Source organism: Cupressus sempervirens, chromosome 9 (genome assembly GCF_028749045.1).
Source record: "Cupressus sempervirens isolate cs-2001-9-10 chromosome 9, ASM2874904v1, whole genome shotgun sequence".
Taxonomy (NCBI): domain Eukaryota; kingdom Viridiplantae; phylum Streptophyta; class Pinopsida; order Cupressales; family Cupressaceae; genus Cupressus; species Cupressus sempervirens.
This window is the reverse complement of record NC_143126.1, coordinates 764,584,826-764,656,914: the sequence shown is the minus strand read 5'-3', so window position 1 is coordinate 764,656,914 and position 72,089 is coordinate 764,584,826. Positions and strand designations below refer to the sequence as shown.

The 72,089-nt window shown below is 34.8% G+C and overlaps 1 protein-coding gene across 1 annotated transcript; it reads left to right on the top strand.

Annotated features, from left to right (window-relative positions):
• Nucleotides 1-35,220: 35,220 nt before the first annotated feature.
• LOC149540932 (protein ACCELERATED CELL DEATH 6-like) lies at nucleotides 35,221-67,549 on the top strand. The gene is made up of 4 exons (XM_089802755.1): nucleotides 35,221-35,284; nucleotides 56,478-56,780; nucleotides 58,850-59,373; nucleotides 66,878-67,549. Exons 1-4 carry the CDS (start codon nucleotides 35,221-35,223, stop codon nucleotides 67,547-67,549), a joined length of 1,563 nt encoding a protein of 520 aa, XP_089658881.1.
• The last annotated feature ends 4,540 nt before the right edge of the window (nucleotides 67,550-72,089 follow it).

The window sequence follows — 72,089 nt, the reverse complement described above, 5'->3', positions numbered from 1 at the left end:
AGTAACTAGACATCGTTGGCGTGATAAATCAAGCAGAAAGTAAAGCAAGAGCTATTGAAATGAAAATTCAAAAGAGGTTGGATCATCAAAGAGAATTGGAAAGGAAGCTTGAAAAATAAAGGAAAGAAAAAAGACAAGCTCAAGCTATTGTTGAAGAAAACTCAAATTAGAGAGTCAATCGAGTTGGGATTATTTTCAAGCTAGATAGAAAGATTGGGTCTTTTTCCCCAAAAAGGTTTGAGAAACTGAAAGCTAATAAGAGGCAGAGGATACTGAGAAATACACCACACCAAGAAGAGGACTTACTTGTGTTATAATTTCACAAGAAATAAAGGAATCGTTGGGTAGCTGATACCTCAAATTTAGCTAGCCCCTCAAGTAGTCAACTAGTTTAGGCTCAAGTCAATCAACTAGTGATGGCTCAGCCACCATGGATTCAAAACAATGCCTTACCCATTTTGTTCCAACAACACCATGATCTATCAAATAATCCAGCGGTGTTTTGCTCCAAGTTCTTTGCTAATGACCCTAATTGTATAGTAGACTAGCATATCAAAGTGTTTGAAGATGCATTGTGCAACAGAAGAATTCAATATCAAGATGTAGTGTATAGGCTCTTCCCTTATTCATTGGGGGAAGAACCTTATTACTAGGTTGTCAATTTGCCAGCATCATCAATAATGGGATGGGTTCAACTTAGAGAAGCCTTTGTAGAAAAATTTGGCATGCCCACCACACCACTGGAGTTGCATAGAATGTTTGTGGACATAAGGAGACATGATAGGCAGTAAATAAGTTCCTTCAATGAGCATTTCCATAAGGCTTACATGAGATTACATGTCCCTTACATAATGACAAAAGAAGGTGCATTGGAAACATACTAAAATGCCTTGGACAGCCAGATGGCTATGTTCACAAGGATGGTGAATCCTGCTCCCACAACATTGACCAAGGCCTACACCAAAGCAATTGAAATAGGGAAGAAACTAGGCCAACAAGGAATGGAACCCCAAAGTGGTAGGTACCAAACAATCCAATTCCATAGCTTGCATACAAGGCACCTACAAATTAGTTGGTGGTACATTTAGGGCCTCTATTGTCTCAAGCACTACCATTAATGCCAATTTATCTACAAAGTACAGCTTCTTCCATAAGAACTCAAGAAGAAAAGGATGAGATGAGGGATTTGATTGACCAAGTCAAGAAGTTGTCCATGGAAGTCACCTATTTGACAAACCAAAAAAATCAACTCCAAAGTTCCCATAGAAATAATCAAGGAAGTAATTACTAGAATCAAGGTGGAGGTTATCAAGGAGGTTATCAAAGAAACCATCAAGAAGGTGGATACCAAAGAAATTATCAAGACAGAGACTACCAAAGTAATAACCAAGGTGGTGGTTATCAAAGGAATTATCAAAATAATAACTATCAAGGTAATAGATAGTCACAAGACTAAGGATACATCAATTAGTCTAACCAAAAAAGGACTCGGAACATAGATCCAAACAATGAAAATATGGTGTTACCACTTGATAATCAAGCTTTATTAGATAGTAGGCCAGTGGGAAAGATATTCTTAGTTGAGTTCACCATGTCTAAATATTGCAGATTCCATGAAACTGATCAACATTCAGAGTTAGGATGTGTAGAATTCAAGAGAGCATCTAACCTATTTCAAAACACAATAGATGAGTTGAATAATCAGGAAGATGTTAAGGTTATGGGCTATGAGATTGTCCCATCCCTGGGATATGATTAGTATTTGAATTTTGATGAGTTTTCATTTCTGCCAGAATTCAAAGCATATGAAGAACACCAAGGGAAATTTCCTCTTGAGTCAGCAAATGGGCCAGTTGATGAGGTAACAGATTAGAAGGGGTATAACAATGGGTCAAATTTTTCTTTCCCACCTTTGGGAGACAGTGTTCTAGTTCAAGGAATAGGTGGGAACCAAACATTTCAACAACCAGCTAGCAATGCAAGGTTCTATCAAAGGAACAACAAGAGAAATGATGGACCCTTCACATCCTCCATACCCCTAAATAATTTTAATACACCTCCACACCCCAATGCAAGTAATATACCAAATTTCTCAAGGGATGCACCTAAATATAGATAAGGTAACCATGGTAGTGGAAATGGATAGCAAATTTTTTAATAAAGCACACAATAGAACAATCAAGGAACTCAAAGATCACAGAATGTCCAGTCAACATAAGAAGCAAATGAAGGAAGAACTGGAAAAAATGTTGTGAACATTGAGGAGTTGAAAAGATTAGGACAAATTGTGATAGAGGAGATGAAGAAGGTCAAAATCAATCTCACTTTGTTCGAATTATTGAAGGTAGCGGAGATTAGAGATATGTTCCTTAATAGTTTGAAAGATAACAGGTCACAAGGGTCTCACACTCAAGGTGCAGTAATACATACTCAAAGGAGGCCCCTTCCTAACTCAATACATGTGATCCAAGATATTCCAAGAGAAAACATGACAAACTAATCTCAAGACATTCATATGGAGAGATAGGAAGCTCTACACAAGAGATTGCATATGGTGATATCAGTTAATTCAATAGATAGCCAGGGCCTCAACTAGTTTGTGTGGCTCAAGGTTCAATGCTGATAGAAAAATGAATTTAAAGGAGTCAAGACCTAATAGAAAATAAGGAAAAGGTGAAGAAAGAAGAGGTGGCTCAACCAATAGATTTTGGAGTGAAGCTGAAGCAAGTACATAAGACACCCATGGTGTATTATCAAGGAAAAGATGAGCCAGCCCTATTGTTGCTATCAGTAAGGATATTCAAGAAGTTCCTTTAGAATTTCTTAATAGATTCAAGAGCATCAAGTAATTTCATGCCTTTGAAAATTTGTAGAAGTTTAGGAATCATGCCTTTGGGATCAAACAGAAAGGTTACCCAATTGGATAAAATAGAAATGTTGATAGTGGGTGAGCTACACAACATACACATGCAGTTGGCATTTGATCGAAGAATGGAACACATGGTAGATATTTCAGTAGTAGATGTGGCCAATACCTATGGATTGATCCTAGGTAGAGATTGGGCCAAAATTTTGAATGGATACATGGAAACTGACTTCTCTCACATTTGGCTCCCTTGGAAAGAACTGGCCAACCAAATTAGAATCGATAGCACCCTAAGGTTGAGATTGACAGTTACAGAATATGGAGAACCAAATAAAATATTGTTTGTGGAAACAAATATGAGAACCTATAGACCAAAGAAGCTAGAGGTGCTAACAATGAATATCATAAGTGAAGGAAAGGATTCCACTAAGATCTTGATTGAGTCAGATCTAGATGCTTCATCCAATGAGGGTAAAGGCATTTTTGAGAACTTCAAGAACTTTGTGATTAGAATTGTGTAGCAAGAAATGGAGTTGAGTAACCAAACATCAGTGAGAGACTTATTATTACCCAACTACTGCAAAATTCACAGTGCATCCCATTTAGAGTTATCTTGCTTCTTGTGTACAGTTGCCTTAGAACAAGTGGAAAAGAGAATCCTAGGGGCTCTAAAACAAGATGACCAACATGGAAAATAGAAGGTTGAGAATATACAAGTTGATGAAGTAGAAAGTAGCATGATGGGTGAAACAAAGAACCAAATTACACTACCCAATGCAAAAATGAAGAGAGGTGATGAAATAGATGAGTCAAAGAATTCCCAAAAGGTGAAGTATCAAGAAAGCAATGGAGTTTGGACTCTAAGGTTCGATGGTTCCAAGACTAAGCAAGGAGCTAGAGCCAAATTTGAGTTAGTCAACCCAACAAAGGAAACATATTTGGAGGCACATAGATTGCAATTCCCATGTACCAACACTGTGGCAAAGTATGAAGCTTTCATTTTAGGCTTGTTGTGTGTTATCAATAAAGGTGCCAAGATACTACATATGCTCGAAGACTCATATTTAGTAATTGAGTAGATAAAGCAGGAGTTCACCTGCCATAACAAGAGATTGAAGAGATATAGGAATAGAATTTGGGATTTGATAGAGGACTTTGATGCCTTCAATATCAATTTTAGCTATAGAGAAAACAATCAAGGGGAAAATGCCCTCACACAAACTGCAAGCTCACTAGCACCAATTAAGTTGGATGGCTTGAAGAAATTTATAGTTGAGTTGGCATTGGCCCCATCAGTACCAAAAAATATCAAGAATTTCTAGGTGTTTGAAGATGATAGACATATCCTCAAGTTCTTGACTAACTCAAATGTCATCACAACATAAATCCTTAATGGAAAAGTGGATGAAGAAGCAAAAATCAACATAGAAGGAGTGATGAGCTTAAAGAAAAATACTATTCCAAAGGGAATGATCAAATTAGAAAGAATATTTGACATGGACCAATTCTACAAAGTACAATATCAACCTACAAGAGGCAATGAGTGTGAAAAAGTTAATTTGGGAACAGAGGATTGCCCCAAAATTGTCCACATTGGGAAAGTTCACACACCTAAGGAGAAAGTAGATATACTAAGTTTGATGAGGGAATTCCCTATTGTGATTTTTTGGGGATATGAAGATTTGAAAACATACGATCCTTCCATCATTATACACATGATTCCACTGAAGGAAGGGAGTAAGCCATTTAGGTAGTAACAAAGGCCAATCAACCCTTTGTTAGAACCATTGATATTTCAAGAAGTGAAGAAGTTGTTATATGTGTGGATCATCTTCCTAGTAAGGCATTCAATGTGGGTCACCAATCTTGTCCCAGTCAGGAAGAAGAACAAAGAAATAAGGCTATGTGTTGATTTCAAAAACTTGAAAAAAGCATAAAAAAAGGACAATTATCTATTTCCATCACTAGATGAGGTCTTGCAAATTGTAAATGGAGCTAAAATGATGTCATTTATCAATGGATACTCAGGGTACAATCAGGTGATTATTGAAGAATAAGACAAATTGAAAAAGGCCTTCACAACAAAGTGGGGAACATTTGCATACAGGAGGATGCTTTTTGGCTTGATCAATGTAGGCACAACATTTCAGAGGGCCATGGATTATTCTTTGAAAGAATTAAAGGACAAATGCATTATCATTTACATGGATGAAATAACAGTATTTTCAAAGAATAGAGAAGATCACATTATGGATTTGAGGAAAGTTTTCACGAGGTGTAGAAGGTTTAGAGTTTCTTTGAATTTGAAGAAATCTATTTTTGGGGTTACTGAGGGAAAAATTTTGGGACATGTGATTTCAGAAAAGGCTATCATGATAGATCTAGAGAGAGTGGAATCAATTTCCAAACTTGGCATACTAGCTAGCAAGAAAGAGCTCAGATCATTCTTTGGAAAGATCAATTTCGTGAGGAAGTTCATATCCACATTTGCTGAGATTGTAAAGCCAATGAATGACATGTTAAAGAAAGAATCAAAAATGGATTGGACCCCAACAATGAAGAGGGCATTTGAAGAGATAAAACATGCTATCTTCAATGCACCAGTTGTAGTAAGCTTGGATTATGAGAGGTCGTTCAATATATATTCTTTTGCCTCTGATCATGCATGTGTAGCCATTTTAACACAAAAGAATAAGGAAGGTGAAGAGCATCTAATTGCATTCATGAGTACACCTTTTAGGGAAGGTAAATAAAACTATCCAAATGTGGAGAAACAAGCTTATTCCTTGGTGAAGGTGGTAAATAAGTTTAGGCATTACATGTTGAGAAGCAAAGTACATGTAATTGTGCCTAAAATAGTAGTGAAGTCTCTTTTAATGCAAAACAAGCTTGGAGAAAGAAGAGGCAAGTGGATTGCCACTATCCAAGAATATGACATAGAGATTCAATTGATGAAATTGGTCAGAGGACAACAATTGGTGCAAACCATGGCATCAGAGGGGCTTGGACTTGTACAACAAGTTTATATACTAGAGGATGTACACCCCAATGAATGATATCAAGACATAACCAATTATCTATTAAACCACTAATGCCCTTCACATTTGAATCCAATACAAAAGTGAGCTCTGATATTCAAAAGTAGAAGATATATGCTACAAGGAGCAGTGTTATACAAGAAAAATCATGAGGGGATATATTTGAGATGCCTTGGAAAGGAAGAAGCGAGAAACATTTTGGAACATTTTCATGATAAATGGGGAATAGGACATTGATCACATTTGGCTATAGTATGTCGGATATTAAGAGTTAGATACTTCTAGCCACCTTTGTTCAAAGACACTCATGAGCATGTAAAGACTTTTCATGTTTTCCAAATTGAGGTAAAAAGAGAAAGGAATCCAACAATGCCTTTCCAGCCAATTATTGAGGTGAGACCTTTCGCAATGCGGAGAGTTGACTTCATTGGTCCTATCAATCCACCATCCTCAGCAGAACATAGGTATATTCTAACCACAAATGACTACTGTACTAAGTGGTTAGAAGCTCAAGCTTTCAAACATTACATTGTTGAGACTATCTTTAAATTCTTAAAGGAAAAGATCACTACCAAGTTTGGGTGTCCTTCTACTTTTGTATGTGATAATGGCTCTTCTTTCACTTCTTTTAAATTTCATACTTGGGCATCTGACCACATGATTATGTTAAAATTTTCATCAGGTTACTATCCCCAAGGAAATAACCTAGTAGAATCCACAAATAAGAACCTTTTGACTATAATTGGAAAACTTTTAGACAAGAACCCAAGGGATTGGCACACTCAATTGAGATACGCCTTGTGGGCAAATAGAACAAGAGTTAAAGAGTTCATAGTAATCATAGGAATCACTCCTTATCATTTGGTTTATGGACAAGACCTAGTATTCCCAATTTAATTAAAAATTCCAACTTTAAGGTTCATATAGGAATACTATGTTGAGAACGAAGATAGAGTTCAAGTTAGGTTGGCTCAACTAATGCAACTAGATGAGAAAAGAGATGAAGCCCTAGAAAATTTGCAAAACATCAAGGGGTAGTTAAGCAATGGTTTGATAGAAGAGCACAAAGTAAGGCCTTTCGGATCTCTAACTTGGTCTTATATTGGGACAAAGCCCATGAGAGGAAAGGACAACATGAAAAATTTGATAAACTATTGAAGGTTCCTTTCCAGATTTTAGAGATCATTAGGGATAATGTATTTAGATTCAAGACACTCACTAGTGAGGATGTTCCATTGCCTGTCAATGGGAAATTCCTCAAGCATTGTTTCCAAGCCTAGGACACTATCTAAAGCCCTTTTTGTACATATTTATAATAGGTTTTATTTTGGTTATTAGTTAGTTTTCTTTTTGTTTTTTAAAATAGAATTTTTCTTGGACCATTTGGCCCAAAGGGCTAGAGTAGTTTCCCTTTTAGTTGTTTAGTTTAGGTGTTGTGAGGGAGCTTGAGCTTGATTTGCATCAAGTCATTTGACTTGATTTTTTTTTAGCTTCCCTTAGTTGGAAAGAAGTTTTGGTTTTGGGCCTTTGCAAGAGAAAAGGGGGTCATTGTTATCACTCATGGGTGGGGTGTGTAGATTTTACACTTTTGGTGACAAAACAGAGTTCGTCTTGTTCATTTCTTGAATACATTTAACAAGGATAAGAGATTAAAGGATGTGTTTGGTTATTGGTCTATGATAGGACTTGTACTAAATTTGGGTCAAACTCGATGGAATTTTGTAAGTTATCTTTGACATGGTTACAACATTCTACTCGCACTTAATTGCTCTAAGTTCCTGATGTCCTGAAGTGAAATTGGACTTAGTAAAATCATAAACCTGCTTCAGCACCACTGTGGTCTTCGAAACCCTCCGCAAGCTTCATTGCTTGCAAACCAAACAAAAGATTGAAAAGAAAAGAAAAAAAGAGAAAATATCATGAGAAAAGAGAAAAGGCATATCAAAGTGAAAATAAAGATGAAATTTGGTTCAAGAGTTTGCAATCATCTCTGCCAGTGCTATAAAAATAATCAAGAAAGGTAGAACCATGATTATGGTGCCACAGTGATAACTCTGTTACGGCTATAGATGCCTGACTAGAAACTGGGCTCTATCCAGGTTGCTTTTGAAGTAAGGATATTATAATAAGCTAAGTTTGATGGATCTAAGAAATTATAAAGTTCTTTTCAAGTAGGGAATAAATCATTTGCACACACACGAGTAACTTATGGTCAGGATGCTTAAGTTCAACTTGAGAGTTCTTTCTCTTGTTGAGTGCTCATCCTTTAGTAGGTTTTTGGGTAAGCCATCCTAAGATTTTTGTTCTAAGTAAATTATTTCTTGAAATGTTCAGGAACATTTCACCCATGGAGTCACTAGATTTTGTGAGGTTCTCACACCATCACCCCAAAATTTTGGGGACCTTCTTTTTTCGATGGCCTTGGAAAAATTTTGGTTGTCTAAAAAATAATTTGATTCTATTTTTAAAATTTTTTTGAGTCTTGGACGCCTTTAGGCCAAAAGGGAGAGGTTAGATTTATTTTCACCTAGTTTCAACTTGATTTTCTAGAACAACCAATTTCATCGTTAGGCCAGACAAAATTTCAAAGAGCAACACTTGGCAAGATAAAATTGTAAATTTTGTACTTAGATGATTTGTTTGAAAAATTTGGATGTAATTGTATAAATCTAAATAATTTTTAGAAAGCGAAAATTTGTTAGATTTGAATTTTTTGGAAAATCTTGAATTTCTTTCGTCAGAAAAAATTTTCTTTTGTGAAGATGAAATTAAATTGCAAAATCAATTTTAGACTTTAGAAATAATTTTATTTTCCTTAACAATTTAACTTACTTGGCAAAATCAATTTGAATTGAATTGCAAAAATTGGCTTTAAATGGATTAAAATTGCCTTGAAAATATTTGAGCCTTTAATGAAATTGGTAATTTAATATTGAAAAAATGGCTTTTGGCTAGCTAAAATCTGATTTCAATGACATTAATTGCTAAATCATCATTAAATGGAAATATTTAGCATCTCTAAGGCATTATTTACTTTCTTTTTACAATTTTGGTCTAATTAGCTATTTAAAAAAGTAAATTTCATCTTGGCAAAATAAATTTTTGGCTAAGCATTTAATTGGGGGCTAGTTTTGTGTTCTAATTAATTTATTATTTTCTCCCAAGGTTCTAGTTGGCCAGCTAGGAAGGATTGGCAAGTAGGGTATAAGAGGGAACTCTTTCCCCTCTTATCCTCATTCCTCACTCCTCCTCTTTGGTGCTTAGGAAATTTTTGGCTAAGAGAAATTTTTCTCTTCCTTGAGCAATTTTGGAAAGGTAGATTGGCATTTTTTTGGGTGAATTTTACAATTAGAGTAGATTGGCATTGTGTTGGCAATTTTTTAAAGATAGTTTGGAGCTGCTTCCCCATGATTGGTGATTTTTAGAAGGTAGATCTACACTTTCTCTAGTTGGAAAATTTTGCAACCATCTAGGGTTTTGGTACCTCATTATGGACTCTTATGGGTAGTATTCACTTGATTTTTAGATTTGATCCTTGGCATCATTTTTAGTATTTAAAGGTAGTAAGATCCATCATATTTAAGCACCTTCATTTTGATGATTTTCCTAGGTCAAAGTTCTCATGCATGGTGACTTCTCTAGGGAAAATCTAAAACTTCACTTTGCTAGGAAATTTTTGCAAAGACTAATTTTTGCTAAGGAGCTACGATTTTTGCCCTAACTTGGGTGATTTTCCTTGGAGGAAGAAATACATGATAAAAGTCTAATTTGGGACAAATGATGGACAATTTTGAGAGCATTAAATTCTTATTTTTTCATCCAAGGCCTCAAGATTTGCAAGGGATTTGAAATTCTCAAATCTAATCCTAAATTCCAAAAGACCCAGCCATTGGTAAAGGTAACTTCAAATAATTTAGAGTTGAAAGGAGTCCTTAAGCTGATTTCTCACTTTTTTTCTTGTCTAGATATTGTTTCTCTTGGTTATTCTTACATTCATCATCCACCACTTCATCATCCCATCATAGGTTGAAGTTTGAAGATTGATAAATGTAGAATCCATGATAGGACATTTGAAGAGACAAAAATAAGCTACACCACTCTAGGAATGAAGTTGGGAGATATAAGTGTAGTCCATCCTAAGGCACAAAGAGGCAAAAATAAGTGGTAGTCCTACCACTAGGTTGAAGATTAGAGATTGATAAGTGTAGTGATAGGGCATTTGGCGAGGTAGAAATAAGTGTAGAATTCATTGATAGAAAGAAGGTTGGAGATTGATAAGGGTAGTCCATATCACTTAGAACGAAGGGGCATAAATAAGTGTTTAGGATGGTAGATGTTAGTGCAAGCAAGAACCTTAAGGGAACAAACACTAAAAAAGAAAATGAGGATATGATGCCCAAAACAACTTTCTTCTTAAAAATGAGGCAAAAAGCTGATACCAATTTTGGTACAATAAATATGCTATAGGTAAAGGATAGACTAAAGGAAGGACAATCCCCCTTGGCAAAGAAGATATATAGAAGTGGAATTGTACATGCAATAGCTTTTCCTCCCACCTTGCCTTGTCTAGAGTTGGTTATGGACTGCACATCCAGGTTTGATCTAATAAGTAAATCCATCATTTTTTATGAAGGGAAGAGGGTGTTTGCCAACATTAGCATATAGGCAATTGAAGAAGCATTTAACATTCCCCAGTACAAGAGCATGACATTGGTGATGACAGATTAGGTAGTAAAATCATTTTAGAATAAGAAGGAATCTTATTTCACACATCTAAAGCAAGATTGGCTTCACGAGGGAAAGATTCACGAGGGAAAGAAAGGAGTAACCAGATAATCAAGACTTATAGTGGTAGATTTAAAATTAGAATATGGGGATCTCATTGTGCTTCTCAACTAGATCATGGGCCTAGCTCAAGGTATGTAATTTAAAAATTGGATGTACTTCTTTATTGATGAAATTGAAAAGGGAAAAAGAAGATTTGATTGGGCTAGGATCATAAGTGAGAATCTAGAGTTGTAACTTAGAACCATACAAAATCAAAAGCAATTCTACATGGGATCCTATCTATTTTACCTAATTGCTAGATTGTATAAAAGTTCAGGACTTAAGGCTTTAGGAGAAATTGGCAATGGGTCAGGGCAATATTTGGTGCATGAATGCTATCCATAGCTTCATTTTCACAACAAAAAATATTACAAGATGTTTTGTGATGCCTTTTCTATGAAAATATTTGGGCAACCTTTCCTCCCTCAATGCCTTTATCATATTTGTAAAAGAGAATGAGAAGGACCATGAGAAGACACTACAAGCAACAAGCAACATGATGAAATTGGCTAAGCTCAAGATAAGGCATACACCTTTTCCTCCCATGGAAGAAGTCAACAAAAGGCTAGCTAAGTTCATTTCCTTAGCTAAAAAAATGAAATAAAAAGGGAGATCTATATTAGAAGTTCATTTGATGTAAGCCCAAGTGGCAATTTCTCTTTCTTCTAGGGTAGGACAAGTGTCTAATTCTAATTGGCCACCATTTTGGTGCCTTAGTGGTTGTTTCTTTTCCAATTTTTTCATTGGTCCATTGATGAGGTGGCATTTTTTCATTGGTTGATAAGGTGGCAACCCTAATTAGGGTTTCTAGGATTCAATTTAGATCATCAATTTTGCCTCTTTATCTCTACTGTCAATTGTACATTTTTCCCTCTATATAAGGCCATTTTTTGTCATTTGTAATGGTCAAAGAAAATCATTGCAAAAATAATGCCAAAATTTGCTATTTCTTCTTATTGTTGTGACTTGCATGGTTTCTACTTCCAAATAGTTAGAGTAAAATTTCTTTCAAGTTGTTAAAGTTGGTTGCATTTCAAGTTGTTAAGGAAGAGTAAAGTAGATGGATAGTTGCATGGTAGCATTAGTAGATGTTTGATAGGGATCAATACTAGACCACTAGCATCCTAGCGGATTGTTGGGAAGCCTTGTGTGGTAAACTAGTTTATTTTTCTTTGAATCATTGCATCTATGGAGATGAAGCTGCTAGTTAACTTTCATTAGATTTGATCCTAGTCCATTTGCTAATCTTCCATCCATAGGAGTAGGAGTAGGATAGCAAGTAGTTTAGGACTTAGAATTTTGGAGAAAAGAGTTAGAAAGAGACCAGTCATAAGAACCATTCACCTTCCACCACCATTACTTTCCCACCAACATCATCTAGCATTCACACTGAATCACCATCTCCATCATCCTGCCAAAGTCCAAGTCATCCTCAACAATTAGCTTAAGGCTACCTACATGATTACCAACAAAGCAAATCAATAAACTGAGTGAGTATCCACAGGTGTAAGGAACATTGGAATTATTATCATGTCCCATGAGCATTGACTTTTCAAGAGAGGAATTGTGTGTTTGATACTCCATATCAAATATTCAATTTCTAATATGTTATGTGGTATAAAAACTTACATCAACAAAAATTATTTAGGTGTGCTTTTTACTAGAAAGAAATTCAATACCTAGGGCATATAATTTCAGCACAGGGTATAGCAACATATTCATCTAAGATTAAAGAAATTAAAGAGTGGCCCATATCTAGAAACATATCTAAACTTAAAAGCTTCATGGGATTAGCTTGATTTTATAGAAAATTTGTCAAAAATTTCTCAAGGTTAGCCTATCCAATCACTTCATTCCAGAGGAAAGGAAAGAAATTTATTTGGATAGAAAAATGTCAATCAGCTTTAAATTTTTTGAAAGAAAAACTAACTATTGCACCTATTTTAAGGGTAACCGATCCATAGAAATAGTTTGTGGTTATCACTAATGCATTAGGTGAAGGTTTAGGGGGTGTATTAGTGTAGGAAGAACAAGTCATTGCTCATGAGTCTAGATTCTAAAAAATTACAAACAAAATTATGCACCCCATAACCTTGAATTAGTAGCAACAGTGCATGCCTTAAAATGTAGAGATATTATTTAATTGGAAAACATTTTTGAGCTTAGATCTGACCATCAAAGTTTAAAATATATATTCACCCAACAGAATCTTAATGCTAGACAAAGAAGATGGTTAGAATTTTCAGCAGATTATGAGTTTGACATAAGCTACATTAAAGGAAAGGAAAAAAAGGTGGTTGATGCCCTAAGCCAGAGAAGACACATCTCGGCTATGACTATGGTAAATTTTAGATTGAGAGACCAAATTTTACAACATTTAGAGCATGATGAATTTTATACAAAAATCAGCATGTCATTTATTAGAGATAAGCAGGATCCCAAGTATTCATATTTTAGCCTAGAAGAAGATGGATAGTTGAGATATCACCACATAATCTATGTGCCAAATCACCCTAAACTACAAAAAATAATTTTAGGTGAATATCACTTAGCCCCATACTCAAGACATCCAAGGGTAAAAAAGATGTTATATAATATAAAACCTTTATATTTCTAGAAGGGAATGAAAAGGGAAATAATCGAGTTTGTAGTAGGTTGTTTAGAATGTCATCAGTACCTAGTAGGTTTTTTGCATCCAAATAAGGTACCTGAGTGGAAGTGGCAGGTAATATCCATCGATTTTGTATAAGGGCTACCTATGACTCAGAATCAACACAACACTATCTTGGTTGTAGTTGATAGATTGACTAAGGTTATACATTTTATACTAGGGAATTTATCTGATGAAGCACCTGAGATTGCTCATAAGTTCATAAATGAAATTTTCAAGTTATACGCGGTTCTAGAGAAAATTATTTCAAATAGGGACGCTAGGATAACTTCCAAATTTTGGCAAACATTATTTATAATTTTGGGCACCAAATTGAATATAATTTTAGCCTATCATCTTGAGAAAGATGATCAGACTGAGCGAGTAAATCAAGTCTTAGAGGATCTCCTAAGGGTGTATTGCATGGATCGACAGTATCAATGGGAAACATACTTACCTTTGGTCAAATTTTCATATAATAACTCATATCAATCTTCAATCAAAATGGCTCATTTTGAGGCTTTGTATGGCCATAAGTGCCGAACTCTAGTAAGTTGGAATTGATTGGAAGATAGGGTCATTGTCAAGCCTGAAATGCTTTAGGAAATGGAAGAACATGTACTTCCGATTCATCAGAGATTGAAAGAAGTGAATGACAGAAAAAAGAGTTATGCTGATGCTAAAAGAACACCCAAAGAGTTCTCAGTAGAGGATAAGGTTTTATTAAGAGTTAAACCTTAGAATAGTACTATTAAGTTTGTCAAGAATGTGAAATTAACCCCCAGATATGTAGGACCTTTTGAGGTTTTGGAGGTTGTTAACCTAGTGGCTTATAGGATTGCTTTACCACTAGCCCTTTCCAAGATGCATAACGTCTTCCATGTGTCTTACCTTAAAATGTTTATTAGTCACCAAGAGCATATAATTGATTGGAAATTATTGTAGGTGCAAGAGCTAGGAGTGGTAGAGGTACAACTGCTCAAAATACTCAAGGTATGTAAGCTACGCTTACAAAACCAAGAAGTAACATAGTGCAAGGTCCAATGGGACTATTACATAGAAGATAATGCCACCTGGGAAGATTATCATGACATTTTTCAAAGATATCCCTACTTTTTCTCTTAAGTTGAAAACTAAACACTTCATTTCTTTATTTCTTTTATTTAACTAATTAAGTTCTATTTTCATTGAGGACAATGAAAAATCTAAGGGGGTGGGTATGTTATATCCCAAATTTTTCCCTAAATTTTTTAACTGATTATAGCTATTGAATCAATTATTTCTTCATGATCATGTGAAAATGAGTTAATTAATATAGCCATTGCTTATTTCTTCATAACAATGTGAAATTGAGTTAGTTAATTATAGACATTGTTTATATATTCATGATCATGTGAAATTGAGTTAGTTAATTTTAGTCATTGTATCAATTTAATTATCATATGAAAGTATGTCAATTAATTATAGCCGTTGTATCAAACTATTTAGGATCATGTGAAATTAAGTCATTTAATTATAGCCATTAAACATATATGATGAGCATGTAAAGTTAGTTATTTTGACATTGATGAAATCCCAAATGGTCACTTGATGATTTTGAATTAGCAATTTATAAATCTTGAGTTGATGTCTTGGCAAGAATGTTGTTTTGAATGATTACAAGATGAAGACTAAAGAGAGAGGGGAAGCATTGCAAAACAAGGTCATCGAAAGGGGATGGTCAATTGGTTCAGTCATTCCAATAATTAGAATTGACAGGTTTGACCTAAAACTATCTTGGCAAGGTTATTAGGGCTTGGCAACATATTTCATGGTTGAACCGCATGAGCTAAAATGTGGAATATTATAATAAAACAATGTAAACTAAATATAAATTCTTACCCTTAAGAATTATCAAATATTAATTATTATCATACGTTCTCAAATATGGTCATATGTAAATAATAATAAAATGATAGCATTTCATTAAAAAATATTAATCCAATGATGCTACCTTATCATTACTTGCATATAAGCATAATTGAGAAAATAAAACAATAATAAAATAATATTAATTTTTTTAAAAATTATTTCATCTTCTTTCCTTCACTATTTCCTCCTTTCTTTCTTTTATTTTTAGCCATTTTGAAAGACTTTCGATTTGGAAATTGTAACTGAAGGTAGCTGTAAGGTTTGGCTCATTCTTTATTATGGATTCCTTAATCATCTATCGGCATTCTTTCCTTCTCTTGGCTTTAAGGTCTTGTAAAAATTCAAACTCCCTGTGAGCATCTTCTAAACTTGTAGAGATAATCCAAATATATAATATTGTGCTTCCAACTGAGTTTTCTTGCTGCGAGTCTCAGCATAAGTTGGCGATTCATCCAATATGCAAGGCTTTACATAGATAATTGTGCAGAGTCACATAAGAGTTTTGATACAATCTACAAATCTATTTTCACCTTTTTTCATGTTAAGTATTGATTATAAATTTATTGCTTTAGCTAATGTTGATGTTCATCGGTTCCCATAGTAATAGCATAAGATGTTATGTCCTTGACTCAAACAAAAAGCTTGCCATATCTCTTTAATCTGTCATTTTCTATTTGAAATATATAACACAATTAAATAAAGTCTAATGATTTCTTTTGTACTAATTTAAGCATATAAGCATGTCATCTTCCTTTATGTGTGAGAAGATAAATTTCTTTGAATTCATTTATGGCTCAAGTCAAGAGTGTACCATTCCAGTATAAAGCAATTACAACCTAATTTGTATATATTATATATTTAATTAAGAGAATACCAAGGAATTCACTAGGAAAAATGCCAAAATATGGTGAAGAAGGTGTGAAGTATCACAGTGAATTTAATATAATAGCACCAAGGAGTCACTAGCTTGATGGCCTGAAATAAGTGAGGAGGTGCAGGGAATCTATAATAAACAAGAATAATTATTAGAATAAGATAATAACACGATAAATAAATAATGCAGTAACTCATGCATATTCCACTCATGAAGTAAGTTATCAAGCTGAGTGGTGGAGATCAAGTTTGATGACCCGCATTTGAAATCCTTGGCCAGGGTGGAATTAGGCAGATTTGCCGAAATAATTGATCTTTATTGATTGTCCAGATGCTTCAGTTATTTTGTTGAATAACTATTGGGACTTCAACCACCTAGATACTCTAATGGTTGGATTAGTGAACATCCCAAGCCTGACCTCGGGGTAGCGAGGGCCATTCTAATAAATTAGAATAAGTGGGGATAAGTAATGGTCCGCAGTTGGGAGGTTAAGCCTATGTCAATGCTTCTCCTCTCACCAAAGCCAGGGCTTGGACAACCAATAAAAGAAGCTTCACAATATTCACTATATGTTCATTTCATTTCTGAATGTTTAGTTATTTCTTTTCAAGATGAAAGTTATTTACTTTTCAATTAGCTTTTACAAATAAATTTACTTAAAATAGATATTTCTTTTCAAGATCATCTATTACTTAATTTCAATTGAATAATTAGAAGTAGTTAAATGATTACATCTAATATTTACTTTCAGTTGAATAAGTTAGTTATTGTTTTTTTTCACATTATGTATTCTTGTTAAATTCAGCAATGTAAATAGATTTTAATTTAGTTTTAATGGCCATTGGAAATCTTAGTCATGTGAATTAGGAAATCAGTTTATTTCTAGATTGAAGCTTGAGTAGGAAAATTGGTAAGTTATAGGTAGCATAATGGCTTATTTTCTTGCTCTATAGTTGGAGTCGTTTGATTTTTCCAGAGGGGCAATTAAATTTCCCACTCCTTCTACCTTCCCAACTATATAGTAGGATGCCGACCATTGACCAATATGAACATATTATTGTCACAAGTGCTTGCCAAAATTTGGATTCTCTAGATCGCTCCCACTCTTATATGAAGTTTCTATGGTGTAAATGCAATGAATGATCTTTGTGACTTCCTTTGATAGGAAAATATGTTTTCCTTTTGCAATATGACTCTTCTTTTCACTGCTAGAGGGACCCCATATTTTTTAGTTTAGATCTTTACAGATGAGGGTCTTTCAACATCAACATAAATTTCTTGAAATGATATTTTCCTTAAACTAATCTCCACCTTGAGTTATTTCTCCCTACACCAGAGTCTGTTGTGATAGAAATTTATTTTTCTTGATTCCTATTTCCTTTGTCAAATTTTCCTTAGATGTTCATAATTAAAAATTTTCCCATATTCTTTACCACCAACATTATTCAAGAATATTAAATATTTCTAGTCAATGATTTCCTTCAATCAACTCCTTTTAAAACATTTACCTTCAAGATGCTTCCAAAATAGTAGTTTATCCCTGAAAATATTATGAAGACCACTCAAATATTAATATCCCATGATATTAGTAAAGTTGGTTTTAATCAAGTTTCAGAACTTGATTCAATGCCATAATTTTCTCTAGATTATTCATTCGTTGCTTCTTATCATGCTCATCTTTTGTAAAAATTTACTTTCTTCAGCAACCGAAAAATCTACTTTCAACTCTGTCTTCCTTTTCCAATAGCCTTATATTCTTGCAAAAATATACTGAAAACTTAAAGGACTGTGAAAGCAAATAGATATTTCCTTTGTGAAAATTATTTACAGATTCTCAATATTAGATAAAACTTCAGTACTCTAGAAGTGAAATTATTATAAGTAGTCCAATGTAAACCCTACAAGCTAGTAGGATACACCACTCTGATACCACTGAAATATCCCAAACTAAATATTTACTTAGTTTCCTTTTTTAGTCAATATATTTAGACTTAAAGATAGGCAAATGTATTACAACACAACAATAGAAACTATAGCTTCTACAATAGATAATAACTCATTCCTTCTCAAAATAAGACTTAGTTTTCAAGCATATGGAAATGTGGTACAAACCAACAGAATGAAACTAGTAATCCTCTATAGAGTTTTCTAATGATTGAAAGAAGCCAAATGGTTATCGCATGTTTTTAGAAGAACCATAGATTTAGATTACTAATGGAGAAGATGCCATGCATTTGTATGACTAGATATTTTCATATTTGTTTTCTTTTTATATTGCAATTGTTGCTCTACTGAACTAAAGACTAACAACAACCAATAAATGTAACCTCATTTGACAATACAAAGGTTGAAAAACTTGATGGTGAATTGATCAATAATTCCATTTACCCTATTTTCTTGTCATGTTTTGTTGCCCATTCTTAGATTAGTTCAACATTAAGAGTTGAAGGAAAGTTATATGTGATCATGTGATAATCAGGAGGATTCCATTTCATTTTGACATTTGTAGTAGAAGTAATTCTATTTACTTTATTCATATATGATTCTACTTCCTCTCTTGTTCATTTCATATCATTCTAGATAGTTTCATTGGGAACTAAAGGATAGATGTGTGTGAATCTATTAGTAACTTGCTGAATTCAATTTCATCCAAGCCTAATAGTCAAAGCAATTCAATTTTCCCCTTATGTGCATTTCTTCTTCTCTTACTTTTTTGCATATAGATGGTTAATACTACATTTAGAATAGAAGTAAGAGTCAAGAATCTCAAGATAGTCTATTATAGTCATTACATTGTGTGTCATAGGTTGTCCAAATCTATTTTGCCTAAATTGTTTGTGCCTTCAATCAATTTGGATATCCTATACTACTTTCAAGTCATGAGCTTATAATGTCAAGATTTTTGATCTCATAAAAATATATTTATTGCATATCATTTCAAATCATAGGGAGTTGTACCTGGTCAATTCAAAGGATAGTGATAGAGTAGATACACTAACCCATTTGTTGGCAAAAATTCTTTTGTCTCTCCAAGCATCGGGTATTAGAGAGTCAAGATTATAAAATCTAATAGGAGGAAAAACTATTAACCAACAAAATGAAATCTAACTAATGGTCTTCACTGAACCTTCTAACCATTCACCATTAAGAACACAATAAATTGTATTCAGTCCTAACTTGACTTTCAATGCCTGTCATGATAGAATAGTGTGCAAAAGAACTCGAAGCATCATTGTTTAACCAAACCAATGTCCAAATAGGCTCTATGGCCCTTTGATAAAATTCCCAATCAATCCCATTTCACTAGATAACTATTATATATATATATATATATATATATATATATATGAATTGCCATTACTGCCTACCATTAGTAGTCTTCAATATAAGAAACAGTCATAAGGCATCATCAAATTGTTGTTAAACCTTATTCCCTCAACCTGTAGCTTAAAGATCTTTAATTGAACCAACTAAACTCTTAATCTACCTAGTGACAAGGAATTCCAATGATCAGAATGAGAGATATACATTTTTTTTTTAGTCATTGATTAGCCTAATGAGGGTTTCAAACTGTCTACAGAAAAATTGCCATATCTCACTCAATACATCATAAAAATGAATGAGAATAGACTCAAATGAAATCTAGTTCAATGTTCTACCTTCCCCAAAGGAGTGTAGGTCTAAGTAAAAATGCACAATAACATAGAGTTTTCTATAATAGTCATAAGATTGCAGAAAACTTGTAACAGTCCAATGCTTGTTTCATTAAAACTCCATCTTATTACATTATCTCCCCTTCAAAAACAGCCTTGAGTTGGAATGCCTCAAATAAAACAACAAAAACTGAAAATAAATTGTTGTTGTAACCATATTTTGAACTACAGATTGGTTATCTTTCAAAACAGTCATTTTTTTTCATTGGCAACTTACAATTTTTGCTTATTACCTACAAAACTTTGGGAAACCACCCTGAATGATATCTAATCACCAAAACATATCTAGATGAGGTAAAGTGGACATTTGAACAGGTTTATACATATTTGATTCCTCATTTTATAATTTTGACAACATTAGACAACCTTGACAACTTACTGACAACTTTGTGTCATAAACACATAGTGTGTCCACTCACATATTCTGAGAACAAAACACTACATAATGCTCCATAGGACCTCATTTGATGAAAATCAAGATATATCTTGAAATTTTCCTCATGAAGGCATCAATGTTCTAGGGAGCCCTTGCACTATACACCTAGGGGAAATGAAATTCAAGTCTCGTGAGTAAGGACTTGGGAAAAACTTGTGCTTAATCTTCCTTTGTTCTATTCTCCAAATGTTTCTTTCATCTGGTATGCCTTTCCAATGTACAAGGTACTAGAAATGTGCATCAACTTTGGAAGTTGCAGCATATTTATAGTTTATCTTCACCCTTGGTCTTCCTACCCTCCTGCATAGGTACTTGGATCTGTCAAAGAAAATCTTCTGATTTTCCCAATTTGATTCTCTTGATACTTGCATTGAAACAAATATAATTACAAATTCTTTAATAAAAACAATTGGATTAGTATCAATGAAATCTACATTTTTCTTCTCAATTCCACTTGATGACTCCTACCATTCCTTACCAACAACTTGATTACTATTAGTAACCTTGACCCTTATTTGTTTTTTTTCCTTCACCCTTACCTCAGCTTGTTTAATTCCAAATTTTCCATACCATCTCTCTCTATGGCTGCAAATATTGTCCACAAATTTGATTTTTTATCTCTAATTGTTGTCCTTGTTAAAATAGATAACACAAATAAACACAACACTAAGTTACTCTGGAAACCCCTCCAACTTAAGGGGAGAAAACCAGCTACACCAAATATCATGTTATTGAATAGTAATAGTAGTAAAAAACAATAATGTGTCCTCTAATTTTGTAGATCCACTTAAAGAATTAATACATAGAATGACTCAATACTCATGAACCTCTCAAAACAATCCCCAATAACAATGAATACTACACACCTAAAAAACACTATTCAGATTACACTTGATGATAAATACTTAGAACATATAGAAAGCTTACTACTCAACATGTATAAAAAGATTAATACTTGGAGCATGTACAATAATCACTTCCCAAAATGCATGTAAAAATCAAAGATGAGAACAATCTTTCTAACTATTGTCTATAGAAAAATATGATGCCTTCACAAAAAAATAGTTCTGATATGTTTTGTCTCTTGAAACACTTATTCATGGAGTCACTCAACATGATGTTGTCATAGAGTCTCTCAACATGACATCCATCATGGGTATTCCCATGTGTGAAATAAGTAATAACTCAATCTCAGAGGCAACCAAGTGCATTCACCACATATTTATTTATCAAAATATACATCACAAGGGATTTTACATTTTATTTTTCCATCTCAGAGAAATATGCATTATGGAAAGTAGCAAGAATCTCCAATGTTGAGACTCTCAACAAGAGAAACATTCCCTACAACACCAAGCTTATCTTGAAAATATGTAAATTTCACTTTGGAAAGTGGCTTTATGAGAATGTAAGCTCTTTGTTCATTAGTACAAATGTAATTGTGTTTGAGTTGCTCTCCTTAGAACCATATCTCTTAATTAATGAATATTTGATCTCTGTATGTTTTTTTCTATCATGAAATATTGGATTAACAAAAAACTTCACAAAACTTTGATTATCACAATGAATCATAGTTGTTTCCAAAGTCTAAACAAACAATCCCGCAAGAAGTTTTTAGAGCTACACTACTCTTGAGCTGCTACACAAGCTACAATATATTCAACTTCAGTAGTACTTTCAGTCACACTTGACTGTTTCCTATTGCACTAAGAAATCATGATAGATCCTAAGCTGAAACAACAACCAAAAGTACTCTTCTTGCTAGTTATACTCCTAGTGCAATCAAAATCAGAGTAACCATATGATTTTAGATTTGCACAAGAAGTGTATCTAGGTCATATCCCATTGTACCACACAATTATCTCAAGATATGCTTTTCTACAACAAGATGATTATGTCTAGCCTCACACAAGAACTAATTGAGTACTAATAGCATAGAAACTATCTGGTCTAGTATTGACTAGATACATCAATGATCCAATCAATTGTCACACAAGAACTGACTGCGTATTAATAGCATAGAAACTATCTGGTCTAGTTTTGACTAAATACATCAATGATCCAATCAATTGTCTATACTTGGTTGGATCTAGTAAATTTAAACTAGCTACACAATCAGTCAACTTCAAATTTGTTTCCATACTCGTTGACATGGACTTTCAATCCAACATACCATCTCTCTTCAAAATGTCTATAGAGTTTTCCCCTTGAGTAAGAATAATTTCAATAGGCCTTTTCCACGCATCGAATCCTAGAAATTTGTGCATAAGATTGAGATCCTTCATCTCAAAATCATAAGCTGAATCTTTCTTACATTTGACAATGAGATTATCTTCCCTAGTTTGAAATAAATTGTCAACATAAAGATATAAAATCAAAGCTTTACAATCAACTACCTTGAAGTAAAGATTTGGATCTGCATCATTCTTGGAGAATTCCAAGCTCATTAAGTATTGATCAATCCTTTCATACCATGCGTGTGGTGCTTGCTTAAGTCCATACAAGGCATTTTTAAATTTGCATACATGATATTCCTTCCCATGAATCACAAAATGATCTAGTTGCTCAATAAACACTTCTTTAGTCACACCTTAAGAAATGTAGTCTTTACATCCATTTGATGCAATGTCTAGCTTGAGAAAATGTCTCCTCATTATCTATAACTTCCTTTTGAGGGAAACCTCTTGCCACAAATCTTGCTTTATACTTTTCAATACTCGCATCAACTACATTGTTGATTTTGAACAACCACTTGGAAGATGAAAATGAGTTTTCTTTAGGCCTTGGAACAACATGTCAAACATCATTCTTGATGATAGATTGATATTCTTCAATCATAGACTCTCTCCATACCCATTGATTTGAGGCTTCCTCAAAACTTGAAGCCTTAGACTCAATGATATGAGTCATTAGTGCAACAGAGCCTAAAAACTTATGTCATCTTTTGCTTTCTCTAAAGGTTCCATGAGGAGCTACATATTTCTGAACTTTTTTCATAGTATGTCTAGCCCATAAAGGCTATTTTCTATCTAAGGAAATATTACTTGGTCCATTTTTTGGTTCTATGGGATCAATTGGATCAGTAGAATCCTTTTGAATCTTAGAAGGAGAATCAAAAGTCATGTTCATATCATGAGATTTTTCTTGTTCCTCCCTATCTATGTCCACAAAAGACCCTTTTGATCTTTTGAAAGCTACTTCTTCAAATGATACATCCTTGCTGATCTCAATATATTTTTGTCTTGTAATGTAGATCTTGTATAGAAGACTCACTATAAGCAAAAAAAATTCCTTTCTTGTCTTAAGGTTCTTGTTGATGCATCTTTTATGACCTACCAAACAATAGAATAAAATACTAAAATATCTTATCCCCTCTTGAAAAAAGTCTTGTGTATGCTAAGATTGTAAGAAGATCATACAATGACTCCAAGGTTCCTTCAATGTCAATTCTTGACTATGGATAAGCTCAATGGTTGATGTGATTTTCTAATGATCACAAGGGGCCTTATGTATGTTTACTCATATTCATTTCAAGCCACATTGGATGTGGGAGCTATTCAAAGGTTTTGTAATGTTTTTTGGATTTTTACAAAAGATGCAAAAATAAAATGGGAAATAGTTTAGAAATTCTATTCTACTCCTAAGAGAAGTGATGAAAATAGGTGGTATTTTGGTGGACAAAATCATTAATTTACCAAGACTCACTTCACTAAGTTATACTACAACTCTGAGTGCACTAGTGCAATCTTCAAGGGTTATGCAAAAGATTTTCAAACCACCACATACACCATCATAAAGAACAATGTATATGAATGATAGAAGTTAAACATATTCATGAAAGGGGTCCAAGCTAACTTTGCACAATGGTTTAGAATCACTAAAATGTTAAAAGTATGGACCAAAGGAATTCATCAATACACCATAATCTTCTCCATTGCAATCACAACACTTTAACTAAACTAAACTTAATCTAAATGAGGGAATTTAAGAGAATAAGAAAGCACCAAGACACGTCAAGTATTCACCAAGTTTCAATGAAAACTCACTTATCTCAATAGCTCATAGCAAAAATCTTAGAAAATCCTCCCTTTACAAATGAGTGAGGCCTTAATATAGGTCCTTGATTACAATAGACGACCCGGATGATCACAGCAACCGATGGCCTAGATCATGCCATATCAACCCTAATTAGGGTTAGAGAAAAGAAAAGGAATCTATATTAATATAATAAGAAACCCACTACCATAGTGGGTAACAAATTCCCACTATGCATGATTGCACAGAAAGAGAGTGGAGTGTAATAAATATCCACTGTGCATATCCATTACTTGATAAATGCTTAGTCTTCCTTGAATAAATTATTCTTGATTCCATTCTTTGAATGCATAGAATTTTAACTTGGAGACTTTAATTTTTCATCAAAGATAATTGGATGCCATGAAATGATGATGGAGGCTATGTAAGCTGGAGTCCTTTCCAACTGCATCATTTTATAATTAAGATCCATCTTTGACTAACTTTTTTGAAATTCTCTCTTCAAACACTTTCGTCTTCCATGTACTTGCTTGGGAATTTATCTCCGTAAAATGGATTGGAATCCCTTGCTGATGATTATGCCACTTTAGAATTTCTTCATATTGAACTTCCATTGCCATGCTCTTGTATTTTTGAATTTGAACTTTGATTATTGAACTTTGAATGTTTGGGACCGAATCACTCAGTATTTCGATGTCTTTGATGCTAGAACTAGAATTTGGGACTTGAGCGTCTTTCTTGAATTTCTAGAACTAGAGATTTCTCCTCCTTTCACTTCAAATGCATTAAATTCATTGTTACACCTTTTCTTATTTTTTTGAGGAATTCTCCCTTTTTGTTTATCATCATCAATCACTTTCTAGTCATGGGTGCACACTTGAAGAGGGTGAAATTTGAGATGTGGAGGAGAAATTTTCTAATACTTAATCATTTTTCATTTTTATATGAAGGAGAAATTTCAAACACTTTGCCACTTTTCTTCCACGAAGGAGCCATTTTTCTCTTCCACAAAGGCAACAATTTTCAAAACTTATCATTTTTTCTTCCATTCAGGAGAAATTTTCCATCACCTAGCCAATTTTTCTTCCATGAAGGAGATATTTTCCAACATATAACCATTTTTTCTTCCATGAAGGAGAAAATTTCCAACACTTACCCATTTTTTCTTCCATGAAGGAGTAATTTCACACTTAGCCATTTTTTCTTCCATGAAGGAGGAATTTTCAACACTTAGCCCTTTTTTCTTTCGTGAAGGAGGAATTTCTAAAACTTGGCAATTTTTTTTGAGGAATTTTCAACACTTAGCCATTTTTTCTTCCACGAACGAGGAATTTTCCAACACTTAGTTGTTTTTTCTTTTATGAAGGAAAAATTTCCAATACTTGGCAATTATTTTGAAGATTTCTAGTTTTCTTGTGGGCAGAAATTTTGAGTGGCTATGGATTTTGTCTGTGATGGAACATCATGGAAGAATTCCACAGTAACCATTTGTCTCCAAGGCAAGACCTTTTGAGTGATCATGAATTTTTTCCTAATGGAAGAATTCTGCAACAACCATTTTTCTCCAAGGTGGGATTTTTTAAGTGGTCATGGATTTTGTTTGTGATGGAAGAATTCCATGATAACCATTTTTCTCCAAGGTGGGATTTTTTAAGTGGTCATGGATTTTTTCCATGATGGAAGAATTTTGCAACAACCATTTTTCTCTAAGGAATAATTTTTTGAGTGATCATGGATTTTGTCCATGATGGTCGAATTCTGCAACAACCATTTTTTCTCCAAGGCAGGATTTTTCCCATGATGGAAGAATTCTGTAACAACTATTTTTCCTGATGTTTTCATGCGTTTCCACTTTTGGATATTTGAAGGGTGATTCTAGACTTAACCATTTTCTGATTAGCTATCTTTCTTGCTCAATTTTTTGGATATAGAAATAGATACCTTTTTTTCTCTTTGTCAGCCAGAGCTAACTTGTTGTAATAACCCTTACCTGCCTATAACTTGAGCAATTCCATTTTTCACTAAATTTTCACTAGTTATTCTTCACAAATAAGATGTTTGGCATTTTCTCAAACATTTGGCACATAGTTGGTCAATGTTGCATTTATGGTATTTGGAATATACTTCTTTTTTGAGTTTTGGTATATATGATTTGTAAATTGGATATTTTCAAATGTAAATACTAAAACTAAATGCTAACTGAAATCATTACTCGTGTAATAGCTATGCGAGCATCAAATTCCAATTATTTTCAATGTTGAGACTAACTCTTCTGAATCACAATAGCTAATATTGATAATCAAACTAATTACAATGATTAACATTTATAACGCTCATATCTTTTTCTTGTTTGATGTATTTCTCCTCACAGACTAGGAATTTCAGATTAAAAAAGATCAGAACAAATTTACATTACAGTAACAACTAAAACCTATAGTTTTAAATTTACTTTTCTTGTAAATTGGTATCTTCTAACTATCCTATTATTTTTCTATGCCCCTTTGTAGGCTTAGGATTGGAAATTCCATCAATAAAGGGAGAGAAGATGGTTATTTTTATAATTTTATATGAAATGCGACATATAGAGTGCCATATTTAATGTTCTACTAGAGATGCTGATGTAAAAATAGTATTTTTATCTAGAAACTTGGGAAAGTTCTCTCTTACAGTATTATGCACACTAGTTACTCTAGTATTTATTTATTGTGTAGTAGTAGCGTGTAGTAATGATATTTATATATTATGATGGTTTTGTATATGGTATAATAATAACTTATCTAGATAGTGAAATCTTATACTATTATAATATTTGCATTTTGATGGAAATGGTTATCCATCTCTTTATCAAAGCACAAGTAATAGTAAACGAAGATAATTTACATATTGATACATTCTTAAGGTTGGTTATTATTTCTTTATTAGTTCTATTATCAATGGACAAAAGAAAGCTCAACATAAGTAAATTAGTCATGACTAATTTTAAAATTTACTTTGATTAGTTCCATGTGCAGAAATAAAAGTTTTTAATTAGGTGGAGAAATTGTTATTGAGTAGAGAATTTTCTCCTACTTCTGAGAGAACAACTCTCTATTATGATAAGAATGCCCATCTCTATGAAAGAGTGCAATAGAATATAAAAGTGAAAAATCAAAACCAAAAAAAATGGAAAAAGCTTAGATAAGACTTGAAAAAAAATCTGTCTAGAATTCTTCTAGAAGCTTAGATAGCCACTTCATCTTTCAATTTTGAACATTCATATATATAGATCAATAGTTTAGATGTGCTTTGCTACCATTAATAAAAGCTTGGACAGCCACTTCATCTTTCAATTTTCAACATTCATATATAGACCTATAGTGTATATGTGCTTTGCTACCATTAATAAAATTTGGGGGGAGAAATTTTGATTATGAAAGGAAAAAGAATAAAATCAAAATATAACCATCAAAAAATTATTAGTTGCAGGGGGTGGATCAAAAAAAAGAGAACTTGGGTGTCACAAGCTGTTGAATTTAGAGGAGTATTTTTGTCTATTGAGGACAATGATAGCAGGTAACACTATTAGTGAAATATTAGCATAATGTGTTAACAAGTGTCACATAATGATATTAAATCCTAATTGAAAATTGCACCTTTTAAGGGCGCAAGGGCTACAGTAATAGTGTTTTGTTAAATGATGTCATTTTATTTATGATGTAGAAAATGTAACACTCAGCTAAGGGATCCTAAAGAATTAACCTAAAGTTTTACTAAGTTTGCCAAACATTTTTTTTTTTGAAACAAGAAAGATAAAACATACACATCAAACATAAAGTAGTAAAAGCACTGATATACAATCATCTATAAGCATACATAATAGGTTACATTTCTTAAGGATCCCATGATGTCGAATCACATTTAAAATTAATTTAATACTAAGTCCATCCAATACAATATCCATATGAAAGAATAGTAGAAAGTCCAATGTCCATTTAAATAATATACATTTATTACGAATGCCTCTTGGAAAATTAAATTCGAAATGCTTGATGAGACCAAATATTGCTTTTATTTCATAATAGTTTTAAAACACATTGTTGATACTCTATTTTATTTCTGTCAAAACATTTGTGGACCTATGTTTACTGAATCTATGATATATCTATGGGTAGAAACTATGCCATCTTTTGCTAGTATTATATATATTATGTAGTATTTCATATAGTTATCAAAATGTGTATTCTTATATTTAAATTTAATTAGATAAATGTTTATTTGCAAACATGTCTTTATATTTCAACTAACCTATTAATGAAGACTGAAAGATGATTGGAAGAATTCAAAAGATGAGCACCAATAACATTCAAGAGAAGAGAACGCTAAGGAGTAGCCACGGTGGAGGAAAGTTGTAGTAGTTCCAAAAGACATGGTAGCGAGTAAGGAGGAGCTATGAAGACTTATTGCCTTCTCTACATTTATTCCATGGTGAGCGGATGTTCAGACTTTATTGTTCTCACCTTAAGCCATTATTTTTTCTTCCTGCCTTGAGTTGTTATTTTCCTTCTCTCTCTCCTACAGATTTAAAGGTATGTCATTTAATTTTTTTTTATTGAATAAGTGTTGATCTCTTATAAATAGGAATCGAACCAAATGTGTTAGTTTAGCCAATTGGAAGAAAGAGTTTATGAGAATAGACTGTTAACTTTTACAGTTGTGTTTTTACAGTTTTGTATTATGTAATGAATTTCTGAAACCTAATGAAATAGTTTTTTGGCTTCTATCTTGTGTTAGTAGTTTAGTAAAGCCGACTAAGGGGGTCCACTTGGAAGGTGGATTAGATTAGGATAGAACAGATTTATTTCCAAGCATTCTTAGTATTGCAAGTAGAAGTTGCAAGTTCCTTCCTGTAGCATATGTAAGAATAGTTATAGTGGATGTACTAAGTTGGAATATTTGTTATCCTTTATTGTATTTTTAGTATTCATAGAGTTAAGTGTGTTAGTTTCCTACAACAATAGTGTATGTTCTTTTCCTTGTATTTTACTTTCCTATAGCATAAGCTTAGTGACTCATTAAGAGACCTAGTGCACATATTGTGCAAACCATTTCAAGTATACATCCCTAGGTTAACAAGATTAAATGCACCTCATAGTAGTAAAATTGTCCTTAGTTTGAATATATTATTCCTAAGCATTGCCCAGAGCATGACTATGATACATCTATTGTGAGGTGGACCATTTTTGGCATTGTTGCCAATGATGGTGTCGAGCTAGGAGCATTTTTGAGTCATAGTTCTTAGATAAAGTTTTTTAGAAATCTCTAGCTTTAAGTTTCTTTCACTAGTGCGAAAAATTTAATTGCATGCATCAAAGAGGAAGATGAGATGAATATGGTAGATTTCTTCCATGGGAGTCTATTAATTTGAATGAAGAAATTGAAGAAGAAGAAGTTGAGTTACCTTTTGAAGAAACAAGCCCTATTTTTCCCACAACATCATCATCAAGAGCTGAACCAATAGATACAAGTGGTCTTCAACCTTTCACTAAAGTATTGGCCAGTTTTCTTGATAACACTACTCTAAATCCCAATGTCCCTTTTTAGAAGCAACCTCATAATCTAATACCTCCAGTCATGGCATAACCTACTTTTCCATTTCCTCTCCCAAGCCTTGCAATTACTAATAATCTCAAGAATATACCTATAGTTACGCTTCCAAAGTTCTATGGCCTTGCAACCGAAGACTGTGATACTTTCTTGTTTGAATTTGACATACCTTTTTGTAGTTTTGACTACAACACTAATGCCCATAAGCTCAAATTATTTCCAGCAACATTGAAAGAATCAGCTCTATGATGGTTCATGGGCTTAGGAGCCAATGCAGCAGGAAGTTGGGATGAAATGCAAACCTTGTTTCTAGATAAGTACAAAGAGTATTGAAAAGCATCTAGTTCAAGAGGAGATGATGTCTTCAGGATATCTTAGGAGGAAGAAACATTCGAAGACTATGTTTCACATTTCTTATTTACACTGTAGAAGAACCCTTAGCATGTGTTGTCTGAGGATTCACAAAAGCTAGTCTTTCTAAGAGGTGTAGATGATGACTGTCTAAAAGCACTAGATCTGATGGCTAGTGGTGATGTATATCAAGCTTCCTAGTAGGACCTTAAGAAGATTTGTCAAAACTATTCAAGGTTAGCCATGAAGAAAGGTTGAGGACCTCATTCTAAAGTCACTAAAGGTATTAGTCAAGGCATTTCAAAGCTTGAGATATCTAACCTACTACCAGATTTCAAACAAGACATCATCAATGATGTCACTACACATCTTGACACAATGACTACAAAGAAGAAGTATGCAAAAGTTGAGTCACAACTAGCTAAATACTACCCTCATTGCTGGAAGCAAAAGAAGGATTGCCAATATAAATTGGTCACAAGCATGGAGAACCAACATCTTCCAACCGAGTATGTCAAGATAGATGGAGATGATGAGCAAGTATTCTTTGTTGCTCAATGCCAACCATGGGCCCAATGTCAAGGTATTCCTTAGGACCCTTTACAAAATTCAAATTCATATGGTAATCAATGGCAAAACCATAATCGCCAAGGTCCTCCATAAAATTAACCCAATTGGAACAATGCTAGGCAAAACAACCCACAACAATCGCAATGGCCTCAAAATTCTCAACCACGTTGGCCTAACCAATGTCAAAACCAATAGAACTACTTGCAAAACCAATAGAACCAATGCAAACCACCCCAAGGGAATTGGTAGGCTACAAACCAATGGAGGGGATCTCAATAATGGCCTAACCAAAATACTGGTGCTCCACAATTAACACCTCTAGTTTAGAAACTTTCTCTAATGCCACCACCTAAAAATCCTAGACCTCAAAAGAAAACACAATTACCTACACAACCTCAGCCAAACCCAAATAGTCAATAGCTACAACAGCCCATGTATAGTGTTGATGCTCAGAAATATCCTACTTACACTTTGGGTGTCACAGATATATACCTAAGATTTGGTACAACTTTACTAGTGCCTAAATTGCCTCTTATAACTGAAATACTAGACCCTCTTGTAGCATCAGAACCCTTAGTTACTAAAATAGTTGACCAATCTAATGTTACTATGTCAACCCAAGCTCAACTAGCTCTGGAACCTCCTTTTCCTAAAAAGATGATACAAAAGAAACCTAAACAAATAGAGGAACACCCTTTTAATATTGTTGACTAGCTAAAAAATATACATGTCCAAATACTCCTATTCCAAGTCATTAAAGATGTTCCATTTTATGGAAAAGCCATTAGAAAAGCCTACTTGAAGAAGCCTGGAAGGAAGAAAAAGGACCCCACCATACTCAATATTGTGGGACAATTGGTTGATATCATGTTAGGGAAATTGATCACACCAAAATATTATGATCCAAGAAGTCCAATAGTGAATGTTAGTATAAATGGTCGATTCATTAAAAATGTTTTAATTGATCTTAGAGCAGCTATAAATGTTATGACCAAGGATACTATGAAGAAGTTGAAAATAGGACTAAAAGCTACACCAACAATTCTATAACTTGCAGATAGTTCTACTGTTGCCCCTGATGGGATGATAGAAAATATAGTTGTCACCTTAGATTCTCTAGAAATCTTGCAGACTTCATGATTTTAATCCCCAAAGTTAATCTATTTGGTTGCCCTATTATCCTAGGTAGACCATGGTTAGCCACAACTGATGCAAATATAAGTTGCAAATCAAGGATTATGACCATCTAAAATGGCCAAGCAACAAAGAAATCTGATTTATATCCTCCAATCCAACCATTACCAGATTTAAGCACATCTATTTGGCTAGATTTAGGGGATGAAGAAGAAGAGTTACACTCTATAGTATAGCTCATGATGTTACATAGATAGTCTTTTCTAAAATTGCACGAGGAAGATTTAGTACTTCAGAGTATCCTCACTAACAGTTGTGTGGTAGAAAAAGATGTATCTAAAAGTTCTATGTTGGAATTAATCACATATGAGGAATGTGATAAGAATTGTACTTTGCTCAAAGAACCTAATATTCTTTATCCAATCTTACTGTGTCAATTAGAAGAAAGTACAATCTCTGAAGCTACTATGATAGAGTCCACCACTATTGTTGAATTGACTAAAGGTCATAATCTCCATGTTAATCCCAAATTAACACCCACATAGATGGAATAGTTAAAAGAATTTCTTCAAAGGAATGAAAAGGCCTTTGCATGGGACTATAGTGATATGAAAGGGTTGAGTCCTACACTATGCACCCATAGGATATACATCAATGAAGGTTGTCTACCACTCTATCAACCCCAAAGAAGGATAAATCCAAGTCTTAGAGAAATAGTTAAAACTGAATTGCAAAAATTGCTTGATGTTGGTTTTATTTATCCTATATCTAATAGTAGATGGGTGTAAACCCTAGTCATAGTGCCTAAAAATGGATAAAAATGGATAATTTGTGTAGATTATAGAGAATTGAACAAGGGGACCAAAAAGGATCACTTTCCTTTACCATTTATAGACCAAGTTCTGGACACACTAGCTGGAAAGAAGTATTTATCTTTCCTAGATGGGTATAGTGGTTATAACCAAATTAGTATTGCTCCTAAAGAGCAAGACAAAACCACATTGACATGTCCATGGGGCACTTTTGCATACTCTATTTTACCATTTGGTCTATGTAATGCTCCTGCAACATTCCAACAAATAGTTATTAGCATTTTTGTTGATATATCACATGATTGTATGGAAATATACATCGATGACTTCACAACATTTGAAGTCACTTTTGAAGAAGCAATGGCGAATCTTGAAAAGGTTTTGGTAAGGTGTCAAGAACATAATTTGGCATTTAATAGTGAAAAAAATTTCATGCTCATGCAAGAAGGCATGGTACTTGGTCATTTCATATCAGTTGTAGGAATACAAGTGGATCTAGCTAAGATAGAGATAATTCAAACATTGCCCATACCTAAAAAATCAAAAGATGTAAGATCTTTTCTAGGTCATGCTAGATATTATAGAGGTTTCATAAAAGATTTCAGCAAAATAGCTAGTCCCTTGTATAAATTACTCACAAAAGAAGCTCAATTTAGTTGGACATCTGAATGTGATGCAACCTTCCTATAGCTTAAGAAACTTCTAACTACAACCCTAGTTTGACAAGGCCATGATTGACCTTTTCACATATATACATATGCCTCTAATTATGCCATAGGTGCAGTCCTAGCACACCAATCCAAAAATCTTGAAAATTTAATCTATTATATCAGCAAGAGCCTTCATGGACTAGAATTAAACTACACAGTGATAGAAAAAGAATTGTTACCATTAGTTTATGCCCTAAACAAATTTTGGCATTACATAACTGGTTGTTCCATATTTTTTCATACTTATCATGCAACAATTAAATATCACATGAATAAACCTTCTATAATAGGCAAATTAGCAAGATGGTTACTATTGTTGCAAGAGTTTGATATAACTATTGTTGATAAGCTTGGAAAAGCCAATGTTGTAGCTGATTATTTATCATGAATCCATCATGATGATACTAACACTACTTTGGTAGATGATGCATTTCCAGATGAACATTTATTTCATATTGCTGTTCAAACTCCATGGTATGCAGATATTTCTAACTACATTGCAGCCAATAAAATACTAGAACATTTTTCTTACAAGGAAAAGAAGCTACTTGTAGAGAAAAGTTTCCATTTCTCCTGAATAGGTAATATCTTGTTCTACATTGGACCTGATCAAGTTATGAGAAGATGTATGAGAGAAGATGAGACATATGATATTCTACATGCATGTCATAATGAACCATGTAGAGGACACTTTGTAGAAAAAAGAATAGCCTTGAAAATCTTGACAACTAGTTACTATTGGCCTACACTTCACAAAGATGTAGCCAACTATACAAGAAAGTGTGACAAGTGTCAAAGGATGGGCTGACCAACAAGAACAAATGAAATGCCTCTTAATACTTAGATGGCATTAACACCATTTGACAAATGGGGCATGGACTTCATTGGTCCAATTGATCCTTTATCCAATGGGAAATCCTATATTCTTGTATGCACTAATTACCTGACAAAATAGATTGAAGTCAAGGCCATGAGGCATGCTCATGATTAAAAAGTCACTAAATTTCTATATGAAGAAATTTTTACTCAATATGGTGTACCCAAAGAGCTAGTCAATGACCAAGGTGCACAATTTACCTCTAATCTAATCTCAGAGTTGATGAAATAGTATAACATCAAGCACTAGAAATCTAGTCCATATCATCCTAGAGCTAATGGACAAGTAGAGGTCACAAACCATGAACTGGAGAACATCTTAACAAAAACAATTCATCTACATCATAGGGATTCGACTAGTAGATTACAAGAAGTTGTTTGGGCTTACAAAATAACTTGGAAGACTACAACAAGATTTACACCATTTGAGCTCCTATATGGATAGGTAGCAATACTTCTAATTGAATTTGAACATAAAACTCTACGGACAACATTGGCATCGGATATTGAACTTCTTGTAGCACAAAGAGAATGTCTTCTACATCTTGATTCTCTAGATGAAATGCACAAAGCTGCTTTGAAATGCATTGAAATGATATAGAAACAAAGGAAACAATGGTATGACTCTCATATTATAAGTAAACAATTTCAAGTTGGTGACTAGGCATTACTATATGATTCCTAATTTAAAGATATGCCAGGAAAGCTATAGACAAGATGGCCAGGACCATATGAGATTAGTCATGTCTTTGATAATGGAGCCATTCAACTGACTACCATTGATCCAGTACCTTCCAAATTATTAGTCAATGGGCATAGACTCAAATTATATAAATGGCCCCAAACCAAAGAGGACTTCCTGCAGCAGTTTCAGCAAGCGGATTCAAATACACATCAGGTAACTCTTCCTACAATCAAAGGTATCAACCTTTCGAATGTTTCTCTTCAACATTAATTTCTTTGTGTATGTTCATAATAAAGACTTTATGTTCACATTAATTTCACTTTTCATTCACTTTCTCCTTCCATCTCATCTCTTTACCTTCCACCCATCCACCTCATCTCATTTCTTTATCTTCCATCCACCCACTTTCTACATCATCAATTTCTCATGTTTTCAATAAACCCCACTAGATGATGAGAAAAACTACTAATGCTAATATCACTTCCACCACCTTTTTTTTGCTATGTTTGGTAATCAGAATGACAGATATAACATTTTCAAATTATTATTCACTTATAGTCCACAGATTTTGTTAATTATATTTAATACTACATAATTTATATGCTATCAACATTATGCCAGTCACTTACCTGTACTAGGTCTAACAAGTGTGGACACTTGTCCATATTTAGCAAGGGGAAAGGAAGGTCACTAATGTCCAATGATATTTCTATTTATCCATAAATATTTTTCCAAATCTTTGCATTCCCTTCATTAATGAAAATTAATTGTCATAAGTACACAAGTGAGGTGTCATACCCCTTATTTTTTAATGATTTTTTGTGTCAAGCTATGACGTGACTAGTGTTTAAATTTTATGTGATCCAAACCCCATTTTTGGATGATTCTAACACATATTCATGATTTACCTTCATTAAAAGCCATATTATTGTAAATAACAATTTGTTATGATAGTAATTGCCTATTAAAATAAAGAAGTGTGAGTTGAGTCTGTAAAAAAATGAAGCAGCTTGAATTCAAAGGGGGAAAATAGAGCAAGCAAAGAAGTGCTAAGAAAATAGGTAGATAGTTGCAGACGAGAGAACTAGTGGACCATACTATGTTTCTCTAAGACATAGAAGTCGTAAGAAGGTTTAATGCATGCAGATGGCTAGGGTATTTCTTGAGTTTGACTGCATATGATGATGAGGTGGCTACATAATTCACAAGGACATTTGATGAGGGTGAAGCTTTTGTTTGGGGTCTAATGGTTATTGCAATAGAAGAATGCATTACTAAAGTAACTAGGTTTCTTGTAGTTGGAGAACATTACCCTAGCACACATGATGTGAGGTCAGCAAGAGCTCAATTTACTAGACTGCCTAATCCTCAAATGGACATTACAAAGCAAGGTTGTAAGAGAATGTCACTATCTCGACCATACACTGAATTAGCCATGCATATTATTAGGTATTTTACATGCGAAGGTAGATTCTCATACTTGTATGCACATCATTTCAAATTACTCAGTTGCATAAGGCATAATCTTGCAGTAAACATTCCAAATTTCTTGTATAATATGCTCTATATTAGTGTGGAAGAAACTCAAAGGAAAAGATAATTCTATTACTCATCATGCCTTAATCAAGTTACTGATAGAGAGGTCACTTAGGGATGTGTCTCCCATGACATGGGATGAATTTATGCAAGCCAAAACTCTACAACCCCAAGCTACCCCTATTGAATAACCTGGTGAGGAAAATGTCCCCACCAATGAGCCTACTAAATAGAATACCCAAGAGGTTGAAGCTGAGAATACCCAAGGAAATGTGCAAGAAACTATTCCTATTCAAGAAATCATGCCTTCACCTATGCAAGAGACCCCAAAACCTACTTCTAGCAGAGCTAAGAGGAAACAAAAACTGTAGGAAGAAATCTCTATTCAGGAAAAGGAAGAGCTGAACCCTACATTTGTGAGACAAAAGAGAACAAAGAAAAGTCCTGCAACAACTACTCCTACAATAGAGACGCCTAAATGGAAAAGTAGGGAAAAGGCTTTGATGCAAGAAGAAACCCCCGTAAGGAGAAGCCCTAGGATGAGAGGGCAAGTTTCTAAGGATTCTACTTTGTCTAAAACATCTACTAGGGAGTCCCTTGTGAAAATTATTTATGATCACTCTCCTCCCCATCCTAAGATTACAAGCATTCCCAAAAATCCTACTGAGGAATGTAGGGATGAAATCAAAGAAAATCTAAATGATACCCTAGTAGACCAACCAAGTACTTCCAGCTATCGGGATAAAATAGTTCCTGAATATGTTGATCCAAACACTACTCTAGTTCCCCATAAATCAACATGGATTACTGGTTTTGTAGAACATTTATGGAAGGAACAAAGAAAGAGGAAAAGCAATCATGAAGAAGACAGAAGTTCTATCATTCTGTAGAAACTCCTTTTTCAATTGTATAGACAACATCTATTTGCTAAGGCCTTATGGAAAGAAGAGAAGAAAAAGATGAATAAGATCATAGCATCTCAAGGTGAAGAAATTGTAGGTTTAAAAGAATGGTTAGAAAGCCAAAAGCAACAAATCGATCATGCCCTCAAGTTAGCTGATTAGGGCCTTGCTTGTAGACCACCACCAAGAGTTTATTCTCTCTATTTGAAAGAACAAATTATTTTTTGTTTCAATTAATGTTGACTCTTAATAATATTAATGTAGAGATCAAATTAGCACACGAATTGTATGGACTATATCAAACTTTTCCATCTTGGCAGTAGAATTTACTTTGTGAATTATATGTTCATAATTTTGTTATCCCTTTAGAGACTCAATGGAATACCTTTCTTTACATAGGGGACATGCATTTGAGAGCCCTCATGTCTTGGATGTCAAATGAAGAAAATTATGACAGGTAGCTAAATAATTACAGAGATGAGGAAATGATAGAACCCTTGCCTTTAAGAGTAGAGAGTAGTAAGCCAGATGAAGTTCTCAGGGATTGGTTCACATTAACTTATGGAAAGAAAAATCTAGAAGTAAGGGATAGGATCTTTGCTGCTAAAGCTAAGCTTTATGCTGATTATGAAAATTTGCCCTACTTTGATTTCCAAAGAGCTATGACTGGTGCTAGGAGTAGATGAGCTAGATTACCTAAATCTCTTAAAAAGTTAGAACCACATAGTTCCACCAACTTAAAGGCAGCACTTCACAGGGTTCCAAAATATTTAGAGTTAGGGAAGTAGGCCAGACCAAAGTTGTGGTGTCCCCTAACCATGTAGCCTCCAATGCTTCTGTGGCATTTGTATAAAATCAATGCCAATAGACTCGATAGGATGCAGGAAGATCACAAAAGGGAAGTGTGGGAGAGAAATAGAGGATTTTACTATACCTTCAAGAGCTGTAGGAAAGGAAGAACAGAAATTGGAGAGTTCAGGTCATTAACAAGGAAGTGAAATGCTTGAGGAAAAACATTAGTTTAGCAGGGGGTAGATGATGAGACCAATTATTATCTTTATTTCATAATATTTTTAAGACACTTTGTTGATACTCTATTTTATTTCTATCAAAACATTTTTGGATCTATGTTTACCAAACCTATGATAAACCTATGGGTAGAAACTATGCCATCTCTTGCTAGTATTATATATATTATGCAATATTTCATATAGCTAACAAAATGTGCATTCTTATATTTGAATTTAATTTGATAAATATTTATTTATAAGTCTTTGTATTTTAACTAACCTATTAATGAAGAGTGAAAGATGATTGGAAGAATTCAAAAGATGAGTGCAAATAGCATTCAAGGAGAAGAGAATGCTAAAGAGTAGCCATGGTGGAGGGAGTTGTAATGGTTCCAGAAGACATGAAAAAAAGTAAGGAGCTATGAAGACTTATTGCCTTCTCTTCATTTATTCCATGGTGAGCGAATGTTTAGACTTTATTGTTCCCACCTTAAGCCGTTATTTCTTCTTCCTACGTTGAGTTGTTATTTTCCTTCTTTCTCTCGTGCAGATTTAAAGCTAGGTCATTTACTTTTTTGTTATGGAATAAGTGTTGATCTCCTATATATAGGAATCAACCCAAGTGGTATGGTTTAGCCAGTTGCAAGAATGATTTTATGAGAATAGATTGTTAACTTTTACAGTTGTGTTTTTATAATTTTGTGTTATGTAATGAATCTCTAAAATCTAATGAAATAGTTTTTTGCTTCTATCTTGTGTTATTAGTTTAGTGAAGCAAACCAAGAGGGCCCACTTGGAAGGTGGATTATATTAGGATAGAATAGATTTATTTCCAAGCATTCTTAGTATTGTAAGTAGAAGTTTTAAGTTCCTTCCTATAGCATCACACTTTGTGAATGTTCCTGCAGCATATGTGAGAACAATTATAGTGGATGAATTGAGTTGGAATATTTGTTATCCTTTCATTGTATTTTCAGTATTCATAGAGTTAAGTGTGTTAATTTCTTACAGCAATAGTGTAACTTATTTTCCTTGCATTTTAGTTTCCTATAGCATAAGCTTAGTGACTCATTAAGAGACCTAGTGGACATACTATGCCAACTATTTCAAGTATACATCCCTAGGTTGACAAGATTAAATAAACCTCATAGTGGGAAAACTAGTCCTTAGTTTGAATATATTATTCCTAAGCATGGCCTAGAGCATGACTATGATACACCTATTGTGAGGCAGACTAATGCTCAATCATCTACTTTACATGTCACATGGTATGAAAGGCTTAAAAAAATATACATATGTAGAAATAGGAATACATCATCCTCTTCGGATCCATGATACAAAGTCCAATAAGATAAATGAAACCATCCACCATACATGATACATCCATCCATCATAAAAGATATAACATCCATCATGAAATATAACCATCTATCATAATGATACATAGAAAGAATGAAAGTAAATGTAGACAAGGAATGCTCTAGCTATGGTGACTATGGACGGATCTCAATGGTAAGAGTGAAAAAAGAGCTACCACCCAACCAGATGGAACCTAAATTGCCCACTCCCACTGTGCTAAGGAGATAGTCTCAAGTCCCAAACAAGATATCAACCAAATATCAAAATACTCTCTAAGTCCAGGAGATCCTAAAAGTAATCTAACTCAAAGGGTTCCAAGATAGGTTGACATCTATACCCAAAGACACACAAAGACACACAGCAAACCTACTATGTAAGTGAGCAAGTGTAATCACATGAATCACATTGGAGTTACCTTGGTAGTCTCTCAGGATCCTAGGGTCCCTAGTGATCTCTATGCCACCACTAGTATCCTCTTGAACTTAAATTATTTATCAATTATTTATTAAATTTACAATTATCAATAAAACTATTAATAATTAATAAATTTAATAATTAATTATCTATTAAAATTATTTAATAAAATTAATAATCATTATAATTTTAATATTTAAAATTTATAAAAATTATTAAATATCTTTAATAATAATTATAAATCTAATAACTAACATTTATAAAAATTATTTAATAAAATTAATACTAATTATAAATTAAATTAAATGAAAAATAATAATTATAACTTAGGCATTTTTAATAAAGCTTGTTGGCTTTTAAATAGAGCTGCAGGGGTTTTTGCACAGCCTCCTACTAACGTAGGGCCTACGATAGCGCTACTGACGCAGTCCTTGTGGTAGCAATGTGGCTGCTGGCAGTAAGGGATAAGGTAAGTGGGGAAGGGGGTGGCTAAAACTCGTCCCTCCCCAATTTATTTATTTATTTTTTTAAATTTATTTTATATAAATTTCCTTTTTTAAAAATATTATGTTATAAACAAACCCCCCATTTATATATATATATATATATATATATATATATATATATATATATATATATATTTGTTTATAAACATTTACAATTTTAGTCAGGTAGGCAAAATACACTTATCCATTCAGATTTTTAATTTAAAAATTCAATATTATTTCAAAACCCATTTCCCTATTTAATTTTCCATAATCAAATCTATTGAAATAAAGTTTCAACGATATTATATCCCCCATGTATTCATAAAAATTCCCACAAGCATTCTAATAACTTCAAAATATAATATTGAAATATTCATTGCAAGGAAAATCAAACAAACAATTCTCAATCACGATGAAGACAAGAAAGGAAAGAGTGTAATCAACTATGCAAAAAATCACAAGCATCTACTCGGACTCTAATGGTAATTGCTACGCTCAAGATGATTGTAGAGAAATCCCTCCTCTCGAAGCCTTCTCCTTTCTGAAATTATTTTCCCTTCCAAAATTCTCCGATGATTTGAAAATGAACCCCCAAGTTGTGATATGGAGTTCTCTCGCGTTCACCCCAGAGAACTTCTTGCTCACTAGAGTTCAATTCCAAATTAACTTTTATTAATATTTCCTTTATCTTTTCCATGCACATTTATGAATTTATTAAAAAACTTATTTAATTTTTACTTGAATTCTATTTTAATTGATTTGTTAATTTTCAATCTCATGCACACTTTATGCAATTAAAATATCGTATTAAATTCACTTTGTTTATCTTTTTAATTAATTTCTTATATTTTCATGTCATGCATGCATCATGCGAACTTAAAACTTTTAATATATTTTCACTTTTTAATTCATTTTCGAAACTTAATTGATAAACTATTTATTAACTTAAATAATAATATTATTTAACATTTATTTAAAAATGAACTCTGAATATATTATTATTAAATTAAATAAATATTATCACATTTTAAATTTATCCTTATAACTTTTGTCTTCAAATTTAATTCTTTTTATTTAATTAATTTCCAAATTAATGAAATATAATTAAATATTATAATATTATAACAATTTTCTATTAAATTAAATCACTAATTTAATCTTTTAATTAGACTTAATTAATAGAAAATTCACCAAAGACTCATAAAACAAAATATGAAAACCCATCATAGCAAAACACATTCAAAATCAAACTAAAGGGCTATAATCATGAATTAACATCATTTGATGCATTCGGAGGGTACTCAACTCAGATACTTGTCCTAATTTTCAATTAGGACAAATGGCTTAAAGGTTTAAGATTTGGACTTAAGCATTTATCTCCCCTCTCTTACCATTGAGATAATACGATAGGTTATGCTCATCCTAACAATTCAGGAAAGTTGATACCTAGTACTGGAAACTTGCATAAAATTCACGCATGTACAAACACAATATTCTAAGCTAAATAGGCAATGGTAGGAAGTGGTGCATCATATAGATCTCGACTAGCAGGTGACTATGACTCCCTTCCTTAACCACATCAGAAATGCCAAACATAAAGAAAACAAACACACAAACCATACACATGCAGTATGGATTAAGTATCCATAAGAAAACACATATGATAATAAACCATCTAACTAATCATTTTCAATAACTGAAAACACTATAATAATCATCATGCATACCTGAAGTATAGAGTACCAAGTAACCTTGTCATAAAATCAACTAAATTTGAAACAATATCTGATAATTAGGAAGTAATGCTGCTAAACATCAAGCATAAAACTAGCCTAAAAGAGTTCAGCACTGATAGCAAAAAAATGTAATTTAGGGGCAGGCACAAAAAAAAGTTTTCTTATGACTATTTTTGTATATAGTAAAGCATTAGGTACGATAATTTAGTCTTTATTATTGTATATGTTGAAAAATATACCCATTATATTCTAAGGAAAAATATTTTAAACATGATTTGGGTTTTAAAGATAGTCAAGGAATGTTTATCTCAATTCCCTTCATTGTAGGTGCTCAAATAAGAAAAATTTGAGGAAAAAATAATTTTCTACAGGTCTATTTTTGACATTCTACTTAGTTTAGGGTCTTAAAATGTATAGTAATGCAAAATGTGTGACATTTTTTTTAAATGCACCATAACAGAAAACAAGTAAAATCCTTTTAAACAACATTGTGAATGTAGATTAAATTTCTTTCAGATTTAGAGAAATGAATGTAGTATGAAATTTGCTTCTAGTAATACTTGATCTGCACTTGATAAAAATTTAATGATTTCAATGTTTTCTAGGGAGATCAAATCAAATATATATATTATATTGAATGGGTGTGTCCATGAATGGATATCTCTGTACACAGTGGAGGCAAGTCCATTTAGGACAATCTTTCTTATGCATCGACTCAATACAAGGAGAGACTTGATCACTTAATCAGTATTAGTAATGGGAGTAGTTATGCCTTTATCCTTGCCAACATAATAATATATATACAAGATCGTTGATTCTAAAGATGATATAAACAAACTTAAAATCTGATTCATTTCCTAGATTTGATCATTGCCAAGAACATGAAACAAGTACTATTAGTCATCTATAATCTGCATGTACAAATTATTCAATATACATGGGATTGTTATAAAGTTATGATTTGGTATGTGAATGGTAGGTGCATATAATTTATCATTCATATATCTGACCATGGCTATCATACTTAAACACTTCCTCTTAGCTAGGGAAGATAAATATCTAATCAAGGGTATATATGTCACAATAGGCTCATCTATTATGAAAAGAAATATCACCTAACTCGTGATATCTGAGTGTATAATATGCTCGAGAATATCAAGTCGCATGACATTCTTCTTGTACACTCATGTTATGGTATGTGCATTGACATCATGTCTCATGATGTCTACCACAAAAAATCATGGCATATCCATGAAAACACTTATCCACTGTGATTATCTCATAAAGAACATAATGATCTACAACTAATATCAAGTCTTGTGATATCTATCAAAATGTCCAAGAGATACTATCATGACATGTCCATGAATATCAAGTCATTATTAATGTTAGTCTAGTTTTAGTTGGACAAAACTCACTATATGTGTGTATATGTGTGTTCTGTGTGTGATAATAAACTATTATATTAAATACTAATGAATAGACATGTTCTATAAAGGGACATCCCTATCCACATTTCATCTAATATAATAGAGATATCTACCATTTGGAAAGTATATATGTAATGTTCCTGTTATAAAATAAATAATAAATTAAACATTTGTAGTGGGCCAATTGATTTAATGTATCTCGGACCCATTTTTATTTTGTTTCCATAGTTTGTGTCACCATTGGCTATCTTTGTACACCCTCAGAAAGGTTTCCCAATGGGTATTTAAGCATGGCTTGTAGAAAGTTTGTGGGTATGCATTCTAGATTATCTCTTTGTACTATGAACTCCTATTTCGGGTTCTCCATTGTTCACCATTTCAGAAGTGAAAGATCTTCCCTATTTGGTTCATTGTGGTTTCAGTGGGATTCAACCCTCACCCTATTCTGTTGTTGCATGTATTAATTCCCCCAGATCTGGAAAATTAGAGCACCATCTTTTGGCATCTATTGAAGGGATTATTCAAGCTTTCTATTGTTGTATTCTATCTAAATGTGTTACATTTTATTGTGGCTCAAACACTTCCCATGCAATATCAAGGTATTCTAGTATTGCCTCCACTTCCACACATTCCACCAACTCATCTTGGTTCTCCCCACATGCCAAACTAATCCTCATCGTATGGCTTGCAAAATTCAAGTATTCTATTTGCTTTGTTTTCCCACCATACAGCCCTTAGGATACCTCATATAGCCCTTAATACACACCATACGAAAAAGTTAGTCATTCACACTATCTACACATCTATTCACTCTCCTCTAGGCACATTGTATAGCCAAGTAAACTCCCCCTCCAAGCACTAAGTATGGTCACTTCTACCATAGAACTCCACCTCCCCACCATATAGACTCTCCTCAACACCGTATGAATTCCTTGTCATCTGTATGACCTTCACTCTCACACTGTATGACTTAAAAATCTAAAGTATAGCTTTAGTCTCTCAATTCATGCTCATATACTATGTAGCCTCAACTACTCACCCCACTATCGACCTACTTGTCACCTTCACCACCCACCGTTTAGTCCTTAGGATTCATCATATGGCCTCCACATTCTGTATACATCATACGACCTTCCCTACAACCCCTTATGTACAACTCACTTAGCATCTTGTGACTCTCCCTCAGACACCTGAACCACTACAGTGGTATCAAAGCACTTCAATCTTGCTAGCTTGTGGATAGTGAATGAGAGTTTATAGCTAGAAGAGAAGGAGGACTCATTTTTTTGATTGAATGGCTGATAAACAAGAACCAACCACTACCAAACTTGTGGCACTACTAAGGGAACTTGCTAGGAATCAAGCATAGATCATTGATATGCAGCGACTCATGGAAGAAAATCTCAAGAAATTGGCAAAGAAAAAAATATCTAGAGAACAAAATGGTCATAGTGTGGACTCAGTGTCAAGTAAATCAAATCCTTAGCCAACATGCTCTTGACCTTCCATGCCAAATTGTTAACCACAAACAGAGGCACAACAAGAAGGGAGACAACCAACCTTCAAAGAGATGCAAGAAGACTAGAAGAATGCAAACCTTAAAAAAAAAAATCCTACAAAGACTACGCAAATCTTAGAATGAGATATTTGAGAGGTGAAAACAAAGGATACTTTAATGATGATCTTAGAAGGAAGTTAAGTAAGTTAAATCTGTCTCCATTTGATGGATCTGGTTTCATTCTTGCACAAGCATGGGTAATGAAAGCTGATACCTACTTCTAGCTAAATCTTATACTAGAAGAAGAAGCAATCAAATTTGTCATGCTGCACTTAGAAGGAGTTGCGCACAAATGGTGGAATCACGACCACCACATTAGGGTATGATCAAATAAATACTTATGCAAAATTCACAGAGAGATTGTTAGAATGATTTGATGGTAAAGATTCAAAGTTCAACTTCAAAGATTTGGCATAACTAAGACAAATTGGATCAGTTGATCGTCATTGCAAAATTTTAGACTCTTTATTTTGGTCATGGACATTTCTGAAAGAAGATGGGTAGTTCTCTTCATGGATGAATTGATAGAACCTCTAAAAGGTTGGGTAAAGGGATTCAATCCTACCATGCTATCATAAGCAATCAATAAAGAACAAATTATGGCATCATCATTGGCATCATCCTCTCGAAGTTACTCACATCCTAAATTATCAATGTTTCTGAGGGCACAAACCTCTGCCCAAGAAGTTGTTGTTGGATGAAGCTACCAGATAGGAACTTCGAAGGAAGAAATTGTGTTTCAATTGCAAGGGACCTTGGGAGCCTAGCCATCAATGTATCAGAAAGGGGAAGATCTATTACATTAAGGTTGTGTTAGATGATGAGGATGAATAGGAAGAAATGTTGAGTAAAGATAATCAACCCCACAATGATGACCAACATCAGTTTGAACTGTACAAAGAGAATTGCCACTTTGGTACAATGCGAAGGAACCATTACATGGGCTGGTAGCCTAAGGTGTATAGTTTTTCATGTGTAGGGTACCCTTCAAGGACAAAGGGTTATAGTGATGTTGGATGGTGGAGCTACTTTAAATTTCATAAACTCATCCTTGGCAAAATGAACAAGTCTACCTATGGAGGTGCACGTAGGCTTTCAGGTCAAGGTCATCAGAGGGACTTTTCTACCCTCCATGCAACTTGTTCCTCAACTGAGTATCACAATGGAAAATCACACGATGACTGAGGACTTCTTCATAGTGGACTTGGCTGGCATGGAAGTAATTCTTGGCATACAGTGGATGGAGACCATGGATGAATATACTCAAAGTTTCAAATGGATGGACTTCACTTTTGTGGTTGACGAAAATAAGGTTGTCCTCTAAGGAATGGAAAATGAAGGTCTGAAGGAAGTTTTTTCACATTAGTTGGAGCTAATATTTTGGCATGATGACGTTGTGTGGGTTGTGCATTGTCTTATCTTGGTGGAACCTACAAAGGGGCATCAAACACCTCCGCTGGATGATGAACTTTAGGATATTTTAAGTAGACATGATAAAGTTTTCATGGATATTCCTCTTGGCATACCACCTCATTGAGGGTTTGAACACACTATTGAGTTGGAATTGGGGGCAAAGTCAGTCATAACCATACCGTACTGTCATCTCGAGAAATTCAAAGATGAGATCAAAAGGATGATCTAGGAATTGCTAGAGAAAGGATGGATCCATCCCAGTTCTAGCACATTCGTGTCATTTCTGGTCTTAGTCAAAAAGAAGAATGGGATGATGGCATGTGTATGGACTACCACGCATTGAACAAAAAAATAATAAAGAAAAGATATCCCATTCCAAGGATAGATGAGCTGCTCGATGAACTAAATGGTGCAATCTATTTTTCAAAAATAGATCTCCATTCTCGATATCATCAAATCTACATGAGGGAAGAAGATGTGGAGAAAATGGCTTTCTGTTGTCACTACAAATATTATGAGTTTTTGGTCATGCCGTTTAGATTGACCAATGCAGCTACTACATTTCAATCATGCATGAACCACATCTTCAACAAGAAATTACATAAGTATTTATTAGTATTCTTTGATGATCTTCTTATTTATTGCAGGACATGGGAGGAGCACCTAAAGCATCTGAATGAAGTTCTAAATATCATGGAGGAACAATCCTTTTTTTCCAAATAGTCCAAATGTAAATTTTTTATTATAGAAATATTGTACTTGGGGCATGTTGTTAGTAAATACAGAGTTCAAGTGCATCAAGAGAAGACTCAGGCTATGCTCGATAGGCCTCCCCCAAAATCACTCACAGATTTGCGAGGATTCTTTAGACTGTGCAGTTACTATAGGAAGTTCATTAAATGATTATCTTAGCTTAGTGCACCTTTAATAGATTTGATAAAGAAAGGGTCACAACTTGCCTTTGATAAGCTAAAAGAGGCCATGAGCACTTGTCCCATACTTGCACTACTTGATTTCACTTGACCATTCATTTTGGAGTGTGACGCATCTGGGGAAGGCATTGGAGTGATACTGATGCAAGATAGACACCCCATCGCTTATGAGAGCCAAAAGCTTACTTTAGCAGAATACCTATATTCCATCTATGACAAAGAAATGTTGGCCATCATACATGCTCTAACCAAGTTCTCGTAGTATCTAGTAGGTGCCAAGTTTGTCATTTGTATGGATCACAACAGTCTAAGATATTTTTTGGAGTAATGAGACTTGAATGAACAACAACAAAAATGGGTAAGAAAGGTTCAAGCTTTTGATTTTGACATTGAGTATGTAAAAGGGTATTAACAATGTAGTTGTAGATGCCTTGTCCCAAAAACCCACCATCTGCTCACTAGACCAGATTTTAACTAACTAGAAGGCACATCTATTAGTGGAATATTCCAAAAATACATTTGCCTATGAAATAATAGATGTCCAAACTCATGATGATCGATAAAGAGTGGTGGATGACATCATCTACTATAAAGACCAGATATACTTGGTACTAGAATCCAAATTGAAGGAGAAAATCTTGAAGGAAATACATGACTCACCTCTAGCTGGACACCCAAGTTTCCTAAAAAATTATAGAAGTCTTCAAGAGAGGTTTTCATGGAAAGGACTTAAAGGGGACGTGTTGGGGTATGTAAGAGAGTGTATAGTTTTCCAACATAACAAGTCCAAACATACTCCTCCTATTGGGCTATTACAAACTTTGCCAATTCCTGAACATAAGTGAGAAAGTATATCAATGGATTTCATAATAAGACTTCCTAAGGTGAGTGGAAAGGGTTGTATCTTTGTGGTGATTGATAGATTGAAAAAGTATGCACATTTCTTCACCATCCCCTCGAACCTCCAGGCTCTACAAGTTGCCGATCTATTTTTCAGAGAAGTTTTTCATCTGCACAGATTACCCCAAAATATTGTCAATGATCAGGATAGACAATTTGCTAGTATCTTCTGGATAGAACTATTTTAGATGGCAAGGATAGAATTATCACCAAGTACAAGTTACCACCCATAGATAGACGGATAGACTGAGATTGCAAACAAATGACTCAAAGGCTACCTTCAGAACTATGTTTCAGCTCAGCAACAAGCATGGGTAAAATGAATCCATCTAGGGGAATATTGCTACAATACCACGTATCACATGTCTATTAGGATGGAACCCTTAAAATCTCTATAAGGGTATGAAGCCCTCTCCTTCTTTGACACAATTTTGGGTGATAGTCGTGCACCAAGGGCAAGGGACTGGCTTCAAGAGGGATAGGACATACTAAGGTACCTAAAAGAAAACCTACAATGGGCACAAAATAAACAAAAGAGGTACATTGACAGACACAGGATATAAAAGAGTTTCAAAGTGGGGGATTTGTTCTATCTTTGGCTCCAGCCATGCCAACAATCTTCATTAAAGGGAATAGGAAAGGAAAAATTGAAGCCACGATTTTATGGCCCTTATCATGTGGTCCATTGTATTGGTGAAGTCATGTATGAACTGGAAATTCTAGAGGGAAGCCACATTCATAATGTCTTCCATGTTTCTTATCTGAAGAAAGCCATCAGGAAAAATGTCACAGTGGCTACCGACCTTCTGCCACTCACTAAAGAAGGAAAGCTCATTTTGGAACTTGTTGAGATCCTCGAAATACATGAAAAGACCCTACGAAACTACACTGTATAGGAATACTTGGTACATTGGCAACACCTACCATTGTATAATGCAACATGGGAAGGCGAGCACATTCTCCAGCACCCTGCATTGCATTTTCTTGAGGACAAGTAAACTTTGGGATAGGAGGACTGTAATGTTCCTATTATAAAATAAATAAAAAATTAAACATTTGTAACGGGTTGATTGATTTAATGTATCTCTAACCCATTTTAATTTTTTTTCAATAGTTTGTGTCACCGTTGGCTATCTTTGTACACCCTTGAAAAGGTTTTCCGATGGGTATTTAAGCATGTCTTGTAGGAAGTCTATGGATATGCATTCTGGATTATCTCTTTGTACTATGAACTCTTGTTTAGCATTCTTTGTTGTGTGCCATTTCAAAAGTGAAATATCTTCCCTATTTGGCTCATTGCGGTTTTAGTGGGATTCAACCCACACCCTATTCATTGCTACATGTATTAATTCACTCAGGTCTAGCAAATCGAAGCACCTTCTTTTGGAATTTGTTGAAGGGATTATTCAAGTTTTCTATTGTTGTATTCTGTCTGAATGTGTTGCATTTTAATGTGGCTCCAATACTTCACGTACAATATCAAGGTATTCTAGTATGACCTTAACTTCCATACCTTCCGCCAACTCATCTTGGTTCTCCCCAAACACCAAAAAAATCCTCATCGTACGTTTTGCAAAATTCAAGTATTCTATTTGCTTTTTTTTCCCACCGTATGGCCTGTAGGATACCCCATACGGCCCTTAATACACACTATACGACAAATTTACTCCTTCACACTATCTCCACATTTGTTCACTCTCCTCCAGGCACACCATATGGCCAAGTAAACTCACCCTCTAGGCACTACGTATGGTCACATCTACCATAAAACTCCACCTCCCCACTATATGGACTCTCCTCAACACCATACAGCTTCCTTATCATCTGTACGACCTTCACTTTCACACCATACAACTTAAAAATTTGAAGTACAACCTTACTCTCTCACCCCATAGTCATATGTTGTATGGCCTCATCTACTCACCCCACTATCAACCTACCTATCACCTTCACCACCCACCATACAGTCCTCAAGATTCGTCATACAGTCTCCATGTTCTCTAGACATTGTACAACCTATTGGTTATCAAAATCACTGATAGAAACCTATGAGCCTTGCTTGCTTGATGCTGAGTATCTAACCAATTTTGGCCAACTTGATAGGATTAATCTAATTGATTCAAATCCTCTACACTTTTGGCTCCGCTAGACCAAGGCCTATTCATCCAAATCTTGGATAAAAAAAACTCAGATCCAAGATGATTTATAGAAGATTGTAAGACAAAAATGAATTCCTCAAGTGGAAAATATTCAAGGAAACTTTCTAGACAATGGTTAATGATTATTGTTATTCAAATTTTTACTATAAGAGTTGAGTGTTGCTGAAAGGAAAATTTTAAAATGGATTATTACAACAAATAAGATCAAATTCTTAAAGGAAAGAAATTAAAGTGTTGCTAGCATGTGGATTGAAAATCATGAACAAATTAATGACCAGTGCCAAATTTCAATTGGTTAATAGAGTTATATATTTCTCTTTTACAACTTTATGATGCATATTATCTAATATTTACAAATGATTTAGTTATTACAATGCCTCAAATTGTTTTGCCTTTCCACTTATTTAAATTAGTCTATAATGCTTTAACCATCTAATGGACAAAATGGATACAAAAAGAAAACAACAATATTTGAAATATTTGTATTTATCATATTTAAATAGGAGCAAACAATTTGACCTGCTTATTATAATAATGAATTATAAGAAAATAAATAATGAGACAATCACAAAGGACAAATCAAATAAATTTTAACTCTAAAACAAATAAAACTCTTACTGATTTTATTGCTGGAAAACTTGTATTGAAGACACTCTAATTGTTGATGCTCTATTCAACACAGCATAATCTTAGACAATTTCAGTGTTTATGCTCAATGATTTTCTATCTCCACTTGCTTTGCTCAAAACTTCAATAATCTCCCTTTAAAAATTCTTAATAACATGTATGTTTATGAATATGCAAAGTTCTATGTTTTTTTAAAGATTACATCACATATATTTATAAACATCTAAAGGGCATCGATTGCTTTCTAAGCAACGTACCTTTTCGTAACTCAAAACTTTCATAAAATAATTAACATAATCATAAAATAACTAACAGTTTCTGCACTTTCAATGGTGATTAAGATTAATTTTATTTCAGAATTCATCCCAACAGAGGCTCGAAACAAGCTTCCTCTTTGATTTTACGAATTTTACAGGCATTAAAAAAAAATTAAGACTGCATGGAATCCTTTCATCACTGTTGTCGAGGCCTAGGTACTTTCCATATGACAGGCAATTTTTAGGATACTGCATCAGTATCTTTGAATTTTGAATTCGTATGTTTGAAGGTTCCATATTTTCCATGCATCTGGATTTCACCTCATCGTGTCTGATTCTTCGTCTGACACATCCTGAACCTATAAGAAAACACATGAATCGTGAGAAATCAACCATAACAAATAAATCAACCTTCTTAATCGATCTGGGCAAAAGGAGTTTGTCAAGCACTGGTATCCAATCTTTTAAACTCTTCGTTAGTCATTTTTAAATGGCTTTGATGAGACTGCATCCTATGCAAATTTTACCACTAGTTACTAAGTGTAGTTGGAATTCCTCTGATGTTAGGCTTGTGTTGGTTTTTCTTCACATAATTCTTAATGTCCAAAGAACAATGAACACCATCCTTTTATCTGTTGCCACAAATCTCATAGTTTGTCGTATATCATCCTTTCTTCCATAGCTAGGATGAGAATGCGGAAGAGATTCAGACATGATTATCCACTTGCTTCCTTTTGCTAGAGTATTAACACAAGACTTTACAAATTGATTGAAATTACCAGATAATCATTTCCCAACTGATGCTTTAGATACTTATCTCTATGTTTTACTTATTGCTCCAATTTTGAACAATGCCTGGATATTATGTGCAAGCACACTGGGAGTTCTATATTTTGTGTATGCACATATCCTCCCTCCTTTGTATAAGTTCCATCTCACTTGATTGTAACTGTACATGATCCTTTTTGAGAGATATTTATTATTCAATCAAATTTCATGTAGGCACATGATTTGATCCCAGTTGGACCCTCTCAAACACACTATATCAAACATTTTAGTTATCGTGATACACATGATTCCATCTAACTTACTGCAAGTGTCTCATTATGCAATATCCCTCATATACTCATTTTATTTGCTCATGTAATTGCCTCTCCTGTAGCATTCTTTCGGTGCCATCAATGGATATCTTAGCACATATTAAAACCCTCATCGAACAATCCTTTAAACTATCCTTTCAGGTTGCTACTTGCTCATATGATTACTGCTTAAGATTAACATCTTCATATGTATTGTAGAAATGGACTGCATTCACATGCTCATTCTAAGCTCACAATATTTTGACTTGTCTCTTAAAGTCTTTAACGTCATCAACCAACAAGTGTATACAGCTTCATACTCTTAATCATGGAGGTTGATACTCATAAAGTATGCCCAAATAGATGCCCAAAATTTTGAATTTTAGGGCTCCATCATAGCCTTCCCTACAACCCCTTTCATACAACTCACTTAGCATCCTATGAATTTCCCTCAGATACCTAGACCACTACAATATACCAAGAAGGAAATAAAAATACAATTGCAACAATTTGTAAACATCAACAATCATATGATAGAGAACTACTCATTGTAAAATTGTCACGTTACAATGTTAAATACAAGTGTTCATTATTTATAAGATTTTCACCTTTCAATAATGTACATAAGGGTCCATACATTCATAGAGACACATGGAAAAAAAAAATACACATTAAACATCTTATATATAAGTAAAAATAAACAATTTTGAGATATAATCTCAATAACTTACATTCCAACCATACCAAGTTTCAACCTAGAGTGTTCAACCTTAACTCTAGAGAAAGGTTTGGTGGAAATGTCTACTATTTGATCACTTATACTAATTCACTCTAACTGGATCATATTCCTTTCTACCATGTCTCTAACATAGTATCAAGAAATCTCTATATACTTTGATCGATCATGGAATACTGGATTCATTGAAAGCTTAATACAACTCTGATTATCATAGTGAATACTAGTAGGTTTTAGGGACTCACCAAATAATCTCACAACAATTTTTGAAGCCAAAAAACTTCACTTTCTTCCATATAGGTTGCAATGTATTCGGCTTTTGTTGAACTTTGTGTTACTAAAGGCCATTTCTTACTTATCCAAGAGATCATAGTTGGTCCCAAACCAAAGAAACATCTTGATATGCTTTATAGATTAGTTACACTTCTAGTCCAATCTAATTCAGAGTATCCATGTAGAGCTAGGTCAACATTTTCATATTTAAGACCATATCCAATAATACCTTGAAGGTGCCTCAATATATTGTTTGCAACAACAATGTGTATCTCTCGTGGTTCACACATAACCTAACTTAAAAATTCACTGCAACAAATATCCAATCTAATTTTAACCAGGTACATTTGTGATCCAATTGTCTATCAATAAAGAGTAGGATCTACAAATCTAGATCTTTTTGTTGCTTCTTTCAACTTATGTAAATTGTCATTTTAGAAAATTGAATTCTACGTATTCAAAAATATGTTGCTCTCCTTAATGTCAAGGGAGTCTCTTAATCATTGTGAAAATTTAAGATGAACTCCCTTACACATAGTAGTTGAGAATACTGAGACAGACACATTACTTTTCGAGGGTGTAAGTAAATTGGATAAAATGATTTAATCCTACTTTGCAATCTAAAATCTCTTATGTTAAAATTAAATGGCTTAAACATCATAATATATTAAGATGTAATTTTTAAAATAAAAATATTAAATAATTAAACTTGATTTCCTTTTCCTAAGCTTGATTTTTTTGTCAATATAAATTCTCAATAATCATGCAGATTAAAATTGTGCTTCACATGAATGGTGTATTGGTGAGTCCAAATATTTTTGAATATATGAGAGGGAAGGAGCCATTAATGGGTAAATTGGTGATAAAAGGTAGAGATATATCCATAAATCAGTGTTGACAGTGACTATGTCATTTGCAAGAACCTTCATATTACCATGAGGACTTGACTTGCAACAAAAAACACTTCTCATTAATAACTTTTTCTTCAAAATGTTTTTGATATGTGACACATTTTCGTTTTGTAGTTCAATTGCATCAACCATTCTTGTCCAGTTTGCATGTTCAGGTGAAAAGGAAGATCTATCCCTGTCTATATCTAGTGTAAACTTATTGTGGGCATCATTGTTGTTAGTAGTTGTAGCATTTGGAGCAGCGCTACAGTTGGTCATCTCACCATCTTCATTGTTAGTGAGCACAGTATGGACCCTCGTTCTCTTTGTTCCCTTTACCATTAATGTCGCTTGTGGTCATTTAAAAAATCTTCCACACTGTTTACGTTGAATTTTGTGATGCCAACTCATCAAGCTTATCTTCCACATGCTTCACATAATTCAATAAATCAATCTTGTCGGCTTAGATTCATCAAATTCATGATCTTTCTCATAATGTTGTCATTTGGCATCAACTAACCTCTGATGTTTAGTACACTATGTTGCATGACATCCACTAACAATTCCCTCAACACGCACTAAAGTTTAGTGATCCTCAACATCAACTAAACTATAATCATCTTATATTATGTTCACTCGACATACACTGAAACTTCATTTTGCTCAGCTCCAACTGATTTTTTGCTTGGCTTGCACTAACTTCTCTCGGCACCTATTGTGCACTTAGTCAAGCTTAGTAGACACAATTCTTCCAGACTTATTTAGTGTATCCATCATTTGCAACCATAAGTAGATTATCAATACACCATATCATGACCATCTCAACTTATCTTTATACTCCTTTTTCATACCACAACTCAACCTTTCCTCTAGGTGCTCTTGTTATCACATTTGATCAAATCCTCTTCATCAATCAAACAAATAATAATACTCAAATCAACTAAGTAGTTGTCTTACCAATAGGTAGCAAGTTTGACATCAATGACAAAACAATGATTAAAACACATTCTCATTCTTGTATCAAATTTTTCTCAACAATTTTGGTTTATGAATGATTAAGTTCCTACTACACGGGAAACAAAGAAGTTCTCATCTACATGGAGAACAAAGAAGCTCTCGCCGTAACCCCTAATTGAGGAGTGATGCTGATAAACATCTCTCTTTAATCTGCTTATTTTTTGAGCATCAATCTAAACTTGATTGGAGCTACTCCTTAGAGCCTCCCAATAAACTCATGACCTTTCCCCATTCTTGTGAATCCTACCTAGCCGGGTGTAGTGTTGGGATTCCTTGCTTCCTTCCTTTCCCCATTATTTTTATAGCTTTCCTACCTCTTTGCTCAAATTCTTGATGGTAATTCTATATATATACACTTCTTGATCAATATTGTTCATGTTGATTGATGCTCTTCAATTGACTTAAATTTTGGTTCATGAATGGTTAAGTTCTATGCCATTTGAATAAGAGCATAGCAACACCTATCATGACATATTGAGATGATTTTCTTTATATATAGATATAGATAGATGGATGTGTGTGTGTGTGTGTGTGTGTGTGTGTGTGTGTGTGTGTAACTAAATGAGCATTCTTAGATGCAAGTTTGGTTACTCTATGATGTTTTGTTTATAAATGAATGATTGATAAGTTACGAAACTATTCATGTCTTGTGTACACCAATTCTAGATTATTTCTATTAAAAAATTATAGTGAGAATCCAAAATAGTGAAGGAAACACTGCTCTCCACGAAGCTGCAAAGGAGGGAAATCATAAGATTGTGGAGTTACTAGTGAATCGTGATGCTGGCCTGACCAGCATATTGAATCATAAGGATGAATCGGCTCTGTTTATAGCTTCCGAGAGAGGTCATGTAGACACTGTTGAGACACTGTTGAGTCCCATCACCAATATATATGAGGATGAGGATGAGAATGATCTGACCAGCGTATCAAATAGTGAGAGTAAAGACAACTCTACACCTCTTCATGCTGCGGTGCTCCGAGGACACGCAGGTAATTATGACGATTGCTAATCCTGTAAAAACAAATAAGGAGATTAAACTGCTCTTTAGTACTCACCTTCCATTTCTGTCAATGTTTACATATACTCTTGGAAGATAAAAGTGCTCTTCTCGTTTTTCTTTCAAATGAAATTTCTATTGAATCTTATTTAATTTGAGATTGATTTTAAAATTGGAAGTATCTTTTCTAAGTTTAATATTTTTCTTGTATTTTCGTGTATTATAATCGTAGAATTACTAGAATGTTCTGTGAAGTATTAATATACAAAGTTGAGCACCTTTGTTATAACAATTTTGAATAAGTCTCTATATGAAATTTGGGGGTTTTCTCATTCAAGTGTATTGTTCTCGCTGGTTTTGATCACCTTTCTTATTATTGTTCTACCATCTCCAAACAAATAGTAGGGCTTCCACTATCATATATTTATACAACATTTTACTTTCTCTTTTGTATGATCCTATTATGAACTTGGTGTTGGGAATGTGAAGCCCAATGATCACATGACCTTTTGTATTCCTTTATGTCATCTTCTAGCTGAATATAATTGTATATATACATGTGCATAGTCATGTATCGAATATTGGTTGTGAATAATAAAGTGAATTCCCATAAGTTGTGGTGAACCACTATAACTCCATGTCTTTCATCTTTGATTAAATTTCTAGTTTATTTTTATGTTTTAATTTGGTTTCTTTTCTATTGTGTTTCTTTGCTCACTTTGAATCAACGCTCGTACCCTTAGGTTCAAATCTTTGTATCATAGTTTAATTTCTCACATTTTAGAGAAGATTAAAAATAGTCTCATGTAAATCTATTGGTGTCTTCTTTATTATGTTCATGTATATATTAATATTACAATTATCTTTTTGTTTCATTTTGGGAAGTAATAGATAAGGTGGGAAATATTTTTTTAATCATCTTCTAAATTATGCTATGAATAATTGATAAGTTTAGATGTAGAATATGCTTTACTCGCAACTCTAGTTATGAAGTATTTTCCTTGATAATATCTCACATGATTTATGCACTTATAGATGTTAGATGTTCCTAAATTATGCTATGAATAATTGATAAGTTCAGATGTAGAAAATGCTTTACTCGTAGCTCTAGTTATGAAGTATTTTCCTTGATAATCTCCCATGATTTATGCACTTATCGATGCATGAATATATATTGTGTTTTCTCCATGCTTCAAGTTTTGACTTGTTAAATAAATGAAGATTGAGAGGAAACTAATATATATCTTGAAATGATTTATTTTAGCAAAGAAAAGATTGTTGTTTATGTTTTCATACATAGAGTACATGTATCCTATTGTTTGTTAGTGATATAATAGAAGTTCACATACATATGCCTAGCTGCACAATTCCATTAGTACGGTTAGTTTGACTTGATTAAATTTCTCAAATGAGATAAGGTATCTTTTATATTAGGATAGATTCTAGGGAAGTGTAACTGGTTTGTGGTAGGGTGGAAACACACTGACACAATATTTGTGCCCTTATATTTTGTTTGAAACATGTGTCTAGAGTTCGTATCAGGAAAGGCTTCAAGATTGAAAAATTTTGGATCTTCATTTAATTGGCCCAATGTTCTATTGAGTTGTATATATATTCACATCTGATTTATTTGTCTACTCTTTTTGTCATACATAGATGTTTTTGACAGTTGGTCAACTTTTTTTTGGGCTTCATGTAATATCTCTTGTTGATATACTATTAGTACATTCGATAGTACACTGTGACAGTCCTTTTTGAAGACATGTATTTTGTTCAACATGATGGTCAAACATGAACCTCTTTCATATTTATTTAATGATAACTTCATTGTGTTTTGTAAATTGTTGATATGATATAGTTGTTGAGAGTCTGCGTAATAGTCTTTACATTAGTATTTCATTCCTTAGTATAAAAGATAGATTCTTGTGAACCACTATTCATGAAAAATAGATCAATGAATTTGACTTGATTACTACGCAGTTGAATCTGATAATAATATAACAATTTAACTTACCAAAAGAAAATATCTCCTAGTTACAATGCTTTAAATTGTTCGTTCAGGTGTCGTTAAGAAACTTCTAAAACACAGTCCTACACTGGCCAACCAAACCGACGGACGCGGAAGAACAGCGATGCACATGCTTGCATTATCTTTCCCAGTTACTTTCCCAGGTATTGGCTTTATGGGGGATCCTGATTGGCTCAGAGGTCTTGACTTCACTGAGATCGCCAGATTGCTTCTGGAAGAAGACAACTCTCTGTGTTACAAAGTGTGCCAAAGAAAACAGACTCCACTTCACATGGCAGCGCAGGGAGGAAAGTATCTTCTTGTGGATATTCTGCTGAGATATGGCAGAGACTGCATAGAAGCTGTCGATGACGAAGGCAGGAAACCCCTCCATCTAGCCGTCATGAATGCACTCAACCATATCACATCATTTCAGAAAGTTGAATTCTACGTATTCAAAAATACGTTGCTCTCCTTAATGTCAAGGGAGTCTCTCAATCATCGTGACAATTCAGGACGAACTCCCTTACACATAGCAGTTACGAATACTGAGAAAGACCCATTACTTTACGAGGGCGTAAGTGAAGTGGATCAATGTCATGTCCCCAAATTTTCTGGTGACAGTTCGATTTAATTAATTTAATTAATGGTTGTCCAAGGACGATTAATTAGTTATTTTAATTAAATAAATAAATATTAAAAGATGACCTTGCATTTAATAAAGTGACTTTAGTATTTAATAAAGTTACTTGGAGTATTTAATAAAGTCACTTGAGGGATAAGATCAAAAAGATTCTAGAAGTCTCTGGAGAGGATGGAGAAAAAGAATAAATAGGCACCCCGGGGCTCCATTCGAATCAGGCAGTTGATTATTTCTCTCTTGATTTTTCCAGGTTGTGATTCAATCACGGGTGCATTGTGGGAACCTAGGGTTTCGGCAATTGTCACAGTTGGCCATTGAGAACGATAACTCTCAATTGGTACGCGATTTTGAGGGTGTGAAATATCATCCGAATTATTGCAGATTGGAGGTGACGATATAGTCATTTCATCGGGGCAGAATTTGTGGCCTAAGGCCAAATCCGGAAGATTCATTTTGAGAATTGCTATTTGTAGATTTAAGCTTTCGTAAGGTTTGAAATTCATTTCAGGTGGCAAGAGGAGTAAGGCGATATCTTCAGCCTTCTATAGAGGAAGACGCGGCATGAGCAGATGGGAGGCATGAACGAGTTTCCCTTCCAGCTAGCACTTTCCGAATACTGTTAAGGACGAAGTCTGAACCAAGGCCAGATTACTACACGGAGACAGCTTCAGGATAGAATTACCCTTGCTCTTTGATAACCAGGATTGAGGACAGGAATTCCTCATTTTTCTAGCATTACAGCAGGTGGAGGGACGCAAAGACATTTCCCATCATCATTATCAAAGGTTGTGGCACAAGTCAAAGACGGGATCGATTCAAATCGATATAGAAGCTGGCCGGCGGGTGAAATATGCCTTCGCATAGTGAATTTGGGCAGACCCGGTGATGAGTCAGCGACATTAGTCTTCACCAGCCGGTGAATGATATTGTCCTTTTCGTCCACTTTATCATTGCCATTTCAGACGGACGCAGATTAGAGGCCTTGTTGCCATTGCCAGCAGGAGGACGCGGATCAGTGAGATTTGACAAGCGATCTTATGAACTCCGATTCATATAAGAGGTCCTCTACGAAGGGGAGAAGGCTTTCGCAGGTGTAGAGGACTGTGGTTGAGTTTGAGACGCTGGTAAAGATTGGAATCATTTACCACGCGTCTTGGGCCCGATTGGAGTATCATTCCCGCGCAGAGGTTAGGGCAGGACACGGGCTCGATTGGAATTGCTTGGCCGCTCCTGTAACTCGGATCCATTTGGTTCCAAAGGGCCGGAATCATCTTTAGCGGAGAGATCAGGAATGGGACTTTCGCAGGTGTAAAGAACTGTGAGCGGCAGTAACTTCAGGTTTGACTTGTTTTTTCGGAAGAACCCATTTGGTGGAGAGTACACGATTTTTGCAGGATTAGAGGAGTGTATTAGATTTGCTGCACATTTTAAATTTAGAGAGGAGGAGATTGGTTTCCTACACTCGATATTACCAGCTACATGTGAGGAGGGATTCTTTGATTATCTGAGAGGAGTTAATTGTTTAGACATTGAAATTTATGCAATTCCAGAAGGGTCGGTTGTTTTTCCCAAAATACCACTAATTAGAGTTGAAGGCCCAGTGGCACTTGTGCAGCTTTCGGAAACACCCTTTGTCAATTTAGTGAACTACGCTGCATTGGTTGCTACAAATGCTGCAAGGCATAGGCGAATTGTTGGGAATTATTTCCTTAATCATTTAATCATTGAAGTCTGGTAAATTGAAGAGCATTGTCTTATAGTGCGGTTTCAGATTCCAAATAAGTGTTTTTACAGATTGTCTCAGTTTAGGCATTTGGTTCTTTAGTGATTACTTGCAAAACAATTTTACGAATTATCACAATACAATATTGGGACTTAGTGACCTTTATAGCTAGGGTCATTACAGTGGTATCAGAGCCGAAGGATTAAGAATTTTTGTGGTGCAGGAAAAAGCAATAACCTGTCAGGGTTATTACAGTGGTATCAGAGCCTGTTTGCTAACTGTTTGACAAAATGCCTAATCATTGAAGTTTTAAGATTTTGGTGCTTAAATAGTCAATAATCCTGAAGGGGTTACTACAGTGGTATCAGAGCGGTTTTCTTGCCATCCTGTGGGGTGAGAACCGACTTACATGAGTGATCAGCACTCTACTTCAACCAAGATGTACAGGTACAGCACAAAGTCACCAAGGACACAATCTCGAACAAGTAATAGACAGAGTATTCAGAGTCAGAATTTTGGAAAGGAGGACTATTCAGGTATTCAGGATGAGCTCAGAAAGATCAAACATAACATGTCTGAACTGTTGGTTAAACAGCACCGTATGCTTGACAGGTTGTCCGTCCCAGCTAAGGTGAGTAAATCAACTGGATTTCATTTTGGCGAATCTTCTCACGAAGCGTTGATAGATACAATGAGAGATGCTACTAGGAACCTTAATGAGGAGGTCGAGAAACAAGTGTGCAACCAGTCAGAGGCTTCAGTTCGGTCACAGGAAGAAGCGGTGAAGGACATTACGCTGATGGATAGTAACTGTCAACTTGAGACAGTTGAATACGAGTTTCCCGAAGGTGATGTCTCATGTACTCAAGGTAGTTTGGTTCCGACAAGCAATGATTACAGTAAGGTGAGTTCAGATGATGATGATGTCATTGTGCATGGTGATGAGATACCTGGTGAAAATGAGCAGACATCGAGCATTTATGATTTTGCTGAGAGAGAGTACCAGGCTCAGTTAGAGGCTTCGTCACATGCGGATGAGACTGGTAGTATTTCACAAGATTTGTCCAGCCAGCTGAAGGTAAGCAAAGATACTATTGTGGCTTCTTTATCTCATCATGACAGGATGCGGGAGATGTTAGAAGAGCACATCCAGATGATTCAGCTACAAGGAAGACATAAGGGAGTTCAGGCAAAATCCTCTTGTTGTGACTTACATGCAATTGGTGAAGGAATGGGAATGACGAAGTTGAGCTATTTACATCTTCTATCAGATCGTGACCGTCTTCTAAGCCTTGCCAAAGACTATTCAGATGCCTTGAGGAGAAAGGAGGAAGAAGTTGTCAAGCTTTCTTGCGAGCTTGAGGACACTCGAGCAACTTTGGCATTACAGGACTGGGAGAGACATGAGAATGAGCATGGCATGGAGCTAAGTTTAATTTCATCTGGTACGTCTAACACTCAGCTTTCTACATTTGACGGATCATATATGGTAGCTGATAATGTTACGAGTTCATCTTGCATTCACATCCAGGATACAAGGACAATGGCGGACAGAATATACGGTGTTATCTTTCCCTGTGCCAGCAGAACATCCGATGTTGGTATTAGTTTTTATACACCGGTATTGGGCTTGGTTCATATATGTAGACGACCCTTCTTGCTGAAAGGTGTTGAAGATTTTTCATATTTGCCAGTGTGTACGGATGAGTCCCAGGATCATTTTGGCCTTGATGACATCCAGGAGGATGAAGTGGGCAGTTTTGAAGATTCAGCTTCCTTGACAGTTTCTTTAGGTACAGAAGAGCTTGACATCCGAACTACAGATTTTGACACTCTGGATGTTGATATGAGTTTTGAAGTAGATTCAAAAAATATAGATGATAATAATCCAGAGACCAGTATCTTTGAAGACATTCCCCTAGTCAATGTGTCAGAGGGAATTTATAGAAGACAGTCTAGCCAGAGCCATCATGTGGTTAGCCAGTTGAAAGTTAGTGAGCAAGACATTGCTATCGCTTGTGAGCATTTTGATACTGCTCGTCAGTTGTTGGTTGTTACTGGTTGGGGTTCTTCTATGACAGATGAGTCCAGCGGGGGTTACTTTTCTTTGGCAGAGATTCATGCCTTGCATGAAGCTGTTCGGATATTGAAGCAGGATTATTTACGATTGGTAGCCGACCGTGATCACTTGGTTGAGTGGGGGAGTACAGCATATGAGGCACTCTTGGATCGTGAAGAGGAGGTGAGTGAGCTTTCCCAGGAGCTCATAGTGACTACTGAGGCTTTAGAGGACACACAGCGAGACCTACAAAAGTCGCAGTTTCAGTTGAAGGAGGTGACCATGGAGTTGGAGCATTTGCGGTCAAAACCAGCCCCAGACCCAGTTCATTTGATTATTGAGGTAGATGATGGTAAGTACACCCCTACAGTTGCTTTTGAGGAGTTTATTGTTGAGACTGACATACATGTTCAGGGTTTGGAAGAAGTTGGTCATAATGAGTTCGGGATACCGGTAGAGTCAAGTTTTCAGATTGATTCTTCTCAGTTAGTTGATAGTGTGGTACAGTGGGGTATGCCACCTTCACAGGAGGATCAGTTGTGGTGTGCAGGGAAGTATATTGATGCTTCCTCGTATAATTTTTACTGCACTGAACCGTTCATGGAGTATTTGCTGGATAGTGCATGTGTTCATTTGGACACGCATAAGGTGACAGAAGGTGTTCTCATCCAAGATACTAGTGTTATTTGCAGATTGGTTGAGAAGATTATAGGGGTCCTTTCTACTATGCTACCTCACAGGGATCCCGAGGAAGGGTTTGTTGAGCAGAATGCACGGGATCCTAACCTGCCTACAGTCACTCGGAGTCAGAGATTGGAGCCATATGTTGATTACCAGTCCAGTGATGATGAGCTAGCAGCAGAATTTGGGGGTTCTTACCGGCATTATACGGTAGGGTACGCTCATCATTTTTCTTTTGACACAGAGATAGAAGAGTTTATTTCATGCAAATGTAGATTGGTTCCAGTTTCTTATCATCCAGTAGGGGATAGATTGGCACCATCTTTTGAAAATAAAGTTGGTAGTAGCAAGTTATTCAGCCTGCAGCATCGACACACCCGGAGTAGTTTTTCAGAGATTGAATTTGATGGCAGTAATTCAGGTATCTATGGCTGTTGTCATATCTACAGTGCAGTTGGGAGCAGGTGTCTTTTTGACAAGAGCTTGAGTTTTGATAGAGTTGATGTTTCAGTTGGCTTGAGTTCCGCAGAATGGTTTCTTCTACTGACATCTACAGTTGGTTCACAGATAATTTCATCAGAGTTGTCAGTTGTTTGGATGTTGAGTACAGTTTCTCAGATACTGGTACTGATGATTTCTCCATAGGAATATGATGAGGATTGGGATGATACACAGATTTACATTTGGGATCCAGGCAGACAGATTGGTTCTTGGTTCAGCCATTGCTTGGGGACAAGCAATTTCAGGAAGGGCGGACTGTCATGTCCCCAAATTTTCTGGTGACAGTTCGATTTAATTAATTTAATTAATGGTTGTCCAAGGACGACTAATTAGTTATTTTAATTAAATAAATAAATATTAAAAGATGACCTTGCATTTAATAAAGTGACTTTAGTATTTAATAAAGTTACTTGGAGTATTTAATAAAGTCACTTGAGGGATAAGATCAAAAAGATTCTAGAAGTCTCTGGAGAGGATGGAGAAAAAGAATAAATAGGCACCCCGGGGCTCCATTCGAATCAGGCAGTTGATTATTTCTCTCTTGATTTTTCCAGGTTGTGATTCAATCACGGGTGCATTGTGGGAACCTAGGGTTTCGGCAATTGTCACAGTTGGCCATTGAGAACGATAACTCTCAATTGGTACGCGATTTTGAGGGTGTGAAATATCATCCGAATTATTGCAGATTGGAGGTGACGATATAGTCATTTCATCGGGGCAGAATTTGTGGCCTAAGGCCAAATCCGGAAGATTCATTTTGAGAATTGCTATTTGTAGATTTAAGCTTTCGTAAGGTTTGAAATTCATTTCAGGTGGCAAGAGGAGTAAGGCGATATCTTCAGCCTTCTATAGAGGAAGATGCGGCATGAGCAGATGGGAGGCATGAACGAGTTTCCCTTCCAGCTAGCACTTTCCGAATACTGTTAAGGACGAAGTCTAAACCAAGGCCAGATTACTACACGGAGACAGCTTCAGGATAGAATTACCCTTGCTCTTTGATAACCAGGATTGAGGACAGGAATTCCTCATTTTTCTAGCATTACAGCAGGTGGAGGGACGCAAAGACATTTCCCATCATCATTATCAAAGGTTGTGGCACAAGTCAAAGACGAGATCGATTCAAATCGATTTAGAAGCTGGCCGGCAGGTGAAATATGCCTTCGCATAGTGAATTTGGGCAGACCCGGTGATGAGTCAGCGGCATTAGTCTTCACCAGCCAGTGAATGATATTGTCCTTTCCGTCCACTTTATCATTGCCATTTCAGACGGACGCAGATTAGAGGCCTTGTCGCCATTGCCAGTAGGAGGACGCGGATCAGTGAGATTTGACAAGCAATCTTATGAACTCCGATTCATATAAGAGGTCCTCTGCGAAGGGGAGAAGGCTTTCGCAGGTGTAGAGGACTGTGGTTGAGTTTGAGACGCTGGTAAAGATTGGAATCATTTACCACGCGTCTTGGGCCCGATTGGAGTATCATTCCCGCGCAGAGGTTAGGGCAGGACACGGGCTCGATTGGAATTGCTTGGCCGCTCCTGTAACTCGGATCCATTTGGTTCCAAAGGGCCGGAATCATCTTTAGCGGAGAGATCGGGAATGGGACTTTCGCAGGTGTAAAGAACTGTGAGCGGCAGTAACTTCAGGTTTGACTTGTTTTTTCGGAAGAACCCATTTGGTGGAGAGTACACGGTTTTTGCAGGATTAGAGGAGTGTATTAGATTTGCTGCACATTTTAAATTTAGAGAGGAGGAGATTGGTTTCCTACACTCGATATTACCAGCTACATGTGAGGAGGGATTCTTTGATTATCTGAGAGGAGTTAATTGTTTAGACATTGAAATTTATGCAATTCCAGAAGGGTCGGTTGTTTTTCCCAAAATACCACTAATCAGAGTTGAAGGCCCAGTGGCACTTGTGCAGCTTTCAGAAACACCCTTTGTCAATTTAGTGAACTACGCTGCATTGGTTGCTACAAATGCTGCAAGGCATAGGCGAATTGCTGGGAATTATTTCCTTAATCATTTAATCATTGAAGTCTGGTAAATTGAAGAGCATTGTCTTATAGTGCGGTTTCAGATTCCAAATAAGTGTTTTTACGGATTGTCTCAGTTTAGGCATTTGGTTCTTTAGTGATTACTTGCAAAACAATTTTACGAATTATCACAGTACAATATTGGGACTTAGTGACCTTTATAGCTAGGGTCATTACAGTGGTATCAGAGCCGAAGGATTAAGAATTTTTGTGGTGCAGGAAAAAGCAATAACCTGTCAGGGTTATTACAGTGGTATCAGAGCCTGTTTGCTAACTGTTTGACAAAATGCCTAATCATTGAAGTTTTAAGATTTTGGTGCTTAAATAGTCAATAATCCTGAAGGGGTTATTACAATCAAATGACTTTATCATCTAAAATCTGGCTTAAATATTAACATGTAAACTTATTTTATTTTTTCTAAGCATTCTCAATAATCATGCAGATCAAAACTGTGCTTCGCATGAATGGTGCGTTGGTGAATCCAGAGATTTTGGAAGATACGAGAGGGAAGGAGCCATTAATTGAAAAATTGGTGATAAAAGCCAGAGATATATCCATAAATGCAGTGTTGATAGCGACTGTGTCGTTTGCAGCAGCCTTCACATTACCAGCAGGACTTGACTCGCAACAAAAAGCTCTTCTCATTAATAACTTTTTCTTCAAAATGTTTGTGATATGTGACGCATTCTCGTTCTGTAGTTCAATGGCATCAGCTATTCTTGTCCAGTTTGCATGTGCGGGTGAAAAGGAAGATCTATCCCTGTCTATGTACAGTGTAAACTTATTGTGGGCAGCACTGTTGTCACTCGTTGCAGCATTTGGAGCAGCGCTGCAGCTGGTCATCTCACCATCTTCATTGTTAGTGAGCACAGTATGGACCCTTGTGCTCTTTGTTCCTCTTACCATTAACGTCGCTCGCGGTAATTCAAAACTCTTTATTTTCCAGCGAGAGAGGTTCAAATTATTTATGGCATTAGGACTTCCATTCATAGTCATTGGCTGGATAGGATTTGTAATATGGGATGTATTAGATGCACTCTTGTGCGGTGGTCTAATGTACGTCGTGGTCCATTACATTAAAATACTTCCCATGGTGGTCGATCGCAGGAAGTAGAAGCATTAGGAAAAATGAAGAGACCTTAAAGCTACATTTGTGACATTTTGTCTTCTCAAGTTTAGCTTGTGAATAATTTGTTCCGTTATTAGTCTTATATATTGAGTTGTAAGTTTATTTTGCAAGCATTTCTAATGTCAATGGCTTGTAACATTAAAGCACTCTCCATGATAGTCCAGCCTATAAAGTGTAAGTCTAGTATGAATGCTCTATTTTTCGATATTATCCTTATATATTGAATTTAAATTATCTAAATTGGTTTGGCATCTGTCTTTTCCCATTATCCTTATATATTGAGTCTAAATTGGTTTGCAGTCCGTCTTTACCCAAATTTAGCTAGCAAAATATTTAATGTGGATTTATTAGACAATTCTTTTTAATCTACGCGTTTAATGTGGATTCATTAAACAATTTATTTTTGTTTGCATATTAGGTAAAAAAAAGTTAATTGAGAAGAGGATAAGAGAAATGTGGTCAAATATGATGGTTTTATTACATAAGAACTTACATTTTATCTATCAAATAGGATCACAAATTCAAATTCACAAATTAAAAGAAATCAAAATGTCTTTAAGTAATTGGTAACACACAATTATAAGATATTGAGAGGGTTATAGTGATTTACTTTTACCTATAAGTCAATATACTCCACGAGATCAAGAATAAGTTTCTAGCCAAAACTCATATTTTTTTCATTTTCTTTTAATGTGGATATTCATAGGAAGAGAACAACCTTCTCATATGAATTTTAATAAATAGGGCTTTGGAACGGATACATGAGATACTATGGTCATGATTTAAAAAGAAATGTAGATGTGCTACTTTTAGTATAATTTTTTTCTTGGTCCCAGAACCTTGCATAAGAACATTGGAATTTAATCATAACTTGATCAAAAAGTGAGAAGTGGATGTAAATAAATCATCTAAAGTATGTACCCAAATTTTATTTTTTCAAATGGTAAAATGGATTTTAAGTTTGAAAGCATGTCAAATATGAGTGATTTTGAATTTATGCTCCCATGAATGCGCTCTACTAGGATTTTGCACATAGTACAATTTTTTCTTTAAATTCATCTCTAGTTTTGTACCTATCATATTGCATTTATTGTAGGACCATTAGGGATTTTTACTAAGCCTCTAACCAACTTTGGGCTAGTAGCTAATACTGGTGCTGGAGTTGTTACAACGGATGCTCATGGCACCTCTACTAAACAAACACCCTCAAAAGTTTGTTTCGAAAGTGTTTCATGAGGTCAGACCTCCCTTGATATTTTTCTCAACATTCAGGATTTTAATTTAATGCATGTGAATGGTTAGAGAAGCATAATTTGATAGGGTATTTTGTGGGTAGGACTCCTCAAAGAAAGCTTAAAGAATGGGTTGCCAAGGTCTAGACTCCTCATGGGGTCTGGCTTGAAGGCATTCAAAACCACACCAAGGGCTTTGTTTTATTTTGGTTTGCTAACCCTTCCTAGGTCAATGTGGGTTTTAACCACAAGCCTTGAACAATTAGTTCTTCGCTTTTAGTTTTCCAACAATAGTCTCATGATTTTTTTTGTCTTAGATGACAATAAGTTGAAGGTCCTTGTATGGGTGGAGTTCCTGACTTTCCCTGTGCCCCATTGGTCATTTATCCATGCCATTGCACAAACCCTTGGCAAGGTGGTTTGCATGGAATCTAAAAAAAATTTCATAGCTCATCCCCAAAGGAGAGTTTGCATTAAAGCTGACATTTCCCATGACCTTAAAGAAACTATTGATATTTAGGTTGGGGATCACACCTTTACCCAAAATGTGCTTTACTTGAACCTACCAAATAGTTGATATCAGTGTCAATCAAGCAAGCAAAAGATCAAGGATTGCTCGTTGGTTATGCCTAACAAGCCTGGTCCTAAAAAAAATTGCATGCCAAACATACCCAGCCTTCACTAGAGATTGTTCCAATCACTTCTATTGTTATGCTAGTCACATCATTGGTGCCACCACCTGTTTCAAACCCTTCTTCTCAAGAGACTAGGGTGTGGGTGTCTCTCGACCAACTTGGCTCTACAGTCCATAGGCAAGTTCCATGATTGTTTCCCAACCTTTGCGAAGATCTCGCAGTCTAGATGGTCATGGAGATGACCCAGATGGTGGTTCTAAGAAGTGGAGAATAATCTCTAGTAGAGATTCTTCTCCTACCTTCACCTCCAACTCCTTCTTGCACAATAGTTTGTCCTCTCTTGGGGACAAGGATGACATGCAAGAGTGGTTATCATGAATTTTATCTCATATAATTTGTAGGTTTTCATAGACCTTCCTTGCAAATATTATGTGTGAGACACTAGATGTTAGATTGGTATCCTAGTTATTTTGCATCTCCAAGAAGCTAAAATTTTAGGATTCTTACTCAATGTTTCTTGTCATGCTATTAGGGTAGAAAACAATATTTTTTCTTCCCAACATGAGAGTGGTTGAGGTGGCTTGGTTACTCTTATCTCCCCTCGTTGAATATTTTGATTTATTTCTCATGGCTTTCACTAAAACATTTGGGGTTAAATTGTGATGGCAATATGCAATGATGGTGTAATTTGTGGTGATTTTAATGTTTTTTTTCAATTGTCCTTGATGTCATCTTAATACCAACTTCGACATCATAATTGTGATGCTCACGTGAGCATAGAAAAAATAAAAAACACAACATAAATCATTCCACATTTGGTTTGATTGTGGAGAGTTGTGCACAAAAGAGGTTGAGAGCTCTGAACAAGGGTGGAGAGCTATGAATGTTGTCATGCCCTTGTGATCTACATGCCCTTGCTCTACGATTTTCTTCAAGGGTGAGAAGAGGTACCTATGTAAATGCTATTTTCTTTTCCTTCTAAACATGTCTGTCTTTATATTTCCTTCTAAACATGTATCTCTTTTTATATTCAGAGAGACATTTTTTAAGGTGCTTATTACATATTACATCACAACAAAAAAATTGATCCAGTTGCATACATATTCTAGAATCCAAATAATTAAACAATAAAACTCACTCAACCTGTGCTAAGTGACTTACCTTAAGACCCTGCACAAAAATAGTGCAAACCATGAAAAATGAGTAGAGTTCACAAGAAATTTTACAAAAACATATTATAGAAAATATTTTTAGAAAAATAAAAGCCATAACCTAGTTAAATTAGTCTAGTTGTTGATTAGCTAGATTGATTACAAATTTCTATAGAACTTTCATCAGATTAGGTACAATAAGATGAACAATTAGTTATTCCCAACTACCTAAGTCAAAAATAGTTTTTGAAGGTGATAAAATTGCATATACAGATGCATCAATTACATGCTAGGCATGAAGTGCATTCCCCAACTTATAATGAATGGTTGGATATAAAGGCTTCATAAGTTGGTCCAATAATGGAAGCCAAGGATGTAACAATGCATGTATTAGAGTCTCCCTACAAGGATCCCAAGTATCTATTGCTATTGTGAATTTGGGAATTGCTATATGATCCAAAATGTTATGAATTATTGAACCCTCTAGTAACTTCTCCCTTATCTCCAAAAAAACATAGCATGGGTTTAGGGTCCCTTGGCTCCCAAGATTTTGTAGCAGCTATTCTCACTACTAGAAGAATAACTTTAGTGAAGAGTTGAGTGTAAGGAGTTGAATAAGCAAGTTCTTCTTCTGTGTATAAATGCCATAATTATGAGGCTCATCTCTTGCAAAGGCCTCTTCCACAATGAAATTACCTTTAAACCATGCAAAGGATGTTGAAGTGGTTCCCAACCTTGAAACACTCTTATAAGCAATGGCAAAGAAAATTGAATCGACTCTAACCAACTTTAGGCTCTAACCTAAAAAGTTTATCAATGCTTGTCCCCAAAGGAGGGTTTTTATTGATGATAACATTTCCCATGACCTTAAAGAAATTTTTGATATCTAGGTTGGGGATCACACCTTCACCCAAAAGGTGCTTTACTTGAACCTACCAAACACTTGATATCGGTGTCAATCAAGCAAGCACAAGATCAAGGATTGCTCATTGGTTATGCCTCACAAGCCTAGTCCTAAAAAATATTTGCATGCCAAACCTGCCCAGCCTTCACTAGAGATTGTTCCAATCACTTCTATTGTCACACTAGTCATGTTGTTGGTGCCACCACTCATTTCAAACCCTGCTTCTCAAGGGACGAGGGCGTTTGTGGGTGTCTCTTGACTAGCTTGGCTCTACACTTTGTAGGCAAGTTCCATGATTGTTTCTCAACTTTTGCGAAGGCCTTGCAGTCTAGATGGTCATGGAGATGACTATTAGCCAAAAATACCCACCCCCCATACACCCCCCCTGCCAAATATTTGAATTTAAATGTCTAAGGCCCACCCAATGGTCAATCCTAGTATTTGAATATTTATATGCCATGAAAACACGAGATAAATTAATGAAATTATTATATTTCCTTTTTTTGTAAGTTTATTTTTCCTGGCCCCGTAATTTTTTGGACTGTCAGATCTTACATAGATCCATGATGAGTGATTTCCTACATTATGAAATTAATCTATCTT

What these genes read in the sequence shown, in the direction of transcription:
- LOC149540932 (XM_089802755.1), top strand. Translation starts at nt 35,221, where the DNA reads ATGGCCCCAAACCAAAGAGGACTTCCTGCAGCAGTTTCAGCAAGCGGA. An exon ending in CGGATTCAAATACACATCAG is followed by an intron (nt 35,285 to 56,477) that starts GTAACTCTTCCT and finishes AAAAAATTATAG; the next exon opens with TGAGAATCCAAAATAGTGAA. An exon ending in ACCCATTACTTTACGAGGGC is followed by an intron (nt 59,374 to 66,877) that starts GTAAGTGAAGTG and finishes ATAATCATGCAG; the next exon opens with ATCAAAACTGTGCTTCGCAT.